This window comes from Gossypium hirsutum, chromosome A09 (genome assembly GCF_007990345.1).
Source record: "Gossypium hirsutum isolate 1008001.06 chromosome A09, Gossypium_hirsutum_v2.1, whole genome shotgun sequence".
Classification (NCBI taxonomy): Eukaryota; Viridiplantae; Streptophyta; class Magnoliopsida; order Malvales; family Malvaceae; genus Gossypium; species Gossypium hirsutum.
Window position 1 is genome coordinate 65,142,179 of NC_053432.1, and position 67,883 is coordinate 65,210,061.

Below are 67,883 nucleotides of genomic sequence, written 5' to 3' on the forward strand. Positions count from 1 at the left end.
CGATTTGATTAAGTCATTTTTAGGAAAAGTGATTAATTTTGGAAAATACTTTCATTGCGGAAGCTTTATTTATTGTCGTGTTATTTTGAAATCAATTGTTGTTTTTGAAAACGCGCCCTAAAGCTATCCAATTTCAACAGTTAAAATAAGTAATACCTATCTTAGTAATACATATTAAAACCATCAAAAATAATTAAGCGGCCTTATTACATTTAAAAACCCAAAACTTCAAACGTAAATAAAGGGATGTCCAGTTCACCAGAAGAAAATCAAACTTTCAGAACGGGTGGCCACTCTGAATTCCCTCACAGCTCCAAGCCCACTATGGTTGGGGATTTCCTACGTGGATGAAAATAAAAGGGGTGAGTTTGGGGAAACTCAGTGTGTAAGGAAAACCTATTCAAAGCCCAAGTCAGCTCAAGCCTATTGAGCCTAAGCCCATTCAGGTAACAGTGGTACTAGGCCAGAGCCCTTTTCAAATTACAATAAACTGGGCCTTAGCCCCTTATTTAGATAACAGTGTGGCCCATAGGCCCATTTCAAAATATATGCAACATCAGTAAACATATGCAAGCCCATTTGGGGAGACTACTCAACCCACCAACCACTACACTCCACCCGTACCAGCCATACACTCCATGTGGGGAATAGCTCAACTCACCCAGCCCAACACTCCACAATTGCAGCCTTACTGCTCAGTTAACAGTAAATTGAGGCAAAGCCTCCAGTACGTGGACAAGCCACTTTCAGTACTTCCTCCGTCAATATCCCAGTCCCATGCATCAGATAATAACAACATGGCATGCAGTAAATAACAACAGCCAAACATGCATTTAGGTCAATTTAACCCTAGGGGTATTTCGGTAATTTATCTCCTAGGGGTAAAACTGTAAATTTTCCATTTTTAAAGGTATTTCAGTAATTTATCTATTTTAGGGTTTTTCATGCATATTCCTACCTTTCACGTACTAACAGAATCACTACTGAGGGTTCTTACCGAATTGGGCCCGTTGGCCCATCATTCCAATTTTGGCCCATTAAGCCCAAAAATATCGAGGGCACAGAAATCATGCACTTTGCAGTCCAAACATTTCAGCTTACCTAAAACAATAATCAATTTACCTCACGAGCATTCGCACACTCGCAAATCTACAAAATACCGATTTTCGACATTTCGGCTTTTCGACTTTTGCCGATCTGGACTAAGAAAGAGGGTGTTAGTTACACACCTGTTTGTGACGATATGCTGATGAAATCCACACACGAACCGCCTACAATTGGATTACTAACACGTTAATCTAACTATTCAAATACAAACTACGTACTAACCCCTTACAATATTCGGCCAACTACACCTACAGATCATAGTAAGCTTATAAGAAAACAATAAGCAACTCATTAACAAATTTTTGTCAATGTTTACCACATAATCATAATTTCACTGCAAGCTGTCTTCTTGAGCAACAGTCACTAAATCATTTATAACTGGAGCTACGAAACTCCAAATCAAGTTCCGTTAATTTTCCTTGAAAATAGACTCATATATCTTCTATCCATAAAATTTTCAGAATTTTTGGTTTATCCAATCAATACCAGATTTTTCTCAAAGTTTCCCATGTTTCTCTGTTTGACTAATCTGACCACTCTTCATTACGAATCAAATTTCTCATTGTACAGAATTCAAAATATGTTCTCGTTTATTCCATTTGAAACTACACTCATTAATATTTAATTACATAATTTATTCAACTTCTAACTCATCTCCTTCAATTTATGGTGATTTTCCAAATTCACGTTACTGCTGCTGTCCCAAGCAGATTTATTACCAAATCACTCTTTCACACCTAACTTGCATGCTTGTTATTTAAACATGTATATCACCAATCAATCATCACATATCTATGATTTTACTTAAGTATAATCTCCATTTCATCATTTTAAAGCACAACATGTTAGCCGATTTTTCCCCTTAGCATCTAAGGCACATGCATGCTCATTTGTTTGGCTCAACTTCACCTATCTTCCATTTTTCATCAAAAGAACATGAAACAACAACCATTTCCTTCATTTTAATTCATGACTAAATGCTCACTACACAACTAAAAACCAAAATATGCTTAAAGAGTTAAGGTAGAATCAAGAAGAACTCATGAACCTCAAAATAGAAGCAAGGTACCAAAAACTTACCTTCAATTTTCTTCCCCAAGTGACCGAACATTCAAGAGCTTTCTCCTCTCCTTTCTCTTCTCTAACTTTAGGCTATGATGAACAAAGATGGACAAAACTTTGTTCTTTTCACCCCTTTTTTTTAATAAAATTTCATATTTCATCCATTTAATTCTTTAATACAAAAGACATGAAATGCCCATCATGGAACATTTACCTAAGCCATTATCATGGAACATTTACCTAACTCATTATCATAGAATATTTACCTAATCCATTATCATGGAACATTTACCTAACCCATTATCAATTTGTACCATAAATTATGGATATCAAGTGCTCATATTGTCTACAACAACATGATGGCTGGCCACTTCATGTAAAATGGGAGGTTTGTCATGCAAATCCTCCTATTTCGCACTCCTATTTATTTGGCCACTTCAATTTACCCTATAGCATTTTCAAACATTTTCAAATAGGTTCTGATACGAGTCACAAAAGCCCAAATTCTTGAAGGCGAGGCCCAATAAGCAAATTCCCAGCCCAATCAAGAAATCCATCCATACTTAGTTGAAAATCAGGCCAAATTGTCAAAGTGGCCCAAGTTGTAAAGTTTTATTTTTATTTTTATTTATTTATTTATTTATTTACTTAGTTTAAATTTTTATGTCAATATTCAATCCAAGAGTCCCAGATAAAATGACCTTTGACCGAATTTCCATATTAAAATAATTAGGAGTTTTTTTTATTTTAGTTTTCTAATTAGATTAGGACTAGTTATAAGGCCTATTTAAAGGCATGGCTGTCCACCTTGTTAAACACTTAACATTACAATTACATTGAAAATTTCAGATTTGATTTGAGTGAAAATTCTCTTTGAGTTCTTCAAGGATTTTCTCTTGAGTTTTCTTTAGAAGTTGTTTTAACAATCTTTTTGATTGTGGGAGCCATCTTCAACCTTCTTCTTGCCATTGATATTCTTTGGAGGGGAGATTAGAGCCGTTTGAAGGGAGTTGTGAGATCTTTCGAGATTTCAAGGCTTCTTAGGACTTATCTTTTAATTTCTTACTGTCAATTCTTTCTTTATTTCTACTTGTGCTGAATTATTATCTAATCTATTTTCTGTTCTTATTGTGTTTTCAGCCTTTTTCTATCTTAAGGAATCAGCCCAAAAATCCCCAATTTCTAGGGTTTTTCCATACTCTTTTTGGGTGAAATTAGATTGTCGAAATTTGGGGAAAACTATCTTGGTGTTCAATTGGGCAGAATCACAATCTCCTTGAGGATTTCAAGAACCCTAACACTTATTTCTATTCTCAATTTGATTCTTTGCTGATTTGGGAATTTTATTTCAGATCTGGAAATTCAAAGTTCTAATCTTTTAATTTTTCTGTTTCGTTTCGGATCTGATTGTTTAGGGTTTTCGTAGGAGTTTCCCGTGACTTGGCAACTCGATCTTGGTCCGCGCGCAACCCCGTATCATTTGGTATCAGATTTTGGGCGTTTTGGGTGTTCTTGGTTGATTTCTAAACTGATCTCTATTTTTTTTAAAGCATAAACAGCAGTTTTACCCAGAAAAATTGTTCAAAAAAAATCATTTGAGTGGGTAAACGTTGTCCGATTGATCTGAAATTTTACATACATGTTTTTGGCACTGTGATTGAATATAAAAAAATTATTCCCGCAAAAAAATCAGTCAAAAAGTCAAAAAAATCAAAAAAGACGAAATTCAATAAAAATTTAAAAAAAGATTCAGCGGGTTGAATTTGGTGCCCAAAATTTCCAGATCAAAAATTAAATATATAAGGACACTCCAGATTTAATTTCGTGATTTTTGGAGATCGGGAACATCTTGAACGAAGTTGTCAAGTTACTCCGCAGTTTTTCGGGTTTTCTGTTTTCAGCAATTTTTATTGATTCTTAGCTGTAGGTTTTCATTTGTTTACCTTTATTCTTCCTTTACGTTATCTAACACCTTCTTGTTTCTTGTGTTAGTAGGATTTAAACGTGTGCACAACTTCTTCCTCGGTGCAACACGAATCAATTGGTGTCTCGTCAGTTTTTGGCATCCTAGTGCAAATTAGGATTCTTTGGTAGTTTGGTTCACACTCTCTAATTGGTTGATATAAACTCTGATAAAGAACTCACAAGATTGAATTCGACCTCATTGAGAATTTGATTTTTTCTTTTTGAGTGATTAACGGTGAGGTTTGATAACTTTTATTTTTGAGTGTTGAGTGTTTTGCAGGTTTTAAAAAAAATGTCTACAGGTGATAATACTAGTGACATATTTAAAAAATTCCAACAACAGTTGGACGAACAGGCTGTTGCACTTCGAGCGTTGACTGCTACTATCAATGAGGTGCGGTTGAATCAAGAGCCTCAATATCGAGATCAAATTAAAGACGATGTGGATAACCAGCCTCCTGCTCATAGGCGCGCTCCTCGGCGTGTCCCTAGAACTGATTATGATCTTCATGATCGTGGACAACCCTCTTTGGCAAAACCAAAGAGCGAGCAGCAACGAGAACATCTCTTTCATACTCGCTGCCATGTCCAAGGTAAGCTTTGTAGAGTTATTATTGATGGTGAAAGTTGCTCGAACGTAGCCAGCACGACGATGGTGGAAAAGCTTTGCTTAACCACTACCAAGCATCCACGACCTTATCAACTACAAGGGCTTAGCAACGAAAGCCAATTTAAGGTCACTCAACAAGTGCGCATCGCCTTTTCTATCGGTAAATATCAAGACGAAGTCGTGTGCGACGTAGTACCTATTCAAGCCTGCCATTTATTGCTAGGAGAACCATGGCAACTGGATCGAAAAGTCACTCACGATGGTCGTACCAATAGGTATTCCTTCAAGCATCAAGGAAAGAAACTTACCTTAGTGCCGCTCACTCCGGAACAAGTCCATGAGGACCAAATCAAACTGAGAAATTCTGTTAAAACAAGTGAGGAAAAAGAAAAAAAGAATGAAAAAGAGCAAAAGAGATTGAGAGTGAAAAGGAATGTGAAACAGAAAAGAAATTTGAAAAAGAAGTTGAAGAAAGAAGAGAAAATGAGTTAGAAAAAGAAACAAAAGAAAAAGACGAGGAAAGGCTAGTGAGGAATGTTTCCACTAACCAAGATATGAATTTTTCTTGTGTTGCTACTTTTCAGGTTCTTGAAAGATCGAAAGATAACTTTCAACTTCAATACCTCTCAAATGAAAGACGCTTTCATACGATCAACTTAGGCAAAGATGAAATCACACTACATGATCCCGAAGGTAAGCGAGGTAAGGAAATTTTAGAAACCGAGTCCATTGCAGATTTGAAAATTATTGATAAAACTTTTGGTGACTTAGTTCTTAAAAGATCCCCTCATTTTGATCCGATTAATTGTTACTCTTCGATTGTGGTTGATAAAGTCATTACGAAAAGAAGCGTGATTTGTTATTCTCTTGATTTACCTTGTGTAAAATCCTCGAATTTGTCCAAATCTGTTTTGGAGAATAAGGTAACGAAATTTTCCAAATTTGTTTTCAATTTATATTCGTGCCTTAAACAGTTTATGTGGTTGTACATGAAGTTTGAGTTCCATTTGACAAAGGTTAACTCAACAACGGAGATTCAACTACACTATGCCCCCGATGAGCGAAGGTTTGTTTTAAATGAAAAAGGTAAAATCGACCCTTATTCTTCTGCTTATCGAGGTAAGATGCTTGAAACCTTTGAAACACTTTTGTACTCCTCGGATAGTGATAAAGATCGTGTTGATGAACACTTAGATCGAAACGTGCTTGACTGTCCTATTTTATTTATTGATGATCTATCTGTTTTGATGGTTGATAAAAAGATTCTTGTTTTTGATAATGCATGTGTGAGTGAATCTATAGACCGTCGATTAATGCATGGTATGATTATGCAACTCTGTGAACCATGTGAATCTTTTCAAATACCTACTTGTGACGATTATGTTTACCATTTGATTTATTACTCGCAATTTATTCATGGTTTGTGGGAACAATGTGAGACGACTGAATGCCTTAAAACATGTCCATCTTTGTTTCAAATATTTGACGAGGCAGTGGTGAGTAAATTAGATTGTTTGCATGGTAATCTGAATCTGTCCATTCACATGCGTTATACCTGTTCTATTATGCTTATGATTGGACTACAAGCTTATTTCCGTTGCTATTTACTATCTCATGGCTATTCTTCTCAGTGGACTCAATTGCCATTAGTCCCGTTCGATAGAGGAAAGTCGAGTTCATTTGATTTTTCAGATTCGAGGACGAATCTTTTTGAGGAAGGGGGAATGATACGAGTCACAAAAGCCCAAATTCTTGAAGGCGAGGCCCAATAAGCAAATTCCCAGCCCAATCAAGAAATCCATCCATACTTAGTTGAAAATCAGGCCAAATTGTCAAAGTGGCCCAAGTTGTAAAGTTTTATTTTTATTTTTATTTATTTATTTATTTATTTACTTAGTTTAAATTTTTATGTCAATATTCAATCCAAGAGTCCCAGATAAAATGACCTTTGACCGAATTTCCATATTAAAATAATTAGGAGTTTTTTTTATTTTAGTTTTCTAATTAGATTAGGACTAGTTATAAGGCCTATTTAAAGGCATGGCTGTCCACCTTGTTAAACACTTAACATTACAATTACATTGAAAATTTCAGATTTGATTTGAGTGAAAATTCTCTTTGAGTTCTTCAAGGATTTTCTCTTGAGTTTTCTTTAGAAGTTGTTTTAACAATCTTTTTGATTGTGGGAGCCATCTTCAACCTTCTTCTTGCCATTGATATTCTTTGGAGGGGAGATTAGAGCCGTTTGAAGGGAGTTGTGAGATCTTTCGAGATTTCAAGGCTTCTTAGGACTTATCTTTTAATTTCTTACTGTCAATTCTTTCTTTATTTCTACTTGTGCTGAATTATTATCTAATCTATTTTCTGTTCTTATTGTGTTTTCAGCCTTTTTCTATCTTAAGGAATCAGCCCAAAAATCCCCAATTTCTAGGGTTTTTCCATACTCTTTTTGGGTGAAATTAGATTGTCGAAATTTGGGGAAAACTATCTTGGTGTTCAATTGGGCAGAATCACAATCTCCTTGAGGATTTCAAGAACCCTAACACTTATTTCTATTCTCAATTTGATTCTTTGCTGATTTGGGAATTTTATTTCAGATCTGGAAATTCAAAGTTCTAATCTTTTAATTTTTCTGTTTCGTTTCGGATCTGATTGTTTAGGGTTTTCGTAGGAGTTTCCCGTGACTTGGCAACTCGATCTTGGTCCGCGCGCAACCCCGTATCAGGTTCTATTTTATAATTTCACCCCTTTTTGTTATTGAACAAAAATTAACTAAAATTGTCGGGTTCTATCTTAAGTTTGGGCTTTCTAGAGGCCCACTAACATAATTAAACCTATGCCAACATTCACAGGATTCCCAAAAATTGGGGCGTTACAGCAAAAGTTGCTGCTGAAGGCTCCACACAAGTTCCTGAAGTCTCTGAATGTTCTTCTCTTGTGATAAGATGATCTGCAACAAGTGAAATATTAGAAGTTAATCACAAGTAGAATAGCCGGCAAAAGATATGTATCATGCCAAAAACATAACTTCATTATAATTTGCCTTTTCCCAATAGCATATTGTAAAGGAAATAGCAATGTTCATTCATGGATAAGTGAATATGTGCACTAGAACACCATAATTAGTTTCAAAATGAAATCAAGACTATCCAACATATGCCACAATAGATAAAAGAAAGAATTTTATCAACAAAAATGGAACGTGCTATGTCACATTGTTCATAAAAAAGATTTTGTCTTCTTATATTTAATAAATAAACGAACCATGGATAGAAAGTTTTAAGCATGCAAATATTTTATTTTTAGTACAAGCAAGCAATTATGTTATAGGGACCAAACCCTGTACCTTGTGCCAATCAAATTGAAACCAGCTAACCATGCGAATAGCAAATTCATCCAAAGTTTCAAATCCAAATGAATCACTGTAATAGAAAGAGCACTGAGGAATATTCAAAGTCAAAAAAAACAAAAACAGAAAGTATAAATTAGATTTAAAGGCTATAAATAGCGTAGTGGTGATGGTGGTGGTCTCAAGCATTAGTTGATTCTATTCACTATTTTTCAGCAACAAAATACCAATCAAATTAATGAATAAGCATGCATGATCCAAGTCCAACATTGAATTTAATTAATGCTCAACTTCAAGTTTTAAAATATTGGGTATTTGAAGTTGTAAATCTTAGTAAGTACTTGAATACAAATTCTAGGTTTTATTTAATAAAAATTATTTTCTTCATTTCAAACATAATATAAGGTAATTTATCAAATCTATAATTAAATTTCAAGAATTTCTTGATTAGACTGATTCAGATCCTAATAAACAAGTGTACGGGCAATTCATGGGCATTTTTCATTCGTGTCAAGCATACAAATAGCAACTAATACCCAAAGTTTCAAACCAAAATTAATTACTGTAATAGAAAGAACACTGAAACACTGCTGATAAAATGGTTTTATGAAATTATCTACTATTGGAATATTCAAAGTCAAAAAACTAAGAAATTGGAAGTATAAATTAGATTTGAAGGCTGGAAACTGCATGGTGATGGCGGTAGTTTAAAGCATCTATTGATTCTACTATACCAATCAAATTAATGGATAACATGCATGATCCAAGTCCAATACTGAACTTAGTTAATGCTCAAGCACAAGTTTTAAAATTTTGGGTATTTGAAGTTGAAAATCTTAGCAAATACTTAAATGCAAATTCTGGGTTTTATTTAATTAAAATGAAAATGACTAGATATAAATAATTAGAGTAAGTTAAGAAGCTTACCAGTACTTTTTATAGTCTTCTCATCTATATCACAATGAAAGTGATTCCAGCTATTTCACCTGCAAAAAATGATAAAATTAATCACCTTTTTATTTTTTTATAAAATAAAAAGTGAAAGAATTGATACCCCATTGGAGGGGTACGAACAACCCCATTGGCAATGAACATACCCATGAATTCTATGCTTGCTATGTCACACTATGAAGATGATAACAAAGATGATAACTTGAGATTGAAAGTTTTAGAAATGGAGAAGATACTTGAGGAAACTACGTAAGAACTGACACAGAAGAAGGCTGAATGGCAAACCTAATCAAGGAAAATGAGGAGATAATAAATCGTTGCAGATCAATGGCTGAAGATAAAGATGGACTGCAGAAGGAAATTCTGGAGGCAAAGAGAACTGTATATAGTCACTGGTCAAAACTACAATAATCAGCTAATAAACGAAGAAATGTATATAGTGCACTTGTCAAAACTACGGGCTTTTCTTGTAACAAACAAACCCATTTACTTAAATAAAGACTCACTAACTCAAAACATAACCAAAGATTCCTATCACTAAAATCACCACCAACAATTTGCCTCATTAAATACACTAACAAACTATCAATTCCTGTAGCAGAAACATCAATCATTTCTTTAGTAACCCAAATTAATTGTTCCTTTACCGAATCAACAAGCTTTCCATACAATTCATTAACAATTCCAACAAGTAAACTTAAAAACAGCTTATACCTATCAATGAAAATAGCATATAAGTGGTTAATATGAATTTTGGCGAAATAGGGTTCGATTAAAACACCATAGAGAATAGCTTGGTTAAATAGAGTGTATTCTTGGGGATCTGAGATAGTTAACGAAAGGGGGGGTTTTAATTTCGATAGAAGAAGGTCAAAAGCTTGCCTTAGAAAGAGTTATAGCTGATTGTGAGCTTCATAGGATAAGACTTTAATCAGTTGCAAAACCATTAAGAGTAGTTTTCATTAAGACAAAGCAAAAACTTAATACCTTGTCAGCGAACTGCTTCACTCGATTCAGCACCGATTTAACATCTGGGTGTTGGATCGTTAGCCATTTCCTCTCACACCGAAGTCAGATTTTCTCGAGAAAACTGAGGAATCTGGATTTCAAGCTTCATTTTTGTTGAGAGAAATTGAAACCGTTGACCTTGATTTCAACCGGAGCTTGAGGATGAATTTGTGGAGCCTAAGAGGAGTGAGAATCGATGAAATTCGCCGGTAGGTAAAATTTTGATGGCTTTTAATTTGAAATTGAATCTGGGTTCAGGCTTAGATAGGGTTGGTAAGGATGCTTCAGACGTGAAAAAGAGGGAGAAGGTTGAAGGAAATGGGAATCAGACGTGAAAAAAAAAAGAGAAGAAAATGCTCAGTTGTGAGAAAGAAATTAGAAGGGTAAAGTTGAAAAATTTTCACACTGAATTGGTATTCCGTAGGGGGGTGCTGAATTGTAAATGGCAGTTTTGCCTTGAATAAGGCTGTATGGAATAGGGTTGTAATAGCCCATTACAACCAACCAAACAATGGAGCAGGGATGAGACCACTGAATTCAGCTGTAATGGCTTAGCATTACAGCCAACCAAATATATTGTAAGAGTGTTCATACACCAATGATCAGTTCGTCTATGTTGTCTAAAGATGAGGGTGACCGTCTTGTTGATCCTACAGAGTATTGAAATCTTGCTGGTGCGTTTCAATATGTGCTATTAACTCAGCCTGGTGTTGCTTATGCTGTGAATCGTGTATGCAAGTGTATACATGCGCCTACTTCAGTTTATTTGATTGCTTTAAAAAGGATTTTACGGTATTTACGTGGGACTATTGATCATGGCCTGGTTTATCCTCCATTCGACAGACTATCTCTCGTCAGTTATGCTGATGTAAACTGGAGGTTGAATTTTGATGATCGCTGGTCTACAACAGGATATTGTGTATTTTGGCAATACGCCCATCTCGCGGTGTTCGAAAAAGCAACAAGTTGTTTCTTAATCAACAACAAAAACCAAATATTGAAGTCTTGATGCCACCATCAGTGATATTACATGGTTAGTCTCTCTGTCAACATAGTTACAAATTCACTCTGCTGACTCCCCTATTATTTGGTGTGACAATTCTAGTGTAGTAGAGGTTGCTGCAAATCCGATCTTACATTCCAAGTTTAAACATGTTGAACTTGACCTATTCTTTGTCCGTGAAAATGTAGCTAACAGTTCACTCATTTTGGTGAGGTTCTAGCTTGTGACCAAGTTGCTGACATTTTTACAAAACCATTGTCTATCTCTTTGTTTATTGGATTTCATAATTTACTTCGGGTCTTACCTATTGAGAAGCTGGGTGAATGTTAGAGTATGTGAATTGTAGAAGCCCATTTTTGCCCGGCCCATCATAAACCAAAAAACCATAGAAATAAGTTTAACAGTCTATTTACACAAAAAAGTCTAAATAACCCATGTTACATTCAACCCAAAAGGCCTAAAATTAACCTAAACCTTAATGGCCTTATAGGCCCAACACGTACTTCTATAGCTCGCTCGACGCTCTAGGGTTGGCTCTGCCCACTCCTTGCACGAAATGGAAGCCCTTGCTCATTGACCTTCCCCCTAACCTGCAAACAAACCAAAAGAAAAACAGAAACAGCAACACGCAAAGGCAGACATCAATAGAAACAAACAAAAAAGAACTAACAGTTGTATTAATCGGCTATAAAGCCACATGAAATTTTTTATTTTTGGGGGATTCTAATACAGAGAAATCAAATACAACAACAAAAGAATTTTGAAACAGATTCAAGAATCGAAAATGTGCCCTTTTTATTTTATTATTCGAAATAAAATAAATAAATAATAAACTTACCGTCGTTTTGCTTTCTCGTCGCTGTCAGAGGCTATCGCCGACTCTTAAAACCTCGTAACCCGTTGGGTTTCCGATGAGGGTCCGAAAGGGGAAACAGTGAGGCCGAAAACCCTTGTTTTTATTTTTCTCTTTCCATTTTCATTGTTTTTTGGTTAAAAAACACCCAAATCGGGTTTGAAAAGGGGAAAAGAGGTCTAAAGGGCCAATTTTGGTGCACCTTTGGCCACCGTCCACGGCAGGGCCATGATGGTGCAGCGACTGACCACCAGTGGCCTTCTTGGCTAATTTCTAGGTTTAGCCCAGAGAGAGAAAGGAGAATAGAGAGTTTTTTTTTTAAAGCTGAAAGAATTATTTTTTTGTTGAATTTTTTTTATTTATAAAGGGACCATACAACGTCGTTTTGGGCCCTAGTTTCAGGCGCCAAAACGGAGTCATTTTAGCATCTATCCGTGCGTGACCCCACCCGCTCCGGGGGGTCCGCGCGTTTTTGACCAATGGGCTATTTGCGCGAATAGCCCTTCCGCTTTTACAACGCGCTTCAAATTGGTCCTATTCACTTTTTATTCTCTTTTAATCTTGCCACACATTTTATTTTGCTTCAATTTGGTCTTTTTGGAACAATGCATTTTAGAGGGCAGGGAATATTTCCCATTTGGTCCCCTATATCATTCGTGCTGTAGAATGCCCATTTCGCCCTGGCCCTTAGAACTATTTATAACAAATAAATAAATCAAATAAAAAGCCCAAAATATATAAACCAGAAATAAAAATTAAAGTTCACAGTCCATAAATACAAACCCAAATATAAATTGAGGATAAATTTTAAAACCCATTTCACAAATAAAACTTTGGCCCAAATTAAAGTAAATAAACCTAACCCAAAATCCCATTACACCCAAAACCCCAACTTAAGACCTAGCCCAAAAGAAATACAATGCCCCAATGGTCCAATATCAAAATTGGCCTAAATGGCCCAGGCAAGTTGATGTTTCTAGAAACCCTAGGTCCCCCCATACTGCAGCTCCCACGAATGACCTTGCCACGTCCGCAGCCCTCTCCGTACGATGCCGAACCTACGAGAAGAAATCAAATAACAACAATACAGTAAATAACAAGAAAAATAACAATAAAATAGAGGGGAAAATAAAAAATTTGTAATTTCTTTTTTTTTATATTATTGCGGCTATATAAGGCCAATTGTAAACAAAATATTTTTTTTACACACGCATATTGGAATTCAAAGAAATCAAATCAACTTGGCAAAAGGTTGCGTTTATTTTTTTTTAATTTATCTTACTTTCATTGATTTTGAATGTGGTCTTGCTTGGTGATAGCAAAAATAAAAGGGTGTTGAAACCCTTTCGTTTTCAGAGATCTCTCATTCTTATTTTCAAAAGCAAAGCAGGATTTAAATTCGTTTTCGTCTAGTTTTTTTTTATTTTTTTCTTCTTTTTTCTTCTTTCACTTTTGTAAACATATGAAAATAGAGAAGAGAATGAGAGAGAGCACGCTTACCAAACCTTCATGTTCATAGTTGGAGTTCTCCGTTGGCAGATTCGGGCCATTGTTTGCGTACTGTCAGCCACCGGATATGGTGGTGGTCCGGCCGCAGCATGATATTTGGATGAAACCCTAGCTGAAAGGGTTAAGAACTTTGGGGTTTTCTAAAAGGGATTTGTAATGTTTAAAAAAAAGAAATAATATGAAGGTTTAAGAGCAAAATTTGAAATGGCACCGTTTAAAGGGGGAAGGGGTCCGCGGGTTGACCCAATCCATAGGCAGGATCCGCGCCTTTTCGCTTCAAATGGGTAATCTGTGCGCTAGTCCCTCCCTTTCGAGCCGACTTTTAATTAGGCCTTATTTATATTTTATTTTTTTTAATTTTTTTCCTGGAATTTGCGTGTCATTTCAACTTAGTCCACGCCTAAGCGTTTCATTTTGGAATTTGGTTCATTTTCATTTTTAGTCCTCTTTGGTTTGCGCGTGTTGTATTTTGGTCCTCCATGTTGTTTTAATAGTTTTATTTGTTTGTAAATTTTTCCTTTGATTTTATTTTTATTTCAATGGAGTATTTTTTTTATTTTTTCCCTTTCTTTTGTAATTCTTTTATTTTCTTTAAAAATTTATTTATTATTCATCTCTATCTTGAATTATTTTATTAATTTTGCATTGTTCTATCTTGTTATTTTATACTTTTGTTTGTTTATATATATTTTTAAAAAGATTGTTTTATTTTATAATTTGTCCATTTTAAAATTCTCTTTTATATAATTCTATGTTTTAAAGATTCATATGATGTTTATTCTCATACACTGTTACTATATATATATACACATAATTTATACTAGATTACTTATTTAAATTCCCTTTCAGATATGCATATATATTTTTTTCTTTTAAATCTAGTTAGGTATATTATTTGTTTCTTTTAAGGACCCAACTTTAAATTATATTTTGTTTATTTCAAGCACTCTCTCATATTATTATTCTTATATATATACATTATTTATATTAAGTTTTCACTTTATGTATATTAATAATTGTTGATGAATAAATCTTGTTTCAAACTATTTTGCATGATCATTAATATGTGCACTATTTGTCTTAAAATTTTATATGGGCATACATTATTATTTTTATGTACATAATTTATATTATATATTTATTTATAAATTTTGGTTTTAAATTGTTCTGTATAGCATTAATTTAAAATTTCTTCTCATAATACTTATTTTGAAATTCATCTATATGTTAAACTTTATATTTTATGCATTAATTTTTATTTATTTTATGATTTATTTCAAATTTTTGCATGTATTATTTGTTTATATACATATAATTTACTTTTAAATTGTTTTTTTACATTGTCAATTCAAATTTATCTTCCTTTATATTATTTGCTTTAACATTGCTCATTACCATTTAAAAGTTTTTTTTTTCATTGTTTAAATAGATTTTTTATTTCATTAGTCTTTACTTAGAAATGTTAAATAGTATATTATCATTGGGTGTGTTTTGATTTACATATTGGTATCTTTATATTATTGTTAATAATTTGTATAATATGTTAACCATGTATATTTTCCATATTTGTTACTTTGTTATTCATTTTTGTGTATTGAATTATGATTAAAATTGCCAACTTATTTGCCTAAAATTGATCATTTCATTTTACTTACTTCAAACAAACCGAAAAAATGTATTTCAAGTCCGTTTATAATCGCTCCTATTTGAAAGCTTCTCAAAACAAGGTAATATTTTGTGTTTGGAAATTCGAGAAATCGTGCCCTAATGTGCTGGGTTTCGATTTATCGTTTGACCAAATAACCTAATATCCTTTTGAAATTTTCAATGTATGAGTTCTTGAAAATTAAAAGTCGATTTTGGTTTCGAGGGTTTAGATTGTCATGTCCTAACGTACTAGATGTGATATTTTATTCCTTCGGAACAAGAGAGTCTTAACATCAAATTCGAATTATTCAAATATTTTTAAAAGAAATTGCATTTTAAAATATTTTCAAATTTTCGACATTAGGACATTAATTAATTAATTAGGTACCAATTTTGGGCGTTGCGAGGGTGCTAATCCTTCATCGTACGTAACCGACTCCCGAACCCATTTTGTTAATTTCGTAAGTCAAAATCAATATTTTAATAAACTAAAATGTTTTATTAGGTGTTCCGATCACATCTAAACAAAAAGATTGGTGGCAACTCCATATTTTATTTTAAAGTCAATTCCTATTTTTCAAAACCAAAAAAAATGGTTTCGACACACGCGTTATATTTTGATCCTTTGCTTTATTTTATTCCGGTTTTTCCCCTTAAATTCTGTTTTGATTTCAATTTAATTCCTGTTTGATTAATTTAATTATTTATATTTGATTTATCAATTCATTTATTTTTTTATCACTCTCTTACTTTTAAAATATTTATTTTTAATATTAGGTATTATTTTATGTGTTTGTTTTTTTCTTTACTCTTAAAATATTTGAACTTAACATTATGTATACATATTTTATCTATTTCGTTTTTTTATCTTCTATTATTTTTATTATTATCTATTATGTATTTTTTTACAAATTACTCCTTTAAATTTTTTTTTCTCAAGAACTGTTTCATTTATTTTATTTGTTATTTATTTAGTTTCAATTTTTTTAATCGAATGTCCTATTGATGTTCATTTATCTATTTATTTACTTAACATTTCTTTTATTTTATTTTTATAATCGGCTTCTTTTATTTATTTTCTTTTATTGTGCCTTTTATTTATTTTCTACTTTCAATATTTTAAAATTTAGATATTATTATTATTAGTATTAGTATTAGTATTATTATTATCACAATTATTATTTTCATTGTTATTATTGTCCTATTATACATATTGGTATCATGAACTATTGTTATTATTATTTTTTATGTTTTACTGTATTACTACGAATTACGTCGCATTATTGTTTTTCGTTAAACATGACATTTTTTTACGTTTTAGCCGCTTTTTTACCATAATCAAATAAACTAAATGTATATCATTTTAAATATTGCATTAAATTTTTTATCTAAATTTGTAAAAAAGGGAACTTAAAAAAATATAAATGCAATATTTCGTATTTGAAACTTCAAGAAATCATGCCCTAACTTATGGGGTTTCGATTTTCTTGTCGAACCTAAATGGCCAAATATTCTTTTAAATTTCAAGATACATGGAATTTCAATAACAATTAAAGTCAAGCTTATTCTCAAGGGTTCAAATGTTGCATCCTAACTTACGGGATGTAACATTTTGTTTTCGCGGGATGAGAGGGCCTTTAATGCTCGTTTCAATTTTTTTAAAAGCAATTTTTAAGTAAAATTAACATTAGTAAAAAGGGATCGTACTTCTAATTCATTCCAAACTTCCAACATTCGACATTAAGACATTTATTAATCAATTAGGTACCAATTTTGGGCGTTACGAGGGTGTTAATCCTTCCTCGTACGTAACCGACTCCCGAACCCGTTTTCTCGAAATATGTAGACCAAAATCGTTGTTTTAATGAATCAAAAATGTTTATTAAAACAATCAAATTACAAGGTGATTCGATCACACATCATAAAAATGATTGGTGGTAACTCTCATTTTCGATTTTCATTTTCAAAATAAAAAGTCGACCCTTTTTAAAAAAATGGTTTCGACATGAATGTGTTAGGCAGGTTGTTAGGTTATTATCAAGACTGGAATATTGTTGTAGATTAGTTAGCCACAGTTAGCCTCTCTTACTCGTGTATATAAATCACATCTCTATACTGATACAAATAGATTAATAACACAAACTATTTCAGTCATTCTTTTCAATATTTTTTCAATTTTATAGAGTTACTAACACTCCCTATGTATCCTCAATGTACACAACTTATCTCTGTAGCACTCATTGCCCCCAAAAAGGTCCAATATATCAGCCAGAATGAATGCTATTACCATAATGTAGTTTAACCGCAGATAAAAGACATTAATAAACAGGTGTTTATTTCTTTGTAAAATAAGCTTAGGGCAGCTAGTTGTGAATCAATTACAACACTCAAATACATCATCCACTGGAAGTAATGGAGGATGCCACAGTCCTACATTTTCTTCGATTTCACTAAAAAGGATTTACAAATATTCCAACATCTTTCTCGTAAAGTTTCGACTGTACTAGATATAATTTGGTCCTACTAATCTTAAATCGTTGCACAATTGTCATCCCAAGTATTCTCAATCTAAGACCATGGATTCTGTCAAGTCTAATCATGCAACTACAAACCACTAGCAGAAAAGTAAAAGAAGTGGACTTGTAATTATGAAAGCTTTACTGATTTTGATGTATATCCTCTTTTCTTTTTCTTTTTCTTTTTAATTTTCAGAAATAATTAAACACGCATAAAAGTAATTAGGAAACACAAATCTCGAGTTTGTAGTTCAAAGCAAATTTAACGACTTTTATGTTGGAGTAGAGAGATGCCACATTGCTGAAAGTAAGCTGATATTCAGAGTTGCAAGTAAGCATGGCCCACATGAAGCTCGGTAGGGCAACAACCATGACTTGAGGAATTGAAGCAATAAACCCTCCTACTTTACCTGTATATAAACCATCAGACAGATAACTCTGTTCAAATTATGTATGCGCATGGGTTGAGATTAATTCAGTTTTAATCGAATTAACTGATCAAATTGAATTCACTCGGTCATCAAATTTAGTTCGGTTGGGGATTGATTAATGATTTTTGAAATTTTGATTAACATTAAATTCGATTCGAAGTCAAGTAATTAATCGAGTTAATCGAACTGAAATTATTAATAATAAAATATTATAGGTCCATATATTAGATAAGTCCAATATATTACGTAAACCCAAATATAAAAAATTGAAGGATAAACTTAAAATTTAATGGATTTATATAAATTATTATAATGGATAAGCTATGGCGGGGCTTGAATCTTGACCATTATCTTCGAATTTTCTCCCTTCAAATTTTCTTTCTTACATTTCATCACTCTAAGTCAGTAGATTTATTTATTTTTTCATCAAACTTTCTTTAATGTTGTTATTATATTTTTTTTATTTATCTTTTTTTAATTAAAGAAAACATTGTAACGGTTTTTTTTCATGTTTCAACTTATTTGAAGAAAAGAAAAAAAACATGTAAAATTTTTTGGTTAATTGGGTTAACCACCCAAATAAACCAAAACTATTATTGTTGGTTAATAGATTTTAAAAAAATTTAGTTCGGTTAATGATTAAAGATTTTAAAATTTTGATTAATTTGATTAATAGTAATTCGGTTTGAATATCAACTGAACCGACCTTTTGAACACCCTTATGCACCCGCAAATCATATCATTTTTGACAGATTAAAAATATCTTACAATTTTAGCATCATGGATCCATCTTTAGAATCTAAAATGTAAGCTTGATTAAAACATACCTATAAGGGATGAGAGTATCAAAACACATGCACCAATGCAACAGCTCTGCGGCTTCCCATCTTAGTCGCTGCAATCATATGCACATTTTCAGTAAGAGTTGTAGATCCTGTTCCTGTACCCCAGAGACCTTTAAGACCAATTCTTCTGCTAACAAGGCCAGTAGTTGGAGGTTTGGATGCCACCGGCAATGACGTTGCATGCTATGAACCGACCTAAGAGATTCAACAAACAATGGTAAAGTGACTAAATTTGGTCTTATAAGCAACTTCATGGAAACAAAATGGGGAAACAAATATGAAGGTTGAGATCACATAAAGTTAAAATCTAGGAAAAAGAAAATAGTTTGGCGTGAAATTCTTTTATGGTTCGATTTTCCCTAGATGTGAGATTGCGTAATAATCCAAGCACCAGTTCCATCCTAGGGCACTTCATGAACTGGACACGTAAAAGGCTGCATAGCTTAGATAATTTAATCATCCACAAGCTTCCCAAAGTTTAACTGGTCATAGGATTTGGTGGTAGTATGGTAATACCGTGCATAAGTGTCACATAAATTGAATCAAGGTGATTGAAATCCTTAAAGGAATCTAAACAAATCTTTATAACAACAAAATAAACTTCCTTCGAATGTTTCAACAGCAGCAATGGTAAGTGCAACAACCACTGGATTGATTAAAAGAACTCTGTGTATAACACACCACTTAAAAGAACAAATTAACAATTACAATCAGTTAGACTGCTTGAAGCTTATTTGCATTTAATGTAATGTTTAGCGATGTCTAATCTAATCTTTGCTTAAATGTTGTAAGTAGTTTCGGAATCAGGTTTACATTGTAATTCCATAAGAGACAGGATGATGACTGACTTCATGCTTGAAATGAAATGGAGACTATAACTTCAAATAGGGGTGGAAGCTGAGAATTGAATTATGTCTAATGCATTTATATATATTAATCTATGTTACAGAACCTTATCCAACACAATAGTCTTGCAACTATTCAAATGATAAAATTTCAAAATTTCTATGGAATAAAGGGCAATATGAAGAGGCAATCTTACATGTGTGTGTCGAAACCATTTTTTTGAAAACGGGAATCGACTTTGTTTGAAAGCGAAGATTAAAACGGGAGTCGCCACCAATCTTTATTAGGTGTGATTGAATCACCTTTGTTTTAATAAAACATTTTAGTTTACTAAAACAGTGTTTTTGGTCTACGAAACTTGAGAAAAGGGGTTCAGGAGTCGGTTACGTGCGAGGAAGGATTAGCACCCTCGTCACACCCAAAATTGGTACCGAATTTATTAGTTAGTGTCTCAATGTCGTAAGTTGGAAACTGGGAACGGATTTAAAATACGATCCTTTTTATTAATGTAGATTTTAAAGGGGCTTGAATTAGATCAAAACAATTGCTAAAGATTTCCTCGTCTTGAGATATCGGAGTATCACATCCCGTAAGTTAGGACACGATACCATGAACTCCCGAGTGCAAGTTTGTCTTTAATTTTAATTGGAATTTCGTGTTTTTTTTTAAAACTCGAAAGGATATTTGGCTATTTAGAATCAATGAGAAAATCAAAACCCCGTAGTTAGGGCACAATTCCTCGATGTTTCAAAACGCGAAACATTGCCTTGTTTAAAATATTTCTTTTTTGAATAATAGTTGTAAGCACTAAATTTTTGTCCGACTAGAATTTGTGTTTAATTTTCAAAATTTCAAAAAAAAAAAATTTAAAAAATAAAAATTGCATTTTGACCCCTAAACTTTTCCTAAATTTCATTTTGACCCTTAAACTTTCTTTAAATTTCACTTAGACCCCTAAACTTTCACTAAATTTCATTTTAACCCTAAATTTTCTAAAAATTACATTTAGCCCCAGAAGTTTTGCTGCATTTGTGATTTGGTCATTCAAACAGGTTACGTGATTTGGGGCACCCACTTCCCAGATTTTCAGGCCACAAACATGGGTGGCTGCTCCTTCTTCACCCACCACCTGCAAAAAGGAAGCAAATATCAACTATAAAATGGGTTTAAAACCCCAAAATCAAAACCCCATGAATCAAAAAAAAAGAGAGAAGAAAGTTTCGAAAAAAAGAAAAAGGAAGGAAAAGAGAAGAGAGAAGGAAGAGAGGAGGGGAAGAGGAGAGCCCAACCACAACCACCGAGGGCGGAGGAGATCGACGCAAGTGGCAGCGGCGGTGAAAGAGGCTAGAGCCGAAAGAGGGAAGGAAGAAGAAGAGAAGAAAGAAAAAAAAGAAAAAAGGGGAAAGAAAAAAAATAAAAAATAATATATCGGGTCGACCCGACCCGGATTCAACCCGCGAACCGACCCAACAGGCCCAGCAGTAGCAGGCCAGCCCAAAAAAAAACAAAGCAAAAAAAAGCAGCAAAAAAAGAAGAAAGAAGCAGAAAAAAAAGAAGAAGAAAGAAGCAGCCCACTTTGTGCAGCCCAGTAGCGCAGCAGGCCACTGCCTAGCCCAACAGCAGCTGACCCAGCAGACCAGCAGCAGATTCGGCCCAGCAGACTGTCCAGCAGGCCTAGGCCCAACGCCCAGCAAAAAAAAATAAGGAAAAAAAAGAAAAGGAAAAAAGGAAAAGGGGGCTTTTGGTAATTTCTCATTTTTTTAAATTTAGTCCATTTATTTAAATATTATATTATTTCAATTAAATTAGCATTTTTTTAGATAGTTTTTAGAAATATTGTTACATTTATTTTACTTGTATTTTAAAAATAAAAAATATTTAATGCATAAGGCAACGAACCGATTTAATTTTAAGTCATCGAATTCATTGCTATGTTGGGTGAATATCAATGGCTTATGTTAAATACGGGACGCCCTTCTAAAAATCGAAAATATTCAAAATTCCTCGTATTTTAATAAAAATTCTCGTGTTTTATTAGGATCCCGATTAAAGATTAAATTGAATTGATTTAACACTAATTCGATGGTTTCATCGCCATATCGGGGTGAATATCATCGACTCGTGTTAAATACGGTATTTTTTTAAAGAAAAAAATCGTGTTTCAAAAATTTTCATGTCTTCAAAATTTCACGTGTTTCAAAATAATAATAATAAAATTTCCCGTGTTTCCAAAAATATATTCGTGTTTCTTTCTTTAAAAAAAATCCGTGTTTCAAAAATTCTCGTGAATAAAAAAATTTCGTGTTTTCAAAAATTCCCGTGTTTTAAAAAAAAATTTCGTGTTTTCGTGTTTTAAAAAAAATTCTCGTGTTTCAAAAATTTTCGTGTTTTCAAAATTTTCATGTTTTCGTGTTTTCAAAAAATTCTCGTGTTTTTTTAAAAAAATTCATGTTTTAAAAAAAATTCATGTTTTCGAAATTTTCGTGTTTTCAAAATTTTTTGTGTCAAAAAATTCTCATGTATCGAAAATTTTCTTGTTTTCAAAAAAATTCCGTGTTTTCAAAAAAATTTCGTGTTTCAAAAATCTTCGTGTTTTCAAAAATTATTATTGTGTTTCGAAGTTCTCGTGTTTAAAAACAAAAAAAAAGTTTTCTCAAGTTTCAATCGGATCACAATTAAATATTAAATTGAACTTGTATTTTTGAAAATTAAGACAACGCGCGTTTAACGAGATACCAATTTTGGGCGTCGCGAGGGTGCTAATGCCTTCCTCGCGCGTAACCGACTCCCGAACCCTTATTTTCTCTGGATTTTCACGCAGACCTAAAATTACCTCTTTTTTAGGAAAATTTAAAAATAAATTTTTCTTCTAAAAAGAGAATTTATTAGGTGTCCGATCACACCTAAAAAAAGATCGGTGGCGACTCCTCTTTTGTAAATAAAATTTGAAACTTTGTTTTTAATTTTTCAATAATCATTTCAACTAGCGCCTATTGCCAAATTTTTAGGTCGCTACAGTTGGCGACTCCACTAGGGACCTTTTTTCGAGAGTCGAGTCTAATGTTAAACGCGTGTTGTCAAAATTTTCAAAATTTCTTGTTCAAATTAACATTTAGTCGTGATCCTTAAATTTTTTGTTTTCAAAAAAATCATGCATTTGCATCGTGTTGTATATATTCTAACTTGTTTTATCAGGTTGTTTTTCAGCTTTAAATTTTTGCAGTTTTAGTTTTGGTTTAGTTTTTCTATATAAAACGTAAAGGTTTACAAGTTTCTCCCCACACACCGTGCACGTGCATTTATGTTGCATAACATGAGCTCTATACCCGGGCTCCGTCCCTGTTAAGAGAAAGTAAACGCTACGCCTTCGTGAGTTAACTCGTTCCTTCGCACAGGCTAGTGAATACTTTCGGGTTACATATGACTTATGCTTTCGTGAGTTAACTTGTCCCTCCGCATAGGCATAAGTAAATGTAATCCTTCGAATTGATCTCGTAAGCCTATGATGGGCCATGACCGAGGCTCTGTACTAATCTTAGTAGATGACAGTGCAGACGATTCAAGTACCCACCTAGAACCAAAACCGCATATAGTGAACCATACGAGCTATCCAATTAGAGCCATGCCGAACCTCTGTCCGCTTATAGTCATCAAAATAAGTACACGGGGAAAATGCCTTTTGCCTTTCATTTACACTGTTTATGCAAAATAATTGGATTGGGTAGTTTAATTTGTTTTTCAAATTATATTTGTTGTGTTTACTAACCAAGTTTGTTTGTTTTTACTTTTATTTTCATCATGCATCATAGGCATCATATTAGGAAGGTGTTGATTAAAAGTTGGTTGCCAAAAAAACGGGTTTCTGATGGAGGAGTCAATTACACAAATAACCGAGAAGAATGCCGTGGTTCGGGACTGGTCTCTAAAAATTCAGAGAGAAAAGGGGGATAGTCTAGTGGAAGGGTGTGTCGCTAATTTGCCCGAACATATAACTGTAAATGTTCGCCAAAATAACTTTGAAGATTTGGTTCGAATTTGGAATCAGTGGGATTCAGACACTAGAGACATTTTCACTGAGAGGTATGGAGATATAGCTCACCTGATCACCATCCGTGTAGACGAACAGTTGATTCAAGCCATGGTTCGGTTCTGGGACCCAGCTTATCAGTGTTTCACCTTCAATCAAGAAGACATGACTCCAACCATAGAAGAGTATGCTGCTTTACTCCGCATCGACAATGTACAATTCGGCAAAATATATGTGAAGGAGCCTAAGCCGATAACCTTCAAGAAAAAGTTAGTGAGACTGACAGACATGACTAATGCATGGGCCGAAAAACAGATAAAGAAGAAGAATGAAACCATTTGCATTCCATGGTCCTCCCTACGAGATTTGGCTCTGAACCATCCCAACATGTTGAAAAGGGTAAATCTATTCGCTTTGGCCATTTACGGCTTGGTCATTTTCCCAAAAGTTCTCGGACATCTCGAAGTTGCAGTAGTTGATTTCTTCGAAAGGTTAAAACAAGGAATCAACCCTGTCCCGACCATCCTAGCCAAGACCTTCAGGTCCCTGAGTAGTTGTCGAAGAAAAGGGGAGGGACGATTTATCGGATGCGCGCAGTTGCTCAATGTTTGGATTTTGAGTCACTTCTGGAAGGTAGAGCGCACTCTGTTCCATATGTTTTCTAAAACATTCTCCCCGCTAGAAGCTTACCTCAATAAAGAATGGCCGAAGAAAGTCACCGAGCAACATTGGGTATCAGTTTTTCAGAATCTTCGCGCCGAGAATATAACATGGAGAGCACCCTGGATCCGTCCTTCAGTTCTGCTATACAAATGTGGAAGCCAAGATTGGGTACCTTTACTCGGGTTATGGGGAGGAGTTGGATATGCTCCGCTATTAGTCCAAAGGCAATTTTCTTCGCGACAATTCCTCCCCGCAACTGGAGGATTAGCACAGTTCGAGTTCGCTTTCGCGGGTGAAGGATATATGAAGAGAGTCCGAGACACTGCAAAGTATTGGAAGGAAATTCATTTCATGGAATTAGCTTTGTATGTTGATACCCTTACCCAAGATTACGACATATGGAGGAAGCAACGGGTAAATAGTCAGCAAATCTCATCAACAAACTACACCATCTAGAATCCTTTCTCGGAGGAAACGCCGTCTGAACTAGAAATGGCAAGACAAGAATTCGAACGAGAAAAGACCAAGATGTCTCGGGACCTTAGTGCCCTTCAAGAAGAAAACTATCAACTGAAGATTGAAGTTCAGGTTGAAAGGTCCAGGACTGAAAAAGTACAAAGAGAAGCCGAGATTGTGAGAAACGACTTAAGGGACCTTCATTTGGAAAACAAGAAATTAAGAAACACTATAAAGAATAGCGGGTTGAGCAAGTCGACAGCAGAATGGAAGGAAGAAATTAGCAATATCAAGGGAGGAATGGAGTTTGGAAGGGAAAAGCAAAGAAAGAAGAGGAAAAGGCTGCGCGTGCTGTGATAGAGTTAAGAAGGAAGAACGCCAAGTATGAAATAGTGACTGCAAAATTGGCGAATAGCCAGTCTGAACATCAAGAATTAAAAAGGAAAACACGAGATCTAGAAAATATGCTGCAATCTCGTCAACAACAATTAGATAACCTCTTGAAGGCTCTAGAAGAAAAGAGTGAGCAATACGATAGGGACATTCACACGTATGAAGGAACTCTCAAAGAAAAAGAAATGCAACTTGACTTCTTGATCAATGAAATTCGTAAAGCGGCTATACAAGTTGTTCAATTATCAGATGAAGCCGAAGTTCTCAGTTGCCAATTCCCTCCGAGCCAAAGATCGAGCATATCAGAGTTTTTAGAGCAAGTGAAGAAACAAGGCAATGTGGCTAGGAAATTTGTGTAACTGTTGGAAAAATGAGAACTTTGTGTAATAGACTATGTTGATAAATGAAATGCCTAAATATGGGGCTATCTTGAAATCAACACCAATTTCTTGCATTTCATTCATAACTTACATTCATTTGACATTCATGCATTCATTCATGCATCAATTCATTCATTGCATATCCCATACTCGTTCGCTGAGATTAAAGCGTACAATTCACAGTTGCCAGACTTCAAGACTGGAACCACGTCATCCGTATAAAACGCGCCGACAAGCTAGAGTAATGGAGAATGAATTCAATGAGAGAATTGAAAGGATGGAAAGGGCTCAAAAGGAATTACAAGAGCAACTGGCCAAATCGCAACAAGAGACGAGAGACCTAATGGTGAGATCTCGAGAGGAATCGGTCGAGCAAAGAGATCAGATGGCTAAAATGATGGAGATGATGACAACTTTGGTCAAAGGAAAGGACCCATGCAGAACTCCGATGTTATGGAACCTCGGTCAAGAATTCACCATGATCAAGATCCATTCTATCCCCCGGGATCCACTCCACCGCCCGCATATACAATACAAAGAGGGTATACTCAAGAGGAACCCACTGGCTTGGAACATCGACCTATGCCACCTGCTCCACCCACTAATTTGGGGCAAGGAATGTTAGCGTTGAACCCAGAGGCTAGTCCTGCTAATCCATAGTTCCAGATCTGGATGACCCAGCAGAGGTAGCCAAGTTGAAATTGGATAACCATGACGCAAAATATAGGAGTCTAGAGGAAAGACTCAAAGCAATAGAAGGCACTGAAGTCTTTCCGCACTAGGTGCCAAAGAACTCAGTTTGGTACCTGATCTAATTTTGCCTCCGAAGTTCAAAGTGCCTGACTTTGAGAAGTATGATGGGACAAGGTGCCCAAAAGCACATCTCATTATGTTCTGTCGAAAGATGACCGGTTATGTGAACGAGGATAAACTACTCATACATTGCTTTCAAGATAGTCTAACGGGGTCAGCTCTTCGGTGGTACAATCAACTTAGTAGAGAAAAGATTCGATCCTGGAAGGACTTGGCGTCAGCATTTTGCGAGCAGTACAAGCATGTATCGGATATAGTGCCAGACCGTATGACCTTGCAAATGATGGAGAAAAAGCCATCAGAGACCTTTAGACAGTATGCGCAGAGATGGAGAGACGTCTCAACTCAAGTGGAACCCCCACTAACAAAAACGGAGATAACCGTTCTCTTTATCAATACTTTAAAGGCACCGTTTTATGACAAATTAGTGGGAAATGCCACGAAAGATTTCGCGGATATTGTAATATCCGATGAACTCATAGAGAATGCCGTCAAGAGCGGTAGAATGGAAGGATTAGAAGGCTCAAGAAAAGCAGCACCTTAAGGAAGAAAGAGCCAGAAGCCCTCATGGTGGGAACTGGGAGTCGTTACATTCCCAATTCGTATCCTAATCAACCCCGACCTCGAGATTATCCACCCTCGAATTTCCATTATCCCCCTCAAACCCCTTATTACCAAGCACCACATCCGTCCTGCCCCGTATACGCCACGAACAACCAAAGACCCGTCACCACTTTCCCACAAAACACGGTACCCGCCCAAAGCCAACCTAGAAATAAACCAAGACCATCAAGGCCTAATCCCGAGAGATCGCAATTTACCCCCATCCCTGTGTCGTATGGGGAATTGTACCCAAAACTTTTAGAAAAACAGCTAATTTCTCCCCATTACATGGCACCCCTTAAACCTCCATACCCAAAGTGGTACGATCCAAACGCTAGTTGTGCATACCACGTAGGGAACCAAGGGCACTCTATTGAGAACTGTCTCGCTTTCAAAAGGAGAGTTCAAGGACTCATTGACGCGGGTATCCTACGATTCGATAGTGCTAGTAACACCATGAGGAACCCATTTCCTAACCATACCGAAGGGAATGTGAGCACAGTGGGGAAAGAGGATGAAGGAAGGTCAGAAGATGTGTGGCAGAAATAAGGACGCCTCTGCAGAAAATCTGGGAGGTATTAGTTAAGAAAGGATTGCTCTGTCACTCTGATAGAGTTTTTGGAGAAGAAGGTCAAAGTTTTTGCAATTTTCATGGGATTGTTGGGCACGACATTCAGTCGTGCGAGGACTTTAAAAGGTTACTTCAAGACCGGATGAATAATAAGGAGATCAAGGTCCTTAACAAGAGTGAAGATGCCAACGAAAGAGAAGTATGCGTCTCTGATAGCCAATCATCAGGGCCCCCTTATAGTGCTGATCGACCGTTGGTAATTTATTACGACACGATGAGAGAGCCATTGAAACCACAGATGGTAATTGAAGTACCATCTCCTTTCCCGTATAAGGACAACAAAACAGTACCGTGGAGATATGATGTTAATATCGTTACACCGGAAGTTGAAAAGTCCAAAGCCATAATTGAAGATGTTAGGGAGGTTGGTCATTTTACTCGAAGTGGACGATGCTATTCTAAAGAAGTTGAACCGGTAAAGAAAAGTAGCGACTCGAAGCAAAAAGGGAAAGCAGTGATGCACGAGGTTGAAGTCGAGCAAGAAATTCCACCCGTGCAAGAAACTAAAAAGCCTGTGAATGAGGAAGAAGCTCAAGAATTCTTGAAATTTATTAAGCACAGCGAATATAGTGTGGTGGAACAACTGAGCAAGCAGCCAGCACGAATCTCAGTTCTATCTCTACTGTTAAATTCAGAGCCACACCGGAACGCTTTATTGAAGTGTTAAATCAAGCTTACGTGGCCAATAACATATCTGTCGAAAAGCTTGATAGGTGGGTAAACAATCTGAATGCGGACAACTTCATCTCTTTTAGTGATGATGAGATACCGCTAAATGGTAGAGGTTCGGTGAAAGCGCTGCATATCACGACCCGCTGCAAGGGCTACATAATACCGAACGTACTCATTGATAATGGGTCAGCATTAAATGTTATGCCATTGGCTACACTTTCCAGAATACCGATAGATTTGTCCTACTTAAAGCCCTGTCATTCCACGGTAAGGGCCTTCGACGGGACGAGGCGTGAAGTCATGGGAAAGATCGAAATCCCTTTGGAAGTGGGCCCTTACATATATGAGGTCGAATTCCAAGTCATGGATATTACACCCTCTTATAACTGCCTTTTGGGAAGACCTTGGATTCATTCTGCTGGAGCAGTCCCATCATCCCTCCATCAAAAAGTGAAATTCATCATGGATGGTTGTTTGGTCACAGTCGAGGGCGAAGAAGACATCATCGCATCTATCTCTACTGATGCGCCATACCTGGAAGTAAGCAAGGATGCAGTGGAATGTTCTTTCGATCCCTTGAATTCATCAATGCCACTTTCGTCGCTGAGGGAAATAGAATTCCAATGCCAAAACTGTCGAGAAATACCAGAATGGGTGTCAAGTTGACCGTAGGAAGGGGAGCTCGTGCGAGAAGAGGTTTAGGGAGATATATGCAAGGAATAGTGAGGGCTTTAAAGCCAGTGCACCACAAGGCCCGATACGGTTTGGGGTTCCAGCCTGACATGCGCCAAAGAAGAAGACAGTGGAAGAAGGATCAAGAAAGAAGAATTGCAAGAACTTTGGGCCGAGAACCAGAATGGGAACCAATAGAGTACCCTCCTTTGTCAAAAACATTTACATCTGCGGGAATGATGTACCCTGGACAAGAGGATCCATGAAACATGCTGGGATTAATTGAAAAGGATTTTCAGAATGTTAGTATAAATGTCATTGACAAAGAAGCTGGTGCAAGTAAAGATGTCTCGAGGATACGCCCTTGCCCTCCTGGTTTCATGTTGAACAATTGGATTGCTGAGGAGCTTCTTGTAGTTTATAAGCCTTCAGAGTAATGCTAAACATCAACCTTCTATTGTGTCCTTAGATATAATAGAGTTCTTTTGTAAGAATTTGCATTCGCTCTTTATCATTTAAATGAATATCAATGAAGATGCATTTTGTCACGATTTTTCGCATTATCACTGATTTCATAATCATTTTCTCATTTCATAGCCTATCCTTATATTTGCCTCATTGCCATGACATAACATTTTGTTTGTTGTTTCCAATACTTGGATGTCCCCCGATAGCTTCCTTTTCCATTCAACTTTCAGGTGCTCAGATATTGACGACATGAATAAGCCCGTTACGAATCTTGAAATTGATTTTGAGAAGGCTGTTTGCTTAGGAGAATTTGAAGCCAAAGAAAATGCTGAAGATTATGTCTCGTCTCCTGAATTGTTAAGAATGATGGAACAAGAGGATAAACAGGTTCTGCCTCATGAAGAATCTGTAGAAACAATAAATTTGGGCACTGAAGAAAGGAAACAAGAAGTGAAGATTGGGACTTCTATTTCAGAAAGTACCAGGCGTAGTTTGATCACTTTACTCTGCGAATACAAAGATGTTTTCGCGTGGTCATACCAGGACATGCTAGGGCTAGATGAAGATTTAGTGGTCCATAAGCTCCCATTAAAGCTAGAATGCAAGCCCATCCAGCAAAAATTAAGACGGATGAGGCCCGAAATGCTGTTGAAAATAAAAGAGGAAGTCAAGAAGCAATTTGACGCTGGCTTCCTACAAGCCTCCAAATATCCAGAATGGGTGGCTAACATAGTCCCGGTACCAAAGAAAGATGGAAAAGTACGAATGTGCGTGGATTACCGTGACCTAAATCGAGCAAGCCCAAAAGATAATTTTCCCTTGCCACATATTGACACGTTGGTGGACAACACAGCAAAACATTCATTGTTTTCTTTCATGGATGGATTCTCGGGGTATAATCAGATCAAGATGGCTTCTGAGGATATGGAGAAAACTACCTTCATAACAATGTGGGGAACGTTCTGCTACAAGGTGATGCCATTCGGGTTAAAGAATGCTGGGGCAACATATCAGAGGGCTATGGTAACGTTATTCCATGACATGATGCATAAAGAAATAGAGGTCTACGTCGACGATATGATTGCTAAATCTCGAGGAGAAGAAGAGCATGTAATGAACCTCAAGAAGTTGTTCGAAAGGCTGAGAAAGTTTCAGCTAAAGCTTAATCCAGCCAAATGTACATTCGGGGCTACCTCGGGAAAGTTGCTAGGCTTCATTGTTAGTGAAAGAGGTATCGAAGTTGATCCAGATAAAATAAAAGCCATCCAAGAATTACCACCTCCGCGCACGCAAAAGGAAGTTAGAGGATTTTTAGGGAGATTAAATTACATTGCCCGATTTATCGCTCAACTTACCAACCAATGCGACCCAATCTTTCGGCTTCTTCGAAAACATAACCCGGGAGAATGGAACGAGGAATGCCAAGTGACCTTTGATAAGATAAAACAATATTTGTCCAGTCCTCCAGTGCTAGTACCGCCAACTCCGGGAAGACCATTAATTTTGTATCTGACAGTGTTCGAAAGTTCAATGGGTTGCGTACTGGGACAACATGACGAGTCAGGAAAGAAAGAAAAGGCGATCTACTACCTCAGCAAAAAGTTCACTGAATATGAGGCAAAATATTCGTCCGTTGAGAAATATTGTTGCGCTCTGGTTTGGGTAGCTCGGAGACTCAGACAATATATGTTGTATCACACGACATGGCTAATTTCAAAGCTGGACCCAATAAAATACATGATGGAATCGCCGGCACTATCAGGAAGAATGGCACGATGGCAGCTCCTCCTTTCGGAATATGACATTGCCTATGTAAGTCAGAAGTCAATAAAAGGGAGCGCAATAGCTAACTTCTTAGCAACTCGAACGACAGAGGAATATGAGCCTTTAAGATTCAATTTCCCAGACGAAGACTTAATGTGCATCACAAAAATAGAATCCGAGTCATCAAAAGAGAAGTCATGGAAGATGTGCTTTGATGGTGCGTCAAATGCTTTAGGGCATGGAATTGGAGCAATCCTGGTATCACCAGACGGGAATCATTATCCGTTCACTGCAAGACTGAACTTCTTCTGTACCAATAATATCGCAGAATATGAGGCCTGTATCATGGGGCTTCGTGCAGCTATCGAACGAAACATCGAGATCTTGGAGGTCGGGGACTCAGCCCTAGTGATTTACCAAATCCGTGGAGAATGGGAAGTGAAGGACTCAAAATTGATTAAGTACAGCGATTTAGTGGCTGGATTGATCAAGGAATTCAAAGAAATAACTTTTCATTACTTCCCACGAGAAGAGAACCAACTGGCTGATGCCCTAGCCACTTTGGCTTCAATGTTCAAAGCAAGTAGAGAAGCAGAAATAATGCCCCTCAAAATGAGTATATACGAGGTCCCTGCACACTGTTGTAGCATTGAGAAAGAAGTAGACGGACGGCCTTGGTTCCATGATATCTTAGAATATATCAAGAATCAAAGGTATCCCGAACAAACGAATGAGAACGATAAAAGAACAATTAGAAGAATGGCAGCGGGATTTGTTCTTGATGGGGATATCCTGTATAAAAGAGGAAAGGATCAGATGCTTTTGAGATGTGTGGATGATGTTGAAGCCAGAAAAATACTTGAAGAGGTCCATGAGGGAATTTGCGGAACGCATGCCAATGGTTTCAATATGGCCAGAAAGATCATGAGACTCGGTTATTATTGGCTGACAATGGAAAGTGACTGCATCAATTTTGCCAGAAAATGCCACAAATGTCAAATCTACGGCGATAAAATTCATGTAGCCCCTTCACCCCTTCATGTCATGACTTCTCCGTGGCCTTTTTCTATGTGGGGCATGGATGTCATAGGGCCAATTTCTCCAAAAGCTTCAAATGGACATCGATTCATTTTAGTGGTTATCGATTACTTCACAAAATGGATTGAAGCCGCTTCGTTTGCCAATGTGACGAAGACTGCAGTGTGCAAGTTTTTGAAAAAGGAAATCATTTGCCGATATGGTTTGCCTGAAAGAATCATCTCAGATAGTGCCACGAATCTGAACAATAAGATGATGAAAGAAGTGTGCGAGCAGTTCCAAATAAAACGTCATAATTCCTCGTCCTATCGTCCAAAGATGAACGGGGCTGTTGAAGCAGCTAACAAGAACATTAAGAGGATCATTGGGAAAATGACTGAGACATATAAAGATTGGCACGAGAAACTTCCATTTGCTTTGTTTGCATATCGCACATCTGTGCGAACATCTACGGGAGCAACTCCTTTCTCTCTAGTCTATGGAATGGAAGCTGTGCTACCTATCGAGGTTGAGATCCCCTCTCTGCGAGTATTGATGGAATCAAAGTTAGAAGAAGCAGAATGGGTTCGAGCTCGATATGATCAGTTGAACCTCATTGAAGAAAAACGTCTAAGGGCAATTTGTCATGGGCAAATGTACCAAAAGAGAATAATCGCAGCCCATGACAAGAAGGTACGACCAAGAGAGTTCCATGAAGGAGAACTCGTTCTGAGAAAGATTCTCCCAATACAAAAAGACCTGCGAGGAAAATGGGCACCAAATTGGGAAGGACCATACGTTGTAAAAAAGGCATTCTCAGGAGGAGCTTTAATCCTTACCGAGATGGATGGGAAGAAGTTACCGAATCCGATGAATTCGGATGCGGTGAAGAAATATTATGCTTAAGATGAAAACCCGAAAAGGGCATCTTAAAAAAAAGGGCGAAAACCCGAAAAGGGCGTCTTGATTAGTACAAAAAGATTAGGATGAAAACCCAAGAGGGCGTCCTAATGAAACAAACCTGGCGGTCGAACGATAGGTCAAGTAGTGAGACTACAGTATTTGAAGCACTTCTGAAAGCTCGAAATTTTCTACGCAAGAAGCCATGCTCGAAAAGATTATTGATTGAGGAACGTGGAAGAGTTTATGTGTTGAATATCTAGAGCATTTATATCCGTTGAATACGACCTTTTCTTTCTTTTTGACATTTTTACTCTCATTGGTTAACTTTCTTTGTTTGCCACACTTGAAATAAAGGAATATGAGATATCCTTTGTGTCCCTACCTGACCATTTTCATGCATCTCATTATGTGTTTATTTAATGATAAATAGTGAAATGACATACTCTAAACAAAAGAAATGTCAAGCATTACCCGGATAAGAATTTGATAAGTGCAAGATCTTCAAAGCAAGAACAAAGTTTAACCAATGGCAAAAAGGGTGATATCTGAGAAACGTCGATTACTCGTAAAGCTCGAAGACAGGTATGAGGCCTGAAGAGAAGGTCGAGAATCAAAGCAATGAACGCAGATCCTCAACAATCATGGCGAAAATGACATACGACCAATATGCTTAAGGAGCACTGCATAATCATGTAGGCATAAAGGCATTTAAGACAAACATGTGCATATCATGATGACATCATGCATGGCATATACAGGTAATCCAGTAAAGCAAGAAATCTTGAATGAGAGTCGCACTGAATCAAAGGAAAAGATACCCGAGTTCTACCAAAGAACTGGTTTTGGTATTTTGATGTTTAATATTCATGCTTTCCAAGGAAAATCAACTCATATTGCAAGAAATGAGTTGAGCCTCAAGACACGTTGATGTATTTTTAAATTTTTAAAAAAAATCAACTCATATTGCGAGAAGTGAGTTGAGCCTCGGGGCACGCCGAGGTATTTTTAGTTTATGTTTTAAATTGACTCATATTGCGAGAGGTGAGTTAAGCCTTTTAATTTTTGTTTTTCAAAATCAACTCATATTGCGAGAAATGAGTTGAGCCTCAAGACACGTTGAGGTATTTTTAATTTTTTTTTAAAAAATCAACTCATATTGCGAGAAGTGAGTTGAGCCTGGGGGCACGCCGAGGTATTTTTAGTTTATGTTTTAAATTGACTCATATTGCGAGAGGTGAGTTAAGCCTTTTAATTTTTGTTTTTCAAAAATCAACTCATATTGCGAGAAATGAGTTGAGCCTGGGGGCACGCCGAGGTATTTTTAGTTTATGTTTTAAATTGACTCATATTGCGAGAGGTGAGTTAAGCCTTTTAATTTTTGTTTTTCAAAATCAACTCATATTGCGAGAAATGAGTTGAGCCTCAAGACACGTTGAGGTATTTTTAAATTTTTTAAAAAAAATCAACTCATATTGCGAGAAGTGAGTTGAGCCTCGGGGCACGCCGAGGTATTTTTAGTTTATGTTTTAAATTGACTCATATTGCGAGAGGTGAGTTAAGCCTTTTAATTTTTGTTTTTCAAAAATCAACTCATATTGCAAGAGGTGAGTTGAGCCTCGGCTCACATGCTGAGGTATTTTCAATTTATGTTTTTTTCAATCTATGCTTTTCAAAAATCAACTTATATTGCGAGAGGTGAGTTGAGCCTCAAGGCACGCTGAGGTATTTTCAATTTCTGCTTTACTAATTCTACTTTTCAAATCAACTCATATTGCAAGAGGTGAGTTGAGTCTCAGGCCACATGCTGAGGTCTTTTCAAATTCTGTTTTTAATTTTTGTTTTTTTAATTTCTGTGTTTCAAAAAAAATCAACTCATATTGCAAGAGGTGAGTTGAGCCTCAGGGCACGCTGAGATATTTTCAATTTCTACTTTCCAATTTCTGTTTTTCAAAAATCAACTCATATTGCGAGAGGTGAGTTGAGCCTTTTAATTTCTATTTTTCAAAAACCAACTCATATTGCGAGAGGTGAGTTGAGCCTTTTGTAAATTCTGTTTTCAAAAATCAACTTATATTGCGAGAAGTGAGTTGAGCCTTGGCTCACGTGCTGAGCTATTTTCAATTTCTATTTTTAATGTCTAGTTTTAAAGAGTCAATTCATATTGCGAGAAATGAGTTGAGCTCAGGATCACATGCCGAGTAAAGAATAAAGATTGGACAATTGAACAAAATTTAGTGCTTTTAAGTCTTTGCACTATCCTTGTTTCACAATGATGAGCAAAGAAGGGCAGTTGTAAGCACTAAATTTTTGTCCGACTAGAATTTGTGTTTAATTTTCAAAATTTCAAAAAAAAAAATTTTTAAAAATAAAAATTGCATTTTGACCCCTAAACTTTTCCTAAATTTCATTTTGACCCTTAAACTTTCTTTAAATTTCACTTAGACCCCTAAACTTTCATTAAATTTCATTTTAACCTTAAATTTTCTAAAAATTACATTTAGCCCCAGAAGTTTTGCTGCATTTGTGATTTGGTCATTCAGACAGGTTACGTGATTTGGGGCACCCACTTCCCAGATTTTCAGGCCACAAACATGGGTGGCTGCTCCTTCTTCACCCACCACCTGCAAAAAGGAAGCAAATATCAACTATAAAATGGGTTTAAAACCCCAAAATCAAACCCCTATGAATCAAAAAAAAGAGAGAAGAAAGTTTCGAAAAAAAGAAAAAGGAAGGAAAAGAGAAGAGAGAAGGAAGAGAGGAGGGGAAGAGGAGAGCCCAACCACAACCACCGAGGGCGGAGGAGATCGACGCAAGTGGCAGCGGCGGTGAAAGAGGCTAGAGCCGAAAGAGGGAAGAAGAAGAGAAGAAAGAAAAAAAAGAAAAAGGGGAAAGAAAAAAAATAAAAAATAATATATCGGGTCGACCCGACCCGGATTCAACCCGCGAACCGACCCAACAGACCCAGCAGTAGCAGGCCAGCCCAAAAAAAAACAAAGCAAAAAAAAGCAGCAAAAAAGAAGAAGAAAGAAGCAGAAAAAAAAGAAGAAGAAAGAAGCAGCCCACTTTGTGCAGCCCAGTAGCGCAGCAGGCCACTGCCCAGCCCAACAGCAGCTGACCCAGCAGACCAGCAGCAGATTCGGCCCAGCAGACTGTCCAGCAGGCCTAGGCCCAACGCCCAGCAAAAAAAAATAAGGAAAAAAAAGAAAAAGAAAAAGGAAAAGGGGGCTTTTGGTAATTTCTCATTTTTTTTTAAATTTAGTCCATTTATTTAAATATTATATTATTTCAATTAAATTAGCATTTTTTTAGATAGTTTTTAGAAATATTGTTACATTTATTTTACTTGTATTTTAAAAATAAAAAATATTTAATGCATAAGGCAACGAACCGATTTAATTTTAAGTCATCGAATTCATTGCTATGTTGGGTGAATATCAATGGCTTATGTTAAATACGGGACGCCCTTCTAAAAATCGAAAATATTCAAAATTCCTCGTATTTTAATAAAAATTCTCGTGTTTTATTAGGATCCCGATTAAAGATTAAATTGAATTGATTTAACACTAATTCGATGGTTTCATCGCCATATCGGGGTGAATATCATCGACTCGTGTTAAATACGGTATTTTTTTAAAGAAAAAAATCGTGTTTCAAAAATTTTCATGTCTTCAAAATTTCACGTGTTTCAAAATAATAATAATAAAATTTCCCGTGTTTTCAAAAATATATTCGTGTTTCTTTCTTTAAAAAAAATCCGTGTTTCAAAAATTCTCGTGAATAAAAAAATTTCGTGTTTTCAAAAATTCCCGTGTTTTAAAAAAAAATTTTCGTGTTTTCGTGTTTTAAAAAAAATTCTCGTGTTTCAAAAATTTTCGTGTTTTCAAAATTTTCATGTTTTCGTGTTTTCAAAAAATTCTCGTGTTTTTAAAAAAAATTCATGTTTTAAAAAAAATTCATGTTTTCAAAATTTTCGTGTTTTCAAAATTTTTTGTGTCAAAAAATTCTCATGTATCGAAAATTTCCTTGTTTTCAAAAAAATTCCGTGTTTTCAAAAAAATTTTCGTGTTTCAAAAATCTTCGTGTTTTCAAAAATTATTATTGTGTTTCGAAGTTCTCGTGTTTAAAAACAAAAAAAAAGTTTTCTCAAGTTTCAATCGGATCACAATTAAATATTAAATTGAACTTGTATTTTTGAAAATTAAGACAACGCGCGTTTAACGTGATACCAATTTTGGGCGTCGCGAGGGTGCTAATGCCTTCCTCGCGCGTAACCGACTCCCGAACCCTAATTTTCTCTGAATTTTCACGCAGACCTAAAATTACCTCTTTTTTAGGAAAATTTAAAAATAAATTTTTCTTCTAAAAAGAGAATTTATTAGGTGTCCGATCACACCTAAAAAAAGATCGGTGGCGACTCCTCTTTTGTAAATAAAATTTGAAACTTTGTTTTTAATTTTTCAATAATCATTTCAACTAGCGCCTATTGCCAAATTTTTAGGTCGCTACAATAGTGAACACGATATTTAAACGACATCCGTTATTTTTTTTGGAATAAAATCAAGCGATCCAAGTTGGATAAATATTAATTCACAATGCGATGACATGAAATAAAAATGCAATAATGGGCATGGAATAATAATACATGAATAAAATATTACACAAGTGAATAACAATAATATGAAAATACAAATACCGAATCATAGTACATGCAATGGCAATAATCCTACAATATTTAAATGATAACATCGATAAATAAGGACCAATGAAATAAATGATAAAAAGGTATAAAACAAATTAAAATAAATAAAGTGTGAACAAATTTTAGAATGATAATAAATGAGTTTAAAATAAGTAATGTAAAAAAGTATTTTAAAATCCATAACCACACAAAGTAGAATTTAAAAAAAATGAATAATTTTAAAATAGATAATATGTATATATAAAAGGTGTAAAATAATATGTAAAAAAAAGCTAAAATAAATAATAATAAAATCATTTGAAATAAGTAAAATGGGTTTAAAATAAGGTATATAAAATAATTTTAAAATAAGTAATATATAAGTTAATTTAAAATGTTATATAACAAGTTTAAAAAATATATAATATGTAAAAGAATTAAAAAAAGACAATATAAATATATTTTATAATAATAACAGTTCAAAGGTAATAAAAAAAAGGTTGTTTGAAATATATAATGTACAATAACTTAAAAATAAACAATACAAAATAATTTAAAATAAATATATAACAAAATGATTTTTAAAATAACTATAAATATATAAAAAGGCTTGAAGTAAACTATATGTATACATATATATAATAGGTAAGGAATATAAAATAAATAATACATATAAAATAGATCAAGATAAAATATATATGCATAAAGCAAGTTAAAATAAATAATAAGAATTTAAACAAATAGTACATTAAAATAAGTAAGAATAGATGTAAAGTAAATAATATATAAAATATTTGAAATAACATATAAACAAAATGTTTTTTTTTAAAAAGAAGTTAATAAATGGATTAAATAGATTTAGGACATGGTTAAAAACAAGTTAAAATTCGGGGTACAAAATTATAAATACTGGAAAGTTAATCAGGGATCTAAAATAAACGCGCCAAAACTAGCGGGGACTAGATGAAAAAAATCCCCTAAATGCTCTGCGCGCGTTTACCCTGACAGCACTGTAGCGACGTAAAAATTTCCTTTCGGTCGCTAATTGGGGTATTTGATCGAAAGTTTAAAGACCGAGGTTTGATTTTAAAAAGGGAGTCGCCACCGATCTTTTTCTAGGTGTGATCGGACACCTAATAAATCATCTTTATAGGAAAGAAAATTTATTTTTGAACAAAAATGAAGGCCGAATTTAGGTCTACGTCAAAAATCCAGAGAAAAATAGGGTTCGGGAGTCGGTTACGCATGAGAAAGGTATTAGCACCCTCACGACACCCAAAATCGGTATCTTTATTAAACACGTGTTGTCTTGATTTTCACAAATACGAATTCAATTTGACATTTAACTGTGATCCGATGAAAACACGAGAATTTTTACAATCTCAATTTCTTTTGAGAAGGACGTTCCATTTTTAACACAAGCCGATTGATATTCACCCAACATAGCGATGAAACCGATAACTTAATGTTAAATCGGTACATTGCTTTTTTTTTTTTTGAAGTTGATTAGAAAATATAAAAAGTATCATTTGCGATAGGAAATTGTAAACAATGCAAGTGATGATACAATTAATGAAAAACATTGAAATATAATATTAGCATAAAAATAACAATAATATTCACAATAAAAATAACGTTCTAATATAATAAAAGGAATGGTATTCGTGGTAATGGTAAAAAATAATATGCACATGAAAATTACACACGTATATATGTATGTTAATGATGATGATAATGACAATAAAAATATTATGTAATATGTGTAAACGAACTTATAATTTAAGTAAAAAATGATAAAATAATAATGGAATAAATATAGATACGTATTATGTGAAACAAAACAATGATACAAGATAAAAATAATAATAATAGTAATAATAAAAATAATAAAAATAAAAGTTATATTAATGATACATTATATTATGATAGTGAAGTAATAACAATAGCGATAATGATAATAATAATTAATAAGTTAAAATAATTAGTAATAAAGTAATAAAGAAATAAACATAAAAAGGGAGGTGTATAATATAATAATAATATTAAAATAAGGTAATTAAAAATACTATTATATAAATACATATACATATATATATACATAACAAAAATATTCACTATATTAACAATGATGATAATAATAGTAATAATATTAAAAAGAGGAACAATAAAATATAATAAAAATAATAAAGTAATTAAAAATAATACTATATATATATATATACATGTACATAAAAAATATATACTACTATATAATAATAATAATAATAATATTGAAATACGAAAAAACAAATACAATAAAAATATTGAAATGAAGTAATACAAAGGATAAAACTATGTACGAATATATATATACATAATAATATTAAGAATACGAATATAATATAGTATTAAAAATACGTGCATAATATAGTTATTAAAGATATATACATATATATAATAGAACATATACTAACGATAATGATAATTATAATAATAATAATAATAATAACAAAAAGATGTATATACACCAAATAATACACAATAATATTAAAATAAAATAATAAGTGATAATAGTGAAAATAATAGGTATAATAATAAGTATAATGATGTATGAAAATAATGCTATATATATAAAAGTATATATATACTCATATAATAACATGTATGTACTAGTATTAACAATAAATATAATAGAGATAAAAATAGATATAATAATAATACGTACATAATATGGTATTAAAAATTTATATTATAAATATATAAAACACAGTATTTGTATACGTACATAAGATGATATAAAAAAATACATACATGGAATAGTATAAGAAACATATACAACTAATAACATTAAAGACATATACATAATAATATATATATAACATACTATTAAAAGGATACGTATACGTAATATATATAAAAAATGTATACATAATATAGTACTAAAATATTTACATAGTATATACATATTAGAAATAATAATAATGTTAGAAACACCTATTAATAATGCTACATAAATATATATACATATATAACTAAACTTATACTACTATTAATAATAATAATAAGAATAATATAAATAATAGTAAATATAATGAGATTAATTTAATAATAAAGAAATGAAAATAAACCAAAAGGACTAAAATTGAATGAAGGACAAAATTCTGGGGCAGATTTAAAAAGGAAATAAAGAGGAAGGGGCTTATTAGAACGCGCACAAAACTGTAGAGGACCAAAAGCACAATATTCCCAAGTCCTTGAAACTACGTCATATCAGCGAGGATTCATTTGAATTTCAAACGAAATTATGGGGTCGATTTTAAAAATTACAGGAACTTAATTGCAAAATAATGAAAAAGCGGAAGGGCCGAAAGCGCAAATAGCCCTTCTGCACAAAAACACGCGGATCCTAGCGGGCAGGGTCGGGTCAACCCGATCCATGATGAAACAACGCCGTTTCAGTGCTTAAGTGTAGGGCCTAAAACAACGTCGTTCCAAACCCCTATAAAAGTTAAAAATTTTTGAAAACTAAATCATTTCTGCGTGTTGAGGGAAAAAAAAAGGGAGAGAGAGGTTTGTTTTCTCTGGACCAAGTCCAGAATCCGGCCCGGAAGGCCACTATCGCCGTCGCATCTCTGTCGCCAGCGGCCACCGTACACGGTGGCCGAAAATCGCAAAGGTAAGATTTTTTTTTAAAATCTTCTTTTTTTATTTTTATAATATATGTATATGTATAAGTAGAAAAGAAAAAATATATATATATAAAAAGAAGAATGAGACCGATTCAAAATAAATTAAAAAGTCACCTTTGATTTTTTATTTTGATTTTCGCTTTTGGGATATCTGTTTTGGTGTTGTTCTTGTATTTTTCTTCCTTCAGATCACTGCTTGTGTATATATTGAAATTATTTTTGTATTGATTCCAAGATCCAACCCCTTTTACATGATTTTTTGAATGGCTTTTATAGCCATCTTTTACAAGTTTTTTTTTCTATTATTTACTGCCTTTTCATTTTAATTCCTTGCAGGTGCAGAGGGATGGTGACCACAGTGGTGGTGGCAGAGGGTGGTTGGCAAGTGGGCAGGTGGTTCGGCGCCGAATGTTAGGGGGGCTAGGGTTAATTGATTTTGTTGCCTTTTTTGTTGGTTTGGGCTAGGGTTAATCAATTACGCTGATACAATTGGGTTTTGGGTTGGGTTTTGGGTTGGGTTTTGGGTTTAATGTAAATGGGTTTTGGGGTTCGGTGTAAATGGGTCATGGGGTTTAGTGTAAATGGGTCATGGAGCAAAATTGGGCTATAACAGCTGCCCCTCTTTACTCATTATCGTATAACGAGAACAAAGTTGTTGTCGTGTAACGAGAATAGAGTAAAGACTTTTAGGAAAGACCAATTTTGCCTTGCCTCGTCGAGCTTTGACCTCTTTGGCACTTCTCTTCTTCAGTAGTCTCTTTCCAGTCCACCGCATCTTGTAGCTTTGGTTCCATCCACTGCATCTTCTGATATGTGCCTTGTAGCTTCAATCTACTCCAATGTAACTTCAAGGATATGAAATTTGTGGCTTTGATCTGCTTCACTGTAACTTCAGAAAGGTGAGATCTACAACTTCAATTTGCTCTTCTATCGCTTCAGTGAGATAAGGTTTGTGGTCTTTTCTTCTGCGACTTCAGAAAGGTAAGATCTGATATCCTCGATCAGCTCCACTACAACTTCAGGGATACTAAATCTGGTGTCTTCAATCGGTTCCAATCTTTATTATTTACTCGGCATGTGATCCTGAGCTCAACTCATTTCTCGCAATATGAATTGACTCTTTAAAACAGACATTAAAACAAAAATTGAAAATAGCTCAGCACGTGAGCCAAGGCTCAACTCACCTCTCGCAATATGAGTTGATTTTTGAAGACTATAAATTGAAAAAACAGAAATTGAAAATACCTCAGTGTGTCCTGAGGCTCAACTCACCTCTCGCAATATGAGTTGATTTTTGAAAAATATAGATTGAAAAAATAGAAATTGAAAATACCTCAGTGTGTCCTGAGGCTCAACTCACCTCTCGCAATATGAGTTGATTTTTGAAAAATATAGATTGAAAAAAATAGAAATTAAAAATACCCTAGCGTGTCCTGAGGCTCAACTCACCTCTCGCAATATCAGTTGATTTTTTTGAGAAGCAGAAATTGAAAAGCAGAAGTTGAAAATACCTCAGCGTGCCCTGAGGCTCAACTCACCTTTCGCAATATCAGTTGATTTTTGACAAACAGAAATTGAAATTACCTCGGCGTGTCCTGAGGCTCAACTCACCTCTCGCCATATGAGTTGATTTTTGAAAATAGAAATAAAAACTTCAGAATACCAAAACATGTCATCTGGTGGAACTCAGACGACTTTTCCTTTGATTCAGTACAGCTATCATCACATCCTCTTGCTCTACTGGAGTACCTGTATATGTCATGCATGATGTTATCTTGAAATGCACATGTTTGTCTTAAATGTCTTTATGCCTACATGATTATGCTATGCGCCTTAGGCATGTTTTGTCGTATGTCCTTTTTCGTCACGATTTTCGTGATGATCTGTATTCATTACTTCGACTCTTGACTTTCTCTTTTAGGCCCTGTACTTGTCCTCAAGTTTTACAAGTAACCTGCGTTTCTCAAATATTACTCTTTTACCCTCGGTTGAACTTTGTCCTTGCTTTGAGGCTCTTGTACTTATCAAATTCTTATCCAGGCAACGCTCAACATTTTTTTTGTCCAGAGTATGTCATTTCACTATTTATTATTTAAATAAACCACATAATGAGATGCATGAGAATAGTCAGGTAGGGACAAAAAGGATACCTCACATTTATTTATTTCAAAGGTAACAAACAAAGAAAGTTAACCAATGATAGTAAAAAATTGTCATAAAGAGAAAAGGGATCGCATTCAACGGATACAAATGCTTTAGATATTCAACGCATGAACTTTTCCACATTCTTCAATTAAGAATCTTTTCGAGCATGGCTTCTTGCGTAGAAGATTTCGAGCTGCTGACAATGTTTCAAATACTATAGTCTTGCTGTTTGACCCACCGTTCAACCGCCTTGCCTGGGTTTGCTTCATTAGGACACCGTTTCAGGTTTTCATCCTAATCTTTTGTGTTAATCAAGACGCTCTTTTCGGGTTTTCACCTTGATCCCCCCTTTTTTTTAGGCATAATATTTCTTCACAGCATCTGAATTCACTGGATTAGGTAACTCCTTCCCATCCATCTCATTGAGAATCAAAGCTCCACCCGAGAATGCCTTCTTTACGACATATGGTCCTTCCCAATTTGGTGCCCATTTTCCTCGGAAGTCTTTTTGTATTGGGAGAATCTTTCTCAGCACGAGTTCTCCTTCGTGGAATGCTCTTGGCCGTACTTTCTTGTCATGGGCCGCGATCATTCTCTTCTGGTACATCTGTCCGTGACAAATTGCCTTTAAACGTTTTTCCTCAATGAGGTTTAACTGGTCATATCGAGCTCGAACCTATTCTGCTTCCTCTAGTTTCGACTCCATTAAGACTCGTAGAGAGGGGATCTCAACTTCGATAGGTAGCACAGCTTCCATTCCATAGACCAGAGAGAAAAGAGTTGCTCCCGTAGATGTTCGCACAGATGTGCGATATGCATACAAAGCAAATGACAGCTTTTCGTGCCAACCTTTATATGTCTCGGTCATTTTCCCAATAATCTTCTTAATATTCTTGTTGGCCGCTTCAACAGCTCCGTTCATTTTCGGGCCATAGGGTGATGAGTTATGATGCTTTATTTGAAATTGCTCACACACTTCCTTTATCATCTTGTTATTCAGATTCAATGCGTTATTTGAAATGATTCTTTCAGGTAAACCATATCGACAAATGATTTCCTTTTTCAAAAACCTGCAAACTGCAGTTTTCGTCACATTGGCAAACGAAGCGGCTTCTATCCATTTTGTGAAGTAATCAATAACCACAAAAATAAATCGGTGTCTATTAGATGCTTTTGGGGAAACTGACCCTATAACATCCATGCCCCACATAGAAAAAGGCCACGGAGAAGTTATGACGTGAAGGGGCGAAGGGGCTGCATGAATTTTATCACCATAAATTTGACATTTGTGGCATTTTCGTGCAAAACTGATGCAATCACTTTCCATCGTCAACTAGTAATAACCGAGACTTATAATCTTCCTGGCCATAGTGAAACCATTGGCATGTGTCTCATAGATTCCCTCATGGACATCTTCAAGTATTTTTCTGGCTTCAACAGTATCTACGCATCTCAAGAGCACTTGATCTTTTCCTTTTTTGTATAAAATGTCCCCATCAAGAACAAATCTTACTGCCATTCTTCTGATTGTTCTTTTATCATTCTCATTTGCTTGTTCGGGATACTTTTGATTCTTGACATACTTCTGATTGCTGGTTTTTTCTCAATGCTGAAGCAATGTGCAAGGACTTCATATATGCTCATTTGCAGAGGCATTATTTCTATTTCTCTATTTGCTTTAAACATTGAAGCCAAAGTGGCCAGGGCATCAGCCAATTGGTTTTCTTCTCGTAGGAAGTAATTAAAAGTTATTTCTTTGAATTCCTTAATCAGTCCTGCCACTAGATCGCTGTATTTGGCTAATTTCGAATCTCCCACTTCCCAATCTCCACAGATTTGGTATATCACCAACGCTGAGTCCCCGTACACCTCTAAGATTTTGACGTTTCGTTCAATAGCTGCACGAAGTCCCATGATACAGGCCTCATATTCCGCAATGTTATTGGTACAGAAGAAATTCAGCCTGGCAGTGAATGGATAATGGTTCCCATCTGTTGATACTAAGACTGCTCCAATCCCATGCCCCAATGTATTCGATGCACCATCAAAGCTCATCTTCCATGACTTCTCTTTTGATGACTCGCACTCTTTTTCTGTAATGCAAATCAAATCTTCATCTGGGAAATTGAATCTCAATGGCTCGTATTCCTCCGTTGTTCGAGTGGCTAAGAAATCAACTATTTCACTCCCTTTTATTGACTTTTGGCTCACATAGACGATGTCGTATTCTGATAGTAGGATCTGCCATCGTGCCATTCTTCCTAGGAGTGCAGGTGATTCCATCATGTACTTTATTGGGTCCAGCTTTGAAATTAACCATATCATATGATACAACATATATTGTCTGAGCCTCCAAACTACCCAAACCAAAGCACAACAGAATTTTTCAATTGATGAGTACTTTGACTCATACTCTGTGAACTTTTTGCTAATATAATAAATCGCCTTTTCTTTTTTCCTGACTCATCATGTTGCCCCAGTACGCAGCCCATTGAATTCTCGAACACAGTCAGATACAATATTAACGGTCTTCCTAGAGTTGGCGGTACCAGCACCGGGGGACTAGACAAATATTGTTTTATCTTGTCAAAAGCCACTTGGCATTCTTCGTTCCATTCTCCCGGATTATGTTTTCGAATGAGTCGAAAAATTGGGTCAACTGATTGGTAAGTTGAGCAATGAACCGAGCGATGTAGTTTAACCTCCCTAAAAATCCTCTTACTTCTTTTTACGTGCGCGGAGGTGGTAGTTCTTGTATGGCATTTATCTTATCTGGATCAACTTCAATGCCTCTCTCGCTGACAATGAAGCCTAGCAATTTTCCCGAGGTAGCCCCAAACGTACATTTGGTTGGATTAAGTTTTAGCTGCAATTTTCTCAATCTTTCGAACAACTTCTTGAGGTTCTCAATATGCTCTCTTTCTCCCTTAGATTTGGCGATCATATCATCGACGTAGACTTCTATTTCTTTGTGCATCATGTCATGAAACAACATCACCATGGCCCTCTGATATGTTGCCCCAGCGTTCTTTAATCAGAACGACATCACCTAATAACAGAATGTTCCCCACATCGTTATGAAAGTAGTTTTCTCCATATCCTCAGGAGCCATCTTTATCTGATTATAACCTGAGAATCCATCCATGAACAAAAACAATGAACGTTTGTCGGTGTTATCCACCAATGTGTCGATGTTTGCAAAGGAAAATTATTTTTAGGACTTGCTAGATTCAAATTGCGATAATCCACACACATTCGTGCTTTGCCGTCTTTCTTCGGTACTGGGACTATGTTAGCTACTCATTGTGGATACTTGGAGACTTGTAGGAAACCAGCATCGAATTGTTTCTTGACTTCTTCTTTTATCTTCAACAGCATTTCGGGTCTCATTCGTCTTAGCTTCTGTTGAATGGGTTTGCATTCTGGTTTCAGAGGGAGTCTATGGACCACTACATCCTCATCCAATCCTGGCATGTCCTGATATGACCATGCAAATACATCTTTGTACTCATAAAGCAAAGTGATCAAATCATGTTTGGTGTTATCTGAAATGGAGGTCCCAATCTTCACTTCTTGCCTCTTTTCTTTATTTCCTAAGTTTACTATCTCAATAGATTCTTGATGAAGTAGAATCTGTTTATCTACTTGTTCTACCATTCTTAGTAAGTTAAGAGACGAGACATAGTCTTCAACATTTTCCTCAGCTTCGAACTATCCTAAACAAATAGCCTTCTCGAAATCGATTTCAAGATTTGTAACGGGTTTGTTCATATCGTTGGTATCTGAGCACCTGAAAGTTGAATGAAAAAGAAAACTATAAAGGAACATCAAAGCATTGGGACCAACAAGCATGGTATGATGTGAGATATATGCAATGACAGGCTGTGAGAAGAGGGAAAAAATTATGAATTTAATGAGAATGAAAAGACCATGACAAAATGCATCTCCATTAATGTTCATTTAAATGATAAAGAGCAAATCATAAGCTCTTACAAAAGAATCCCTACTATTACTTAGAGGCACACAAAAAGAAGAGTGTTAACATTGAGCATTACTCTAGAGAAGACTTAGAAACTATAAGGAGATCCACAGGAGTCCAATTGTTCAAAACAAATCCAGAAGGACAAGGGCGTATCATTGAAACATCTTTAATTGCATCATTTCCTTTGTCAATGACATTTATACTGACATTCTAAAGACCCCTTTCAATTAATAACAGCGTGCTTCGTGGATTATCTTGCCCGGGGTATATCATTCCTGCAGATGTAAATGTTTTTGATAAAGGAGAGTACGTTATGGGCTCCCATTCTAATTCTCAGCCTAAGACTCTTACAATCCGCCTTTCTCGATCTTTCAGCGACTGTTTCCTTCTCTATCGTATTTCTGGCTGGAACCCCAAACCGTATCAGGCCTTGTGGTGTACTGGCTTTAAAGCCCTGACTATTCCTTGCAAATACCTTCCTAAACCCTTCCTTGCTTGGGCTCCTTTTCTCACAGTCATCTTAACGCCCAATCTGGTATTCCTTAACAGTTTTGGTACCGGAATTCTATTTCTCTCAGTGATAAAAGTGGCATTGACAAATTCAAAAGATCAGAAGGAACATTCTATTGCATCTTTGCTCACTTCCAGGTACGGTGCATCGGTAAAGATAGATGCGACAATGTCTTCTTCTCCTTCGATAGTGACCAAATAGCCACCTATGATAAACTTCACTTTTTGATGGAGAGAGGACAGAACTGCTCCAGTAGAATGGATCCAGGGCCTTCCCAAAAGGCAGTTATACGAGGGTGTGATGTCCATGACTTGGAACTCAGCATTATAAATGTAAGGACCCACTTCTAGAGGGATCTCAATCTTTCCCATGACTTCACGCATTGTCCCATCGAATGCCCTTATTGTGGAATGACAGGGCCTTAAATAGGACAAATCTATCGGAATTCTAGAAAGCGTGGCCAAAGGCATGACGTTGAGTGTTGTCCCATTATCAATGAGCACGTTCGATATTATATAGCCCTTGTAATGAGTCGTAATATGCAGTGCTTTCACTGAGCCTCTACCATTTGGCGGTATCTCATCATCACTAAAAGAGTTAAAATTGTCAACGTTTAGATTATTCACCGACCTATCAAGCTTCTCAACAAATATGTTGTTTGCTACGTAAGCTTGATTTAACACCTTCAGCAAAACGTTTCGGTGTGGCTCTGAATTTAACAGTAGAGATAAAATCGAGATTCATGCTGGTTGCTTCTTCAATTGTTCCACCATATTGTATTCACTGTGCTTGATAAATTTCAAGAAATCCTGTGCTTCCTCCTCATCAACAGGCTTTTTAGTTTCTTGCACGGGTGAAGTTTCCTGCTCAACTTCGGCCTCGTACATCACTGCCTTTCCTTTTTGCTTTCAGTCACTGTTCTTCTTTATCGGCTCAATCTCTTTAGAATAACACTGCCTACTGCGGGTAAAATGGCCTACCTCCCCGAAATCTCCAGTTGTGGCTTCGGATTTTTTACCTTCAAGTGTGACGATGTTGATGTCGTATTTCCACGGTATCGCCTTGTCGTCCTTGTAAGGGAAAGGAGATGGTATTTCAATGATCATCTTTGGTTTCACCAGTTCCTTCCTTGGCATCATATGAATTAACTCCTATATTTGTTGAAGATCTCATCCCTTGTTGTCTATCATGTCTTGAAGTAACTTCTAAATTCCTCACAAGACTGAATGTCATGCCCTTCAATATCATGGAAGTCACAAAAACATTGACCTTTTATACTTCCTTCTTTAAAGATTCTGTAAGGGCGACAGAATAACCCCTTTTCAACCACCACCTTCCATATCTTCTGTAAATGTGTCTTTACTTCAGAAACGCAGCTTTTGGTTCGCCACTTGTCTTCTTCAGTTATCGCGCTCACGTTCTCTTCATTATGGTTAGGGAGCGGATTTCCAGTTGTATTGCTAGTACCATAAAATCGTAAGATGCCTGCATCGATAAGAACTTGAACCCTCCTTTTAAAGGCTAGACAAATTTTCTACAGAATGCCCCTGGTTTCAGGCGTGGTACATGCAACTGGCATTAGGATCGTATCATTTTGGGTAGGGAGGCTTCAGATGTGCCATATAATGTGGGGATATTAATTGTTTTTCCAACAGTTTTGGGTACAGCTCTCCGTATGACACGGGAATTAGGGTGAACTGGGGCTTTTCAGGATTGGATCTTGTCGGTCTTTGTTCATCTTTAGGTTGGCTTCGAGCTGGTATAGTATTCTGTGAAAACGTAGTGACTGATCTTTGGTTATTTGTGGCGTAGACTGGGTAAGAAGGGTAATGAGGTGGTGCTTGGTAGTAAGGGTTTTTGGGAGGAAAATAGACGTTTGGGAATAAGTGATATTACGGTCGTGGTTGGTTTGAGTATGGGTTTGGAGTATAGCGGCTTCCAGCTCCCACCATATGGGTTTCTGGCTCTCTTTTCTTTACGGGTGCTGTCTTTCTTGAACTGTCAGAACCTTCCATCCTTCCACTCTTGATGGCATTCTCAATAAGTTCCCCGGATATCACAATATCCTCAAAGTCCTTTGTGGCACTTCCTACTAACTTGTCATAGAATGGCGCTTTCAACGTGTTGATGAAAAGGACCGTTATCTCAGTCTTAGTCAGTGGAGGCTCCACTTGGGCCGAGATATCTCTCCCCCTTTGGGCGTATTGCCTGAAGGTCTCCGTTGGTTTCTTCTCCATCATATGCAGAGTCATTCAGTCAGGCACCATATCAGATACGTGTTTGTACTGTTCACAGAACGCTGACGCTAAATCTTTCCATGATCGGATCCTTTCTCTATTAAGCTGGTTATACCATCGAAGAGCTGATCCAACTAAGCTATCCTAAAAGCAGTGTATGAGCAGCTTATCTTCATTCACATAGCCGGTCATCTTCCGGTAAAACATGATGAGATGCACTTTTGGGCATCTTGTCCCATCGTACTTTTCAAAATCCGGTACCTTAAACTTTAGAGGCAAAACTAAATCGGGTACCAGACTGAGCTCTTTAGCGCTCAGTGTAGAGAAGACTTCAATGCATTCTATCGCCTTGAGCCTTTCCTTTAGGCTCATATATTTCTCCTTTGCATCGTGATCATCCAATTTCAACCTGGCTATCTTTGCTGGATCGTCCAAATCTGGAACGAGTGGATCAGCAAGACTAGCCCCCGGGTTTGATACGAACATTCCTTACCCCAGATTAGCAAGTGGCGCAGGTCGTTGCTCCAGGCCTGTAAGTTCCCATTGAGTGTGCCCTCTTTATATTGCGTGGGTGTGCGGTGGAGTAAATCCTAGAGGATGGGGCGGGTCTTGATCGAGGTTAACCCTTGACTGTGGTTCTACAACGTCAGGGTTTATAGGTCCCTTTCCTTTTACCAGAGCCGACATCATTTCCATCATCCTGGCCATTTGGTCCCTTTGTTCGAGCGATTCTTCTCGAGATCTCACCATCAGATCTCTGATTTCTTGTTGTGACTTTGCCAACTGTTCCTGTAATTCCTTTTGTATTCTTTTCATCCTCTCAATCCTTTCGTTAAATTCAACCTCCATCACTCTAACTTGTCGCCGCTTTCTATATGAGTGACGTGATTTCAAGCTTGTAGTGTCAAAGCTGCGGATTATACGGTTTTAGCCTTAGTGAATGATTAGGGTGATATGTACATGCAATGAATGAATGAATGAATAAATGTTAAGTAAATGTTAGTCATGAATGTATATGCAAGAATTTGGTGTTGATTTCAAGACAGCCCCTATTTAGGCATTTCATTTATCAAAAGTCTTTTACAAAACATTTTATCGTCATCATACAAACTTGCTGGCTATATCGCTATATTTCTTCACTTGTTCTAAGAATTCTGATATGTTTGATCTTCGGCTCGAGGGGAACTGGCAACTGAGAACTTCGACTTCATTTGATAGTTGTACCACGTGCACGGCTACTTTACGAATTTCATTGATCAAATAGCTCAGTTTCTCGTCCTTTTCATAGAGGGTTCTTCCGTAGGCTCGAGTATCTCTGTCATGCTGACTATTCTTTTCTTGCAAGGCTTCTAGAAGAGTATCTAACTGTTGTTGACGAGCTTGCAGCGTCTCTTCTAATTCCCGCATTTTCTCTCTCAACTCTCGATGTTCAGATCTACTAGCTATTAATTTGGTAGACACAGTTTCGTATTCTGCATTCTTCTTTCTTAGCTCTAACATAGCTCGCGCAGCTTTTCCCTCTTATTTCTTTGCTTTCCCTTTCCAGAACTCCATCCCGCCTTTGATATTGCTTAATTCTTCTTTCCATTCCGCTGATGACTTGCCCAGACCACTATTCTTTATAGTGCCTCTTAATTTCTTATTTTTCAAATGAAGATCTCTTAAGTCATTTCTTACGATCTCAGCTTCTTTTTGAACTTTCTCGGCTCTGGATCTTTCAATTTGAACATCAATCTTCAACTGGTAATTTTCCTCTTGAAGAGCACTAAGGTCCCGTGACATCTTGGCTTTTTCTCGTTCAAATTCCAATCTTTCCATTTCTAGCTCAGATGACATTTCTTCCGAGAAAGGATTCCGGAAGGTAAAATTCGTTGATGAGACTTGCTGACTATTCACTCGTTGTTTTCTCCATACATCATAATCTTGGGTGAAAGTATCAGCGTATAGAGCCAATTCCATCAAATGAATTTTCTTCCGAGACTTCATCGTATCTTGGACCCTTTTCATATAACCCTCGCCTGCGAAAGCAAATTCGGACTGTGCTAATCCTCCAGTGGCGGGTATGAATTGTCGCGAAGAAAACTGCCTCTGGGCCAATAACGGAGTATAACCTACTCCCCCCTATAATCCGAGTAGTGGCACCCAATCTTGGTTTCCAACCTTGTATAACAGAACCGAAGGACGGATCCACGGTGCTCTCCAGGTTACATCTTCAACTCGAAGGTTGTTTGTCTTTTATTTTTTATTTTTCTCGTAGGCATCTTTAATCAACACCCTCCTAATTAAGATGCCTACGATGCGTGATGAAAAATAAAAAATAAAAGACAAACAACCTTGGTTAGTACAACAAATATGAACAGAGAAAAATTACAGAAAATCCAAATAAAAAGTGTAAATGTCAAAGAAATAAAAGGTAAGAGGCGTTTCTCCCATGTACTTATTTTGGTGACTATTAACAGACAGAGGTTCGGCATGGCTCTAGTTAGGTGGCTCGTACGGTTCACTATATGCTGTTTCGGTTCTAGACAGGTACTCGAATTGTTCGCACTATCGTCTACTAAGACTAGTACAAAGCCTCGGTCGTAGCCCATCACAGGCTCACGAGTTCAATTCGAGGGATTACATTTACTTATGCCTATGCGGAGGGACAAGTTAACTCACGAAAGCATAAGTCATATGTAACCCGGAAGTATTCACTAGCCTGTGCGGAGGGACGAGTTAACTCACGAAGGCATAGCGTTTACTTCTACTTAAGCGAACAGAGCCCGAGCAGAGAGCTTATGTTATGCAAAAATGCAAGTGCACAGTGTGTGGGGAGAAACTCACAAACCTTTATGTTTTATTTAAAAAAACTAAACTAAAACTAAAACCATAAAAATTTAAAGCTGAAAAACAACGAGATAGAACAAGTTAGAAGAATATATACAACACGATGCAAATGCATGACTTTTTAAAAACACAATTTTTGGATCACGACTAAATATTAATTTGAACAAGGAATTTTGAAAATTTTGACAACACGCGTTTAATTCTAGACTCGATTCTCAAAAGAGGATCCCCAGTGGAGTCGCCAGCTGTAGCGACGTAAAAATTTCCTTTCGGTCGCTAATTAGGGTGTTTGATCGAAAGTTTAAAGACCGAGGTTTGATTTTAAAAAGAGAGTCACCACCGATCTTTTTCTAGGTGTGATCGGACACCTAATAAATCATATTTTTAGGAAAGAAAATTTATTTTTGAACAAAAATGAAGGCCGAATTTAGGTCTACGTCAAAAATCCAGAGAAAAATAGGGTTCGAGAGTCGGTTACGCACGAGGAAGGTATTAGCACCCTCGCGATGCCCAAAATCGGTATCTTTATTAAACACGTGTTGTCTTGATTTTCAAATACGAATTCAATTTGACGTTTAACCGTGATCCGATGAAAACACAAGAATTTTTACAATCTCAATTTCTTTTGAGAAGGACGTTCCGTTTTTAACACAAGCCGATTGATATTCACCCAACATAACGATGAAACCGATGACTTAATGTTAAATCGGTACGTTGCCTTATTTGTTTTTGTTTTTTTGAAGTTGATTAGAAAACATAAAAAATATCATTTGCGATAGGAAATTGTAAACAATGCAAGCGATGATACAATTAATGAAAAACATTGAAATATAATATTAGCATAAAAATAACAACAATATTCACAATAAAAATAACATTCTAATATAATAAAAGGAATAGTATTCGTGGTAATGGTAAAAAATAATATGCACATGAAAAATACACACGTATATATGTATGTTAATGACGATGATAATGACAATAAAAATATTATGTAATATGTGTAAACGAACTTATAATTTAAGTAAAAAATGATAAAATAATAATGGAATAAATATAGATACGTATTATGTGAAACAAAACAATGATACAAGATAAAAATAATAATAATAGTAATAATAAAAATAATGAAAATAAAAGTTATATTAATGATACATTATATTATGATAGTGAAGTAATAGCAATAGCGATAATGATAATAATAATTAATAAGTTAAAATAATTAGTAATAAAGTAATAAAGAAATAAACATAAAAAGGGAGGTGTATAATATAATAATAATATTAAAATAAGGTAATTAAAAATACTATTATATAAATACATATACATATATATATACATAACAAAAATATTCACTATATTAACAATGATGATAATAATAGTAATAATATTAAAAAGAGGAACAATAAAAATAATAAAAATAATAAAGTAATTAAAAATAATACTTTATATATAAATATATGCATGTACATAAAAAATATATACTACTAGATAATAATAATAATAATATTGAAATACGAAAAAACAAATACAATAAAAATATTGAAATGAAGTAATACAAAGGATAAAACTATGTACGAATATATATATACATAATAATATTAAGAATACGAATATAATATAGTATTAAAATACGTGCATAATATAGTTATTAAAGATATATACATATATATAATAGAACATATACTAACGATAATGATAATTATAATAATAATAATAATAATAATAATAACAAAAAGATGTATATACACCAAATAATACACAATAATATTAAAATAAAATAATAAGTGATAATAGTGAAATAATAGGTATAATAATAAGTATAATGATGTATGAAAATAATGCTATATATATAAAAGTATATATATACTCATATAATAAAATGTATGTACTAGTATTAACAATAAATATAATAGAGATAAAAATAGATATAATAATAATACGTACATAATATGGTATTAAAAATTTATATTATATATATATAACATAGTATTTGTATACGTACATAAGATGATATAAAAAAATACATACATGGAGTAGTATAAGAAACATATACAACTAATAATATTAAAGACATATACATAATAATAATATATATATAATATACTATTAAAAGGATACGTATACGTAATATATATATATATATATAAAATGTATACATAATATAGTACTAAAATATTTACATAGTATATACATATTAGAAATAATAATAATGTTAGAAACACCTATTAGTAATGCTACACAAATATATATACATATATAACTAAACTTATACTACTATTAATAATAATAATAAGAATAATATAAATAATAGTAAATATAATGAGATTAATTTAATAATAAAGAAATGAAAATAAACCAAAAGGACTAAAATTGAATGAAGGACAAAATTTTGGGGCAGATTTAAAAGGGAAATAAAGAGGAAGGGGCTTATTAGAACGCGCACAAAACTGTAGAGGACCAAAAGCGCAATATTCCCAAGTCCTTAAAACTACGTCATATCAACGAAATTATGGGGTCGATTTTAAAAATTACAGGAACTTAATTGCAAAATAATGAAAAAGCGAAAGGGTCGAAAGCGCAAATAGCCCTTCTGCAAAAAAACACGACGATCCTAGAGGGCAGGGTCGGGTCGACCCGATCCATGATGAAACGACGCCGTTTCAGTGCTTAAGTGCAGGGCCTAAAACAATGTCGTTCCAGACCCTTATAAAAGTTAAAAAATTTTGAAAACTAAATCATTTTTGCGTGTTGAGGGAAAAAAAGGGGAGAGAAAGGTTTATTTTCTCTGGACCAAGTCCAGAATCCGTCCCGGAAGGCCACCATCGCCGTCGCATCTCTGTCACGGTGGCCCAAAATCGCAAAGGTAAGATTTTTTTTTAAATCTTCTTTTTTATTTTTATAATATATGTATATGTATAAGTGTAAGTAGAAAAGAAAAAATATATATATATAAAAAAGAATGAGACCGATTCAAAATAAACTAAAAAGTCACCTTTGATTTTTTATTTTGATTTTCGCTTTTGGGATATCTGTTTTGGTGTTGTTCTTGTATTTTTCTTCCTTCAGATCACTGCTTGTGTATATATTGAAATTATTTTTGTATTGATTCCAAGATCCAACCCCTTTTACATGATTTTTTGAATGGTTTTTATAGTCATCTTTTACAAGTTTTTTTTTCTATTATTTACTATCTTTTCATTTTAATTCCTTGCAGGTGCAGAGGGATGGTGACCACAGTGGTGGTGGCAGAGGGTGGTTGGCAAGTGGGCAGGTGGTTCGGCACCGAATGCTAGGGGGGCTAGGGTTAATTGATTTTGTTGTCTTTTTTGTTGGTTTGGGCTAGGGTTAATCAATTGGGCTGATACAATTGGGTTTTGGTTTGGGTTTTGGGTTTAATGTAAATTGGTTTTGGGTTTGGTGTAAATGGGTCATGGGGTTTAGTGTAAATGGGTCATGGGGCAAAATTGGGCTATAACAAGCACAAGGGACCAAATCGAAAACCAAACGAAATCTAAGGGTTAAAATTAAAAAAAAAAGAAAATAGGAAATGGAGCCTGATTGAATGGAGTTGCGAATGAAAAGGACTAATCGCACAAATTTCCCCTTTAGGGAGAATGTGCAAACCCCCACCCCACCAAACGACGTCATTTCAAAGATGAAATAAAACCAAAATCTTCCTTCTTTTTCAATCTGCCGTTTCTTCTTTTATTTTTCAAGAAAAAAACAAAACACCCTCTCCCCCTTTGTTTCTCAACTCTCTGCTAGGGTTATGAACCCTAGCCTTTGCGCCGTCAGCCCGTCGATCGAGAGGAAGAAAGTCTCTCCTCTCTTCCTTTTGGGTCTGATTTCAGCAACGGAGAGAGTCTCCGGCAACACAATCACAGGGATTTCGGGTAAGCCCTCTCCTTCTCTTATTATTTTTGTTTAAAAGAGATTTAAAAAAAATATATAAAAAAAGAAAAGAACACGAAAATAGAAATCGAAATCAACCGTTTTTTGCTTCTATTTTTTCTTTTTGATTGCTTAATGTTCGTAAAAAAAATTACAAATGAAAATCGTGGCTCTTATAGCCAATTCATAAACTGTTAGTTTTCATTTTTTTTTGTCTTTTTGCATGTTGTTTCTTCTGCTTGGCTTCTTCGTTTGCGTGTTGCAGGTGGTTGTCAGAGACGTCAGATGCATGCGACAAAACGGTGTGCGTGGTGGTCGAGGGTAGCGTGCGGCGCTGGTCAAGGGCAGTGGGGCATGCGGCGGCTGCACCTTGGGGACTAGGGTTTTGTCTGCTGAAAAAAAAGTTTAAGATAGTGGGCTAGGGTTTGATGTAATGGGTCATTTGGTTTTGGGTTTGGGCATGCTGTTTGTTTTTGTAAAATGGACTTTATTTAGTTATTTAGATTTTATTTTTTTGTTTATTTGCCTGGGCCAAAAATTGGCCATTACAATGTGAATTTAGGATTGATAGTTTAACTCATCCAGCGGAGAATGAATCTTTATGACTTGTTAGAGAGATATACAAATCCTTTTTTATGTAAAGATGATTTGTACGTAGTTTTATTTGTGCAAAAATTACACTTTAAAGATGGTTTATAATTTTTCTTTAAAATGATACTTTTATAATTAATTATATCTGTATTTGTGGCAGCTTTTTACAGTAGCTAATGTTCCTTGATTTATCTGCCTGGTGTGGCTGATGTTTGGCTGTTTTATACTTATTTTGCTAAGGGAACCTATCCATTTATTTACTTGACATGGATGTTTTGATATCATTTTATAATGTTCAAGATGGTTGAATTTGCGAATTTAGGGAAATTGTGATATAATTGAGTGTTCTTTGAAGGTGAGGGACGGCTAGTTTAATGTTTGGCACCTTCAAGTGTGTCATTAGGCTTGACATGTAAGGACTTTTTTTTTTATGGGTTAACCGTGCCTATCTCACGCAAGAGTAAGTATGAACTCAGCTCCAATTTTTAAAGTTCAAATTAAGTCTCATTCTTTTTGAATTTTAATTTCTCTATTTCTAATTTAAAAAGTTTATTCTATGCAACTAATAATAACAAAAAATAAAAAAATTGAACACAAATATTTACGTGAAAAAATCTATTTGAAGAGGATAAAAAATCACAAAAATTTTTTCACTAAAATAGAAAAATTGAAAAAGAGTACAATATGGAGAAACAAACAAACCGGAATCCAAAAAAAAAATATAAAGTTCTCTCGAAATTACCACAAAACTCTCTTAATTATACTGTTAAATCTATCAATCTAGGGTTACTAAAAACCCTATTTATAGCCTAAAATTCTTGTGAAGATATGACTAAAACATCCTTGGAATAATCAGAGGTAGGGGGAAAATTAACAAAGTTTAACTAGGAGAAGTAACTCGATTTAGTAGGGAACATGTTGCCATGTCATGACAAAGCATATTGCCTCATCAGAACATCCTTCTTCGCATCGTCAGGACGTGGCAATTCTTATCGTCAAGACGTCGTTGTCGTGCATCAACTCTTCCTCGTCATGACATCAACTATGTTTCAATTAAAGTCCAATTAGAAACACGTACTTCAAATAAATTAGAATTTGAACTCATCAATAAATTACTATAAAATTTTAAAAAGCATTAAAAGTAAATATAATCGTAAAGTTTAAATATACCAAATGTCCATGTACTTTAATAAACTTTAAATTTTAGTCCTAAACTTTAATTTTAATTCATTGATTTTCTTGTACTTGTTTTCCAATTTTATCTGACAATTATAAAAAAGATAGAATAATTTTTTTTAATTTGATTCTTATTCTTTAATCATGATTTTTAATAAAAAATCCTAAAAAGTTTTTAAATAATAAAATATTTTAAGATTTTCCAAAAAAATATAAAAATTCAAAACTCTTTAAAATTAAAAAATATATTTTTTTATAAAAATCAATTTAAATTATTTCAAAAAATATTAAAATATTAAAATCCAAAAAAATAATTTATTGTATTAAAATCTCTTAAAAATTTAATCTATTCATTCCGTCATATCAGATTTCAACAAGTTTTTTTTTATCCAATTAATCATTAAGGTTAAATCACATCATATTATATTATCAAATCCAATTAATCATGCTTCGAACACAAACACTAAGTAGCTTCATTGCATATTACAAGTCTCATTAAAGCATCAATGTATAAATAAAAAATTTCCAGACATAAACATGTCTGAAACCTTATCATAAGATTTTCCAAAAAAAAAAAAAATCGAATCTCATTATCATATTTTAATGCATAAATGGATATATTCAACCAATTCTTTTAAAAGGTAATATGTAAGTAAATATAAAAAGATAACGCGAGAATAAATTTTTAGTGCGTTTAGAACACGAATTATAAACTAAATCTTTAAGGTCGCGTGTAACACTTCAAACCAAATTTCTCAGACATAATACAATATTAACAAGTTTAAAAAATATATATCTAATGACATGCTAAATATAGCTCCGAAATTATCTAAAATCTAAAATCATTTAAATGGGTTGTTTAACCTACTAAACATAATTTCTTATTTAAAGAAACAATAACTTCCATAATTTGCATTCAACTATAGGCATCCAACAAGGTCTGACAACTATTAATCATGCTCATTATTTACTTTTAATTTTTCATGCAAGTTATCAAGAAATCATATCATTACGCTTTCACCATAATTAAATCTAAACAACTCAATTTAGATATTACACAAACCACTCAAGCTTCCATGATCTTTTCCACTGCTTTTGAACTCTCACCAATCTCTTTCACTTCAAATTTGTTGGAACCATAGTTGTCGGCTGCTGATGTTTTAACCCTTGTTTGAATTGTTTACTGTCTGTTAACTCCCATGTTTAAACAAATGTCCAAACAGACCTTTGGACAATAGCTTAGACATGATCTCAAAATAGTGGAGTTGAATGTTAATATTTTTTTTTTACTTTTATCTTCATGTTTATGTTCACCATAAGTAAATGATTCTTACAACTTATTTTATCTCATGCTAAACCATGGTGATCAAACTTGGTGATTTAAGAAATTTGAAAATCAACATGCCTTATCTAATAAAGTTTATCCTTATCTTTTAAGTCTTTTATCTTGTGGACTAAATTGATGAATTTACTTGGCTCATAAGGCTTAATCTTTGGATAAATATTGGAGGTTTATATTATTATGCAATTAAAAGGATGAATTTATCTACACAAAATTTGCTAAAGGAAGTTGCGATATAGTGCCTATGCATCTTTTGGAGAGTGCTTGTGTTGGTATTGCTTGCATCTTTGCTATTGATTTACTCTTTTATTTTGCACTGGTATTATTGGAGTGACTCAAAACTGTTTTGAGTGTGGTATTTGGGTGAGTAGTTGTAATAAGTCGGGGTTATTTACTGGTGCTACAATTACTTCTTGTGTAAGGTAGATTGGACTTTAGTCAATAAGTTACTAGATCATTGTTGAATAAATCATTAACTGAACGAGGCTCTGCAGAGTAAAATTGTTTTCTAACCGCATTAACAGATATCATGTGCTTATATCTCTCTTTACTTTCACTGTTTATTATCTTTATCCACTATCTTGTTCAAACTTGTGTCTGAACATCAATTTAAACAAAAAGCAAACTGATTATTTTTTCAAAAATCATTATTGATATATAAAAAAATTAAGTTAGAGCAACAAATAACATCAATCAGAACCCATAAAACTTAGCAAAATCATGCAATCCGATCAAGCAAAACCCTTTCACACTTCTAAGCCCACTCTCAAAAACTCTATTCAAAACTTATTGAAACTCAAAACTAACCTTAAATTCATAATTAAGAATTTAAAACTCATCTTAAAACATCATTTTTTTTTGGCTGGCAACAGAAACTCACCTTACCGTCTTTTAAGTACTGAACAATGACAACTTCCAAGAACTAAACTCAAACTTTAATTAAATCTAACATTATAAAGTTATTAACATCAGTAATCTAACTTGGAAGCAACAAGAAATTTTAGAATCATCACTTTCTCATTCTAATATGAACAATGTTTTGAAAATGAGAAAAATCATTGGAATTCATGAATAGAAAATTAGGAAATAATTTATAAATCATCTTTACCTTGTTGTATTTCAAGGAATCAATACGCATGCCAAAAATTTCTTATCACTTCATTATTCTTTCAAAAGTAGAGAAAAAAAAGAAGAAAAATGAGAAATCAAATTTTGATGCTTAAAATATTAAAAGATTTGCTAGAAAAATATGGAAGATTCAACAATTCAAATCAATAATCAATATTTTAAAAATGGAAGACAGAATGGAGAAAATTTTGAGACCTTGGTAAAACTCCCCTTTAAGGCCCCCTATGACTCAAATTTTAACTTTTATTTATTTGCACATTGACCCCAAGAATTTTACCGCTCTTGTGATTAAGTCCTTCTCACACTACCACTAATTAACACAAATTAAAAGATAATAATTATACCAAATATTCACTACTTAAAACTCACAAATCAACCCAAACCTCATTGTTAGAAAACTCTTAGTTTGGTTTCCCAAAATAGTTCATTCACAAAATCTACTCAAAATCGGCCTTCCTGATACTAGAAAATTTTGGAGCATTACAACTCTTCCCTTTTTAAGAAAATTCACCCGCGAAGCTTACATGAAAAGAGATACGAACACTGCTGGCACATACTTTCCTTTAGTTCCCAAGTAGCTTCTTCAACAGTATGGCTTCCTCAGAACACTCTCATCAATGAAATTTGCTTTTTAGTCAGCATTTTCACCTCTCAAGTTAAGATCACCATTAGTTTTTCTTCATACGATAAGTCTGGCAATACCTCAATTGACTCAACTAATATAACATGCGACAGATTATTTATACCTTTGAAGCATCAATACATGAAACATGTTATGAATGCGACTCAATTCCGATGATAAAGACAAATGGTAAGCAACATAACTAATCCTCTCCAAAACTTTCCTTTCTTACCAAACTTGAACACCTTTTTCCACGATGTAACCTCTAAAAACACATTGTCTTCCACACCATATATTCTCAATCTCTTTCCTTTTTAAATATGTATATAAATTTGCCTATCTAAAGCTACTTTTAATTCTATCTCAAATCAACAAAACCTTATCCACTGTCTCTTGAATCAACTTTGGACCAACCAACTTCTTGTAACATCCCGAAATAGGGCCTAAACGGAATAGTGGTTGCGAAACCACAAATCCGAGGTAGAAAAATTTATTTTATTATTATTTTGAGGTTCATGATATGATTGCATGGTTGTGTGAAAATTTCGTGATGAAATTCTATACATAAAGTGCTTAAGTTGAGATTTGGGACTAAATCGAATAATTTGCAAAACTTGCATTCTAGAAGTTTTTAGTATGAAATTGCTTTGGAATATTAATTAGGAGGGTTTAAATAACAATTTGACCAATTTCTAAGTTGATAGACAAAATAGGACATGGATGGAATTTTTGAAAGTTTAATAAGGAAGGGCATTTTGGTCATTTGGATATTAAATGAAATAAAAAGGGAAAAATAACACAAAATTCATCATCTTCTTCATTAGCACGAAATTTCAAGGGTTCTCCATAGCTAGGATTTGTTTCAAGCTTTCAAGCTCCATAATAAGTGATTCCAAGCCCCGTTTTTAATGTTCTTTACGTTTTCGGAGTCCCGGTAGCTCGATAAAGCTTATGCTAGCAATAATTTAAGTTAGGGTTCATATTTGGAAAAATACCCATAGGTGAAAAGTGTTTATTTTGATGTTTTATGATAGAATGTGAGGTTTTAAATTATGTTAGACAACTTGTGCTACTCGGTTTTAAGTGAAAACGAGTAAAAACGCTTAATCGGTAAAAATACCTAATAGTCATAAGTACATGTTAGAGTGTGAATTTGATGTTGTCATAGAAAGGAAAAATGATCAGCATGTCATAAAACATAAGAAAATAGGATGAAGTTTAAATTACGAGCCTTGGGGAAAAAGTGCAAATATGTGAAATTTAGGGGCAAAAATGTAATTTTTCCAAAGTTTGGGTCAAGGACTATTTTGATAAATGTGAATATTAAATAAGTTAAATTTGCTATTATAGATCAAGAAGAGCGAAATTCGGGAGTAGATCGGGGAAAAGAAAAAGTAAAGGACTAAATTGTAAAGTTTAGTCACATTTTGTATCGAGGTAAGTTTACAGTAAATAAATGCAATATTCTTTTATTTTACATTATTATTGTCAACTTCCAGCATTTATATACTTATTTTTTTGAGAATATTTAAAGTCGAATTAAAGGCGAAGTGACAGAGAAAAAGCATTAGGAAGCTCCTTTTGAACCTTAGGAATGTTAGGATATTGGGGTTGACAGGACAGGACAGGACAGAAATGAGCCATGTAAGTCCATATCAGATATATGGCTTTGGAGACAGGAATGAGCCATGTAAACCCATATTAGATATATATATATGGCATTGGAGACAGGAATGAGCCATGTAAGCCCATATTAGATATATATATGGCATTCATGTAAGTCCATGTCGAAGACATGGCATTGGCAGGATATTGATAGACAGGAACGACCCTAGTATCCTTAGTATTCCGAGTGGTTCAACAGGTCATTGTACATGTTAAATTACAGTGAATTATCAGCAAAAAGGGAAGGTAGATTATATTTATGAATAGTGAAAGGTCAGGTAAGAAAGAAGGTAAGTGAGTAAAGAAGAAGGTAGAAAATGAGAATGTAAAGAAAGTTTATGAGGCTAGGTGACATTATGTATATTTATTCATTATGTTGAATGTTGTAATTTATTTGCTTATAAGCTTACTAAGCCTAGTACTTACTCTCTTTATTTTCTTTTTCTTATAGTTTTTATTGGAAACCGATCACACTATCGAAGAAATCACATTGGTATAGTTAGACGTTTCGCTTTGTGTATGGCATGTATAGGAACTTGGTTTCTTTTGATATGATATGATCAATGAATGATGTGTAAATACTTGCTAGTGATTAACTAATAGAATGGCTGATGATATACATGTTTAATAGTATGTATGATTAAGTAGTAACTATCACATGAAAACTAAGAAAAATGTAAAAGTAACTTAAAAACAGATTCAAGTATCAAAAATAACGTGATTTTGAAAACTCACAAGAAATTGTAGAGACATGGGTTGTTGGTGAATAATATATGAAATTAAAGCTCATTGTGTCTATTTTCATATGGAATAAGCAAAATAGGTAAATGTTTAGTATTTTATAAGATATCTGAGTTTTGGTGAAATAGGGCTAGAGCGATTTCTGGATCCCCTATTCCAAATTTAAAAATTCACCATAAATTTTAAAAAAATAATTAGGTGGTGTACTTTATATGGTTAGAATCCTTATTGAATCTAGTTTTAATATAAACAAACGGTATAGTCATATGATTTTTGTACAGAGAGAAAAGTGGTTCGTAGTAAGTAGAGGCTAGTGCAGTCGAATTCTGAAACAGGGGTAACTTTAACTAATAAACTGTACTAATTGGCTAAGTCAAAAATTCTAGAAAAAAATTAGTAGATAGATATATGAGTCTAGTTTCAGGAAAAATTTACGGATCTTAGTTTCGAGTTTTGAAACTCGAGAAATGAATTTTTAAGCAACCATAACGCAGAAAAACAGTTTATTCCGAAAATTAAAATAAGTGGTTTAGAGTTGTTTAAAAGGTAAGATAAGTTTAGTAACACCTCAAGCTTGACTCCGGTGACGGTTTCGGGCGTGGGGGCGTTACACTTCTTTTCACCAAACTTTATTTAACTCAAAGGGGTGCGACACCTTCGGCAATATAATGCCTCATCTAGAGCCATCTGAATACTCGACTAAAGGAAACTATCGCTCTCAACTATTCCCAAAGTCAATAATTCAAGCCCGTAACATATCTTTTAATATCTAACTAACTCGCTCCAACTAACTATTTGTCAGTGGATGACATGTTGTTCTAAAATTTAGCTTCGCTCCCAAAGATTCATGCAATATCTTCCAAAATCTCAAAATAAAACGAGGATCATTATTTGAGACAACCGACATAGGCATACTATGCAATCTCTCAATGTCAGTGATGTACAACTCAACAAGCTTTTCAAGAAATGAATTCATATGAATTGACAAGAAATGAGCAGACTTTGTCAACCAATCCATAATCGCTCAAATAGAATTCTTCTTCCTTGGGGTAAGTGGCAATTCAATTACAAAATTCATGGCAACTCACTCTTACTTCTATTTAGGAATTACAATCAACTAAAGCTATCTCGATGGAACATAATGCTCGACTTTGACTCAGTGACAAGTTAAACACTTTATAATATGCTCGACAACATCTTTCTTTATCCCAAGCCTCCAATACATTTCTTGCAAATCATGATACATTTTATCACTATGAGCCTTCCAAAGTATCTCATGCCTCAAATCCTCATCATTCGACACACAAATGCTTTTACTGATAGTGTAGCCCTCCACTTTCCCCTTGTCACCTTTCTTGACGGTTGTCTACATATCTTCGACTCCAATTCGTATCTGATGAAAGTAAAGGTTGTTCAAAAATATTTTCTCTTTCCGTTGTATGAAATGTAGACATCCATGACCTTTCCATATTGATTGAAAAATTCTGATTGTTTTGTTACTGACCATTTCAGTCTGAATCATGCCTTCTTTCCTTCTCCATATTTTTTTCATAATAAATAGGCTCATTTTTCCAATAAAAACAAAATTAATTTTCATGTTCAACTATAAACTCTATTATTTGAATCGATTAAATTTGTTTATTCAAATAAAACATTAAAATACTATAATTCAACCCGTTTAATAACTTGAACTATTGGAGTTTGGGCTTGAATCTTGATTCTATAATGATGAAGTTTGAACTTAAAAGATAAATGATTGTAGTGGTAGAGGTTTAAAAGAGAGGCAGTTATATGATTATGATTAAGATTGTGGGAAGTGGTGGACAGCGATGACATACCTGGCAAAGCATAGGGGCTCCACGAAAGGGATATAAAGAAAGGGCTACTCATAATAGAAACAGTTGCAAAAGCAAGGGCTTCTTCTACTCCATGCCAATATTGAATTATACCTGTCCACTCCAGTCCTACCTAACAGCATCAATGCCGCCCTTGCAAAACCCCATACATGTTGCGACAAGCGGAGCTCAGTAAAGGGAAAAATAAAAGGAACAATCACACCCCTATTTTTATTTACCTTAACATTAATATCGACAGTTTTTCCTTTGATTTTTTATTTTTACTTGTGGTTGGGAATTGTAAGATTGTTCATCTTTCGAATCTGCAATTGATGCAAAGCCGTCAGCGACTTCACTTTCAGAATAATGGATTGAAAAGCTTGCCTGTCTCATTCTTGTATTTTGCAACCTCATGTATCATACTGGCCTGATTGAAAATGAACCCAAATGAATTATGATTATAGGATCTTTCAATGTAAATTCTTTAGATTCTTTGTTTTTCTTGTCTTTAAATATCTATCCATACTATCTCTTTTTTAATAAATATTGAGAAATAAGGTGAAGGTAACCTATAAAACTTCTGCTTAACTTATTTCGAGGAAGTGCTTCCTTGAAATGTGTGATTTAATATTTCAGATTACTATAAAAGAGTAACATGTATTTTAAAATTGATGTTGTACATTAATAAATTAGTTAATTTAAATGATAGTGAATATTATGATATATGAAATATTATTTTTAAATTAATTTAAGTAATTTATATAAATTATTTATAATTTTTTTAATATATAAATTATAATTAAATCACATATATATACATAACTCGTATAAATAAATAAAAATTCCGTACGTGATGGAGTAATTGACTTAAATGTAAATTACCATTCTTTCCCCATACCTTATAATGTTATTAATTATAATAAAAATATAAAAATATAGTAATTGAATGTTGATATTATGATATATGTAATATAAATTTTTAACTACAATTAAGAAAAATTATTTATAAATTTCAATTTTAATACATATATCACATTTAGAGCTTTAATGTCAAAGCTATTTGCCACCCAACTTGGCTTGTAGAAAGCGAAAATTCAGAATTTTCAATTTTTTTGTTTGACTTTTCTTTTAGTTTTATTACCGTGTTCGGAATTTATGACCGTCCTTATTAATAATCTTGTTTCCAATGCTTGATTGCGGTTATAGAATAAAAAATTAGTTTAAGGAGTAATGCTAAACAAGACCTAAATGATAATATAAATATATTATGATCAGATTAAAATTTTAAAAATACAGTATTTTTAAATTAAATATTGGATGAAAAATCATAAAAATAATATATATCTATCTTCAACCATATTCAAACTAATAATAAAAGTAAAATTATTATGATTTGATTTTTTATTTAATAGATAATGTAATGTTAAGATAAAAATAAATTAACAATTAACTAAAAAAATTCAATCCTAATATACCTATTTTTCAATACTTTTTAAATCAATTAAATAATTTTTTTTAAGATTAATTTCATTATAGGTTATTATCATATCTGCTCTTTTTTTATATAATGCCTAAAACTATCTATAACCCCTTCCTAACCCTTAAATAGGAGGATAATGCGCTTCAGTACACTCGAACCCACATCCTCTTGCATTGGCAACAATGTCAATGCCAA

At 34.5% G+C, this 67,883-nt stretch overlaps 1 protein-coding gene and 2 long non-coding RNA genes across 10 annotated transcripts; 1 reads left to right on the plus strand and 2 right to left on the minus strand.

Annotated features, from left to right (window-relative positions):
- Window positions 1–6,599: 6,599 nt before the first annotated feature.
- LOC107912789 (uncharacterized) lies at window positions 6,600–13,721 on the minus strand. 8 transcript variants are annotated; one of them, XR_001688290.2, is made up of 7 exons: window positions 13,409–13,721; window positions 11,894–12,966; window positions 10,032–11,645; window positions 9,330–9,407; window positions 9,021–9,079; window positions 8,091–8,166; window positions 7,453–7,694 (listed from the first exon to the last, which is right to left on the minus strand). It is a non-coding gene; the product is annotated as an uncharacterized lncRNA (long non-coding RNA). The 8 variants fall into 8 exon arrangements; XR_001688293.2 differs by having other exon boundaries at window positions 8,091–8,183; XR_005901109.1 differs by having other exon boundaries at window positions 8,091–8,183; window positions 9,330–9,423.
- Window positions 13,722–50,943: 37,222 nt separating this feature from the next.
- On the minus strand, window positions 50,944–51,885 carry LOC107911031 (switch-associated protein 70-like). Its single transcript, XM_016838930.1, has 2 exons — window positions 51,497–51,885; window positions 50,944–51,295 (listed from the first exon to the last, which is right to left on the minus strand). Exons 1-2 carry the CDS (start codon window positions 51,883–51,885, stop codon window positions 50,944–50,946), a joined length of 741 nt encoding a protein of 246 aa, XP_016694419.1.
- A 4,086-nt stretch (window positions 51,886–55,971) lies between these two features.
- On the plus strand, window positions 55,972–57,804 carry LOC121206127 (uncharacterized). The gene is made up of 2 exons (XR_005901110.1): window positions 55,972–56,080; window positions 56,432–57,804. It is a non-coding gene; the product is annotated as an uncharacterized lncRNA (long non-coding RNA).
- The last annotated feature ends 10,079 nt before the right edge of the window (window positions 57,805–67,883 follow it).

Bases quoted from the DNA above. Each gene is read 5' to 3' on its own strand.
- LOC107911031 (XM_016838930.1), bottom strand. From the start codon at position 51,885: ATGTTAGAGCTAAGAAAGAAGAATGCAGAATACGAAACTGTGTCTACC. The intron at 51,296-51,496 runs GTTTGTATGATG...TATAATCCGCAG, and splicing joins TATAGCGATATAGCCAGCAA to CTTTGACACTACAAGCTTGA.